Raw genomic sequence first — 72,089 nt, 5'->3', positions numbered from 1 at the left:
GTCCATGTGGACTTTGGGGCCCACAGGATTTGGCTCTGAGTAGCCAGCTTGATGTGAAAAGTGTGGGACCATTTCTCATGGACGAATCAGTGGGCCCAGCTGCACATAGGCTTAAACTTCTGGGTTGTATGACTTACCAAGAAGACCCATGCATGATTCAGGTACACGCTTTTGGTCAAGTTCACTAGGCTCAGCTGTAAATCTAACTTCCAAACAAATTCTTAACGATCCAATCCTTTTCACTGTGAAAATGCTGCTCACTGGTTCACTATTCCCATGGCTGTCGCCCTTCTGCACAAGCCAACGCTAGCATAGGCCCCGGGGGTGCGGTCTTAGCCTCAGAGTTTTACGCTGCCGACACAACGATCCTACGTATGGCATGCTGAACCAACACGGCCAGGTCTTCGTGCCGGGTGCGGTTATAAATTAAAAAACAAGAATAAAGTGAACAATCTTTCACTTAAAATGACCTATAGACAGAGGGACGTGTCGTATATTGTCACCCTTTCTTCAGTTGATACGTTGTCTCTGACACCTTGTTTGTATGATGTTGCCATGGATCCATTGTCCTTGCCTGTTCACACTATGTTAGGGACGTTAGCAGTTAGGATTTGGATCGGATGTGGCCAATGCCATATTCGACTAATGGATGTTGGCTAAATGGATTTGAGTTTCGATTCAGACTCGGATGGTGAAAAGTTCAAACCATATTCGCCTTTTTTTTGCATGTAAATGGATTAGGATATCCATCAAATTTGGATATTTATCATATTAGGTAGCAAAAAAAGCAAAAGTATATCCGCATCCAATTATAATCGGATATGGTTTTGGCTTACCAAATGCAACTGAACAGAATTGAAATTGGTCAGATGTTGGTTAAAATCCGATTCATTGGCATCACTATATGTTGTAGTGAGATGTTACATTTTTCAAGCATGTAGCTTGATCTCCATGATTATAGAGAGATTGGAAAGATTCATTCAAGCCAAATGAGATAGATTTGTGCAATTGCATAAACTATAATCAACAACTCTTTTATCATTCTGTGAGTCGAATAAAATAGATGAATGGTTAAATCACACTATCATAAGTAAGGGTCCCGGGTTCGAATTCCATGGGGCTTACCCTCAGCTTATCCATAAAAAAAAACCACTTTTTTATCTTCTAAACTAAACACCCTCAACTTCCAAGTTCTGATGAGATCAAGGCAAAAGAGAGACAACAAGATTTTGTGCAAATTATGGAGTTTTCGTATTGACCAATGTTATTTTTTAATAGGCAGAAAATCGATAGGCTGCAAGCCTGAATAGGTTATTTTTTAATAAATGTAAAAAATATCAAAATATATTATTTTAAATTTATTTTAATGGTTTTAACATGTGTCATGTTATGATTGATACATAATAATTTATTATTATTTTTGGGTCGATACAAAATGATTCACTTGAGTATCGGTATCTGCCGATACAGCTGAATCGGTGGCCAAACAATTCGGGTCCAATACCGATACTGACAACATTGGTATAGACACGACACGAGGTTGAGAGACAAAAAGTAAAAAGGGAATAAGCAGAAAAACACCAAGCACATGAAGCCTAGAAACTTGATTGGCTACCATCATGATGGATTCCTTCACAAGAAATAGCCAAACATTCCTTGGATTTAGTTTGTTTAGTCAATTTGGTGAACCAGCCATTTCACTTCTACCAGCCCCTCACAATCGTAGATCTATACCATGAGTCCATTTGGTTCTTCTTACCCCAATGGGTCGGCACCTAAATTTTGAGCATAACTAAAAAGTACAGCTATATTTTGATTTTTTTTTTTTTTAGAAATACTCTTAAGCCCTGTCATGGTTAATCAAAAGAATCCATGAATAGTTTAACATAAACATTTATACCAAAATCTCAAGTATGAAATTTAAAAATTTGTTAGTCCTTTTCTCTCATTTCCTCTAAAAGTTCATTTTCTTTTTTCTATTAGTTGAACCAATTTTTTATGGCATGGATACATTTTATGGACAAATAGAAAATAAATAAAATAAAAAATTGAAGTAAGGATGAGCCCCGCCTCGTTCCGTTTGGACCGGGGATGGAGGTTAAAATCAAAATTCATGTGGGGATGGAGGCGGGGATGGACTTATGCTTTTCCCTGTCCCCATCCTGATCCATGCCTTGCCCCGCTCTGATCCATTCCCAATCCTTCTTTAAGTATGGTAATGGACAGGATTTTGAGACAGGTTGGGGGTGGAGACCTTGTCCGCCCCGGTCCACTGCCATCCCTAGGAGGAAGATACAAAATCAAAAACCACCTAATTCATAAGCCTCACAAACCTAGGTTGGCATATATGACCAAGGGTATATTTTAATTGTTGAGGGCTAAAAGGGTAATATCATTATACTAACTCAAGATGGTTTAGTAGTAACTTCAGTTAATTTAAAAAAAAAAATGTTTTCAGTCTGCATAAACAAAACTATGTTGCCTCCTTAACGATTTTTAAATTGTAGGTGCATTATTGAATTACGACAAAAGTTTGTTTCCTTTTTTGAAAATTTCCCTACTCCAATTATTATTCAACACAAAAGGCCCTTGTTTTTTATCAGGTCCCCAACTCGATCCATAAAGTCATCGTTTTATATAATACCTCTCAACTCAATCACTAACGCCCTTGTTTTATATAATGTCTTTTCCCTCAACTTCCTAACAATACAAAAATATTATTTATGGATGTATTAGTTGTATGAAATAATGCTTATTTAATATCAATATCATGCAAATCCCAACAGTTGGTACAATATTGGAACTTGTCTATACCACAAACAGACACAAGCTCATAAGGAAGAAACCCTAAATTGACTGAGGGGATGTACACTATTTTTTTTGGATTTATAACATAAAGAAACCGCACTCGGCATGAAGACCTGGTCGCGCTGGCTCAGCCTGTCATATCTACAGTTGTCATGCCGACAGTGTAAAACTCCGAGTCTAGGACCCCTGCCCCTGAGGGCTATGCTACATGATGGCTTGTGCCAAGGGGCGATGCCCTTGGAAATCTAACCTTGACTGCTCATCTAGCAGTCAAGGCCCCACCCCACTACGCCAACCCCCCTTGGGGCAGATGTACACCATTTGTGTGAATCAATATGTGAACCAATCCAAAATATGTCATCAAGAAGATATTATTATTAAACATTGAAACAAAAATTAGCCGCATCCTTCCTATGGTCAACCAAGTTTGCATTCAAAATTAAGAACTTTTTATATAATCCAAGGTTGATAGGATACACTTGAGTTGGTTTTCCTATTATCCTTTGTCTGCATGTAGGGCTGGAAAACGAGATGAGTTGCTCGTTCGGCTTGCCCAAAACTCATGAAGTGAGCTCGGCGAGCCGAGTCACAAAGCAGCTCGTAAAGCATATGTGAGCCAAGCATAAATAAGTGGGTTTCAGCTCAGTTTAGCTCATATATGCTCTCTCTTTTTCTCTCAACTAAAAATATGTGAACTGAGCTTTTCGTGGTTTTTTTCTTTGAAGTTCACCGAATGTAGGTGATCTACAAGCTTGATTTTATAGGAATCAACTATTGGATCATCTGGTTATGATGTATAAGATCTTTTAATTCTTGAAAATTATATGGTTTCAAATTTAAGTATCAAAAATCATGTTTTTCATAAAAAATATACAAAGTTTGTCATCGTAAGTGTTTCTAAAAATTAAATTATATAATATAAAGTATATGTATAATATATAACATATAATGCATGTATAAAAACACACAAACATATATATATATATATATATATATAATATTAACTGAAAATATGTGAGCCAGAGTGTCAACTAGGCATTTCTGGCACTTTTTTTTGCAAATAAACTCTTCAGATGCATTTGGGGTGGTTCATTTGCTAGGAATAGAATGTTGGATAATGTATTTTCAATGAAAAATATGATTTTTGATGCTTAAATATTTACAAAAAATCTGAGTCATTTCGACATTAAAAGATCTTTTTTATGCACCCTAATTGGATGATTCAAGAGTCTCTTTATGTAAAACCAAGAATCTAGATCACATCCATGGTGAAATTTAAGAAAAAAAATAAAAAAAAAAACTATGAAAATCTCTCTTTTTTTTTACAATCCGGGGTTACGCATACCCCTACAAGATATCTCTTAAGCACCATGTAGTAGAAGGATTTGAACCCGGGCCTTCAGCTTGGCATAGGACCCCGCCTACCACATGGGATACCACCTCGGTGGTAAAACCTATGAAAATCTCGGTTCATACTACAATTCACATCTTTCTAGTTAACATATTCTAGTGGTCACACATATATAACGAGCCAGCTCATGATCGACTCAAAATAAGCTTGGCTCGTAATGAGCTCGTGAGCAAACTTATTAATTTTCTTTTTCTATTGATGATAGCTACCCTTTCATAAAAAATTTAAGTTAATAAACCAACATTGAAACAAAATTTAAGTCACATCATTATCATTCCTATGGTCAACCATGTTCATCTTCAAAGCATTATATAAAAATTAGCATAATGGGATAAACCTGAGTTTTTTACAATTAAGATATGCACTAGGCGCATGCTTTTACAATAGTTTAATTTGGAGTTTTTTGGTGATGCGAAAACAGCACAAAGTTCCTTAACCCTAGCGTTTCTTCTAGTTTGGCAACATGAAAAACGGCCATGTTTGAAATTCAATGTCACTACTTTCTAGAGATGGGAATTCGAATACAATGTTTATCCATATCATGAACTCTTTTGCACCTCTTCAATTACTTATGAGACATGACCAAGCCCTAGAACTATGTGATTATAATCGTTTTCTTTTTTTGCTCCGGCACGGAGACCTAGCCGTGCTGGTTCAGCCTGCCGTACTTACAGTCGCTGTCCTGTCAGCATAAAACTTTGAAGGCTTACCCCTCGAGGACGGAAGCAGATCAGGTCATGCTGAACATGAGCGTTTTTTCTCATGCCGACATCGTGGCCGTCTTGTTTGCATTTTGGATGAATGCCACGTGGTTTTGTCGACTTTTGAGCTTTTTTAAAATGCAAATCGGATGGCCACGATGTCAGCATGAGAAAAAACGCTCATGTTCAGCATGACCTGATCTGCTTCCCTCGACGACTATGTGATTATAATCGACAAAGAATACATCAAAAGATCACCAGGTTTGTGAACTCCAAGGGCCTGTTTGTTTCATTCCCACATTTTATATTGAAGTGCTGAGCTGGCATCCCTTTGTGTGAAACAAACAAGCAGACACGCATGGCATATGTGGGGCTCCATGTCTCACCACCTTGTTTCATTTTGAAATCCCTTCACACCTCCCACCATGTGAAAGGGTTTCATGGGAAAGCTGAGCTAGCAGGAGATTCCCGAAAATCGTGCCATTTTCCCATCAAAAGGTTCTCCCTTTCCATGGAAATTGAAAAATAGACCCCAAACAGAAAATCTTTGATGAGCATGACAAGGTATAGGACAGGGATAATCTTGAAATCTGCCCTTAATGACCATATTTTTCCTAAAGTTTGGCCACAAACAGACCCTCAACTTTGTTACCACAAGCAGAGAAGTTTGAAGTTCGTGAATTTGGTCATGATTTCAGGTGGAGCCCAAACGCGTCCTTCTCTCCTTTGCATTCACACCCTTTTATCTACATTCATCGAGAGCCAAAAAAAAAAAAAAAAGAGAGTAGTTTATAAAAAACTGAATGTTGTTATTGTGAAAAGATCAGGTGCAATATGATTGCACAAATATTTGTGCATTATGCACCTGATCACGGGGACAAGGCCTGTCAGGTGTGGGGCCCAAGATCTGACGGAGAGCGATTTGTGCTTAATGCACAATTTTTGTGCAATCATATTGCACCCTATCGGGACTTCTTATTGCACAACAGAGCCAAACTGTAGCTCCATGAAGACTCTGGTTAGGGATGTCAACGTATGGGATGTAACCTGACATCCGATCCGAATTCAACCAATTGGATTCGGTAGTCAAATATGAATCCAATTAAAAATCGAATTTGGGTTCAGTATTGAGTTTTGCATTGAAACCCGACTCAAATATGAATCCGAACTGAATTAAGTGTAAATATCAGGTTTTAAGCTAGTCGGATTCGGTTTCAACTCTTTTTCATCCCTCATAATTGGAACCCAAATCCCATTAAGATCTGATTAAATCGGATTTAGTAAATGCCTATATCCGACCCAAATCCCACATGTGGACATCCCCAACTGTTGTGGATCCTCCAAACGCGTCCAGACAACACAAAGTGAATTCTGCCAGCATTGTGAAATGAAGTTATTTCGTACTAGTAATATCATGAATTCACCCGTATAAACTTTGAACTTTATGAGCATGATAGAGTTTCACGTAACATTTACTTCTTGGCAAGGAAACCCCAAAACAACCATGAACAAGACCAGCAGCTTGTCGTTCCTCTCAGTTCAGCTTGTTGGCTTGGCTCAAAAATTGAGCTCGACGAGCTGAGCTACGATCCAGCTTGTTTATGTAAATGAGTCGAGTACGAATATAACAAGCTCGTCGCCTCCGAAAATGACCATACATTTTTTTTTTGAAAGGCAAGTAGAGGTTAGGCAGCCCCTACTAGATATCTCTTAAGCCCCATGTGGCAGAGGGATTGGAACTTGGGCCTTCAGCCTGGCACAGCACCCCGATTACAACATGGGATACCACAAGACCAGCAGCTTGCTTATATAATGTATATCATAATATGCACATTATTATATATGTTTTATACATGTATTATAAATATATTATACAAACATGACCGTACAGTCCTTACAATTTGCCAAAATCAACCTTATATTCAAAATTTTGATTTTAAACTTTTTTAAAATATTTTTGTCCTTAGGTAAATATAGCAGGATGTTCACAAATCATTGTTGTGAATGTCCCAAAAATGTACAACCTCCTTTTACAAAAAAAAAGGCACAAGGGGCACTATAAAAGGACATTCGCAAATGCCCACTTTGACAACTCATTCGGAAACTATGATTTGTGAAGATCCCAAAAATGTATGTAAATACTCTCACATTTATGAATGTCTGGGGACCTTAGCAACGCATGGTTGCAAATGTTCTCAAAACGTGTGAACTTCTTTCTTACTAAAATCGCATAAAGAGCGTACGTAGGAAAACATTCACAAATGTGCGAGGACATTAGCATGTAAAAATCAAGACATAGGTTCACACATTTTGAGGACATTCTCAAATAATGGTTATCCCTTTATGTTATTTTTTAGCAACAAGAGGTTCATACATTTGCAACAATGATTTGAAAAAACTGCCATATTTACGAAAGAACAAAAATATCATAAAAAAAGTCAAGAATCAAAATTTTGGATCTCAACAAATTGTTAGGCTTTCTTGAAAGCACGACATTTTGCAAGGACATTGTCATCAGTTTCGTGTGTGTATATATATATATATATATATATATATTACAACAACAAAAAAACTACAAAATACAAAACCTGCTAAATAAAACATGCTATTGGATTTTCAGGATATTTTGGTGTGTATGCATATGTGATCTATATGCTTGTTTTTATAAGAATCACTTCTTCAACATTTGATTATCATGCATAGATAGGTTTTTATAAAGTTTCAAAAATAAACAACCTATAATTTTCATAAAATTTTGATGCTCCAAATACCATTTTTTTCATCCAAAATGCATGATCCAAGTGTCAATTTTCAGTAAATCAATCATGTTGAATACATCTATGGGATCAGAATTTCAAAAAAAAATACCGAAAACGAGTCAGCTTTAGTATATTTTGTATTTTATAGGTTTCCATTTCCCATATATTATATATTATCAAAGTTATAAAACACTTATAAAACAATTCTTTAGAAAACGAGCCAGCTTATAATTGGCTTGTAACAAGCTCGGGCTCAACTCGTGACATGCTCTTGAGCCAAGCCTGAGCAGGGGCGTACCCTTAACAAGCAAAGCCGAACAGTCTGAGCTCACTCGTTTACTGGTCCTACATGCTACATGCTGGTCTGTGAGATGCAATTAGAGATTAAACTGTTAGGATTCAGGTCAGATATCCAACTGAATCCAAATCCGTTTAGTGAGATTCAGTGGCCAAAATGGGATCCTATTAACATCGGATCCAGATTCAGTATCAAACCCTCCATTCAAATCCAAGTCCAAAATCAATAATAAAAACCAAATCCAACTAAAACTTAAATCCAAATCCATTTTAGTGTTGGATTTTAGGTAAGTTGAAGCTAGACTTGTTTTCGACTGACCTCTATCTAGCTCAAGCCTAAATCCGAATCTAATTGTGAGAGATCTGAATAAATTGGACTCAGTACCTAAATCCAACCCATTTACATCACTTGGTGCAACATGCACGGTTTGCACAAATATTTGTGTATTAAGCACCTAATCACCCTCCATCTTTGGGACAGGGTCTGTCAGGTGTGGGACCCAAGACCTGGTGGAGGGTGATCAGGTGATTAATACACAAATATTTGTGCAATCATATTGCACCTAGGGGTGGCAAAATCTGACCCAACCCGCCAACCCGCATCTTAGCCGGGTTAGGGTTTGGCTTAAATGGGTTCGTGTCGTAAACGGGTCGACCCGCCTAACCCATTTATTAAACGGGTCATGTTCGTATTAGGGGTATGCCAACCCGTTTGACCCATTTAATAAACGGGTTAGGCGGGCGGGTCAACCCATTTACACGAACCCGTCAACCCGCAACCCTTTTATATATGTATTAACTTATCTAACCCTAACTCCTAACTTTACACTTTAGTCACCCACCTAACTCCTTTCTACCCAGGCCCAGCCGCAGTCGAGAGCCCGAGACCTCTCCTCTAATTGCAGATTTGCAGAAAATAAGTATACTGTGTATTTTTTGTGTGTGTATGTTTCTAATTGTGTTATTCGGGTTACTCGGGTCAGTTATCGGGTCGACCTGTTTAATAAATGGGTCACCGTATCGTGTAATCATGTCATGTCGACCCAACCCATTTATTATAAGGGTTAACCGTGTCGTGCCGAGTTACCCGTTTAATAAATGGGTCGTGTTCGTGTTTGCCACATCCAACCCGTTTAATAAACGGGTTGTGTTCGTGTTGAGGTATTCTGACCTGCCAACCCGCCGACCCAACCCGATTGCCATTTGCACCCTATCCGGACTCAGTGCACACATTCAAGTGCATGCATGCACACACGGACGTGCGACACACAAACCTATGGACCTGCAAATGAGGTCTAATATAAACCAGTCACAAACGGTTTAAAACAGAAAATTAAGGGCTGCAAAATTCTTGTAAAATTTGATTTTTTTGTTTGTTTTCCCGTCCTCTATCAGAAAAATAAATGAAATAAAATAATTAAGAAAATATAAAAATAACATGATAAAAAACATATAAAAAAATAAATTAGAGCATTTTCTTCTGAGATATGGCAAATACAAACATAAAAATTACATTAAGAACATCTGCACACTGATTGTCCCTTCAGATTCACCAAGTGGATGCTGTGTATATGAAACTGGATCCAATCCAATTCAAACATTCCACATGAATGATATTCCGTTCCAGCTCCGGTGAACCGCAGTTGGGTGCCTGTGCAAACTGTGAGACTATAAAACAGAAAGACACTGTTCACAACTAGGGGTGTCAATGGGTTGGGTTTGACTCGGATCCGACCCATACCAAACCCTATAATGCCAGGGTTAGGTGATAAAAAGGAGGTTCAATTAGAAATCGGGTCAGACCCAAAGGGTCCGACTAGTATATGGAGCCAGGTATGGCTTGTAAAATTTCATACCAGACCCGGGTCTGACCCGAGTTACTATCAAGACTCGTGATTTTTCAATAAAAAAGATAAAAAATTATTATTTTACCGGGTATGAACCAGGTCTGGTTGGTGTAATCCTTATAGGATCTTGGTATGGTTTTTCTTATGGCAGACCTGATAGGACCAGCTAGGTCTGGACATGGTACCAGCACCTCAAAAAGTTAGACCTGAGTTTGGACTCACTTGGGTCCGAACCGGATCCGACCCATTGACACCCCTAATCACAACCAATGATTCAAGCAAGCATCAATTATGAAACTTGTATACATAATTGTCTTCTTGTTTTGATGTGTGAACAGAAACAATTGGTATGGTAAGAGATGGACACCTTTTCATAAAGAAATTGCCAAAACTGTCAGTTCTAGAATCAATCCACAATATAAATTGCAATTGGTTCATATTTAAAGTAACAAAAGTGTGTTTGGACATAGTTGTCTCATTATAGGTTCCAAGTATATAAGTTCTCATTGGTGCTCATACATATTTGGTTCACAAAAGTGTGTTTGGACACACTATCTCATATATTAATAACAGCAAAAAAGAAAAATAATAATTTCTTTCAGCACCATACACTATCCCATATATTAATAACAACAGACAATAAATCCTTTGGTAATGCGCCTATGTTAGTTCAAATTCAGCTCGGCTCAAAAATTACCAATGATTTTATAGTGAATGGTGCAACGGCTTTGCTTGGTAGCCTGTAGTTGGGATGGAATCACTCTTTTCATGTGTTGGCAAAATAGGTTTTTGAAGTTTTATAAAGTTGCCAACTTCATTCTTGATTTTCAGACGGCCTTGACATCATAGTGACAAATATCGCGAGATTTGAAAATCTCGTGATAATATCGCGAGAAATTGTCTCAAAGTTTAAAACGGCAATTTTTTGTGAGATTTTCAAAATATCGCGAGATTTATGAAAAAAACATAAATACTACGATTTAAATGCGATATTTACATTTTAAATGGTTATTTATCATGAAAAAACCATGTATTTTTATTTTTAAATAACTTTTATTAATATTTTCTTATAAAAAATAGTATTTATATTATTTATTTAATTTTTTATTGCCGAGATTTTGCCCAAAATGCATGATTTATGATTTTTTTTTCAATTTCTCGTGAGTTTTTGAAAAATGAGATTTTGCCGAAAAAAACATTTGTCACTATGCTTGACATTTCATGGAGCTGGTGATGGTTCCCAAACAAGTGTGGTTTTCCAGAGTCACAAACAGCCATAACATGAGTTTTAAAAGTCAAAAAACCAAAAGGGATTCCCACTGATTTGACTGCTCTTGTCATTTATATGACCCAGATATATAGAAATATGATCCAAACCTGGTCAAAGGCCTTAAACCCACTTGGTGCCGACATGTTTGCACTTTTATATAGGTTTCTCACAAATGCATTCTTTGAAATCCTTGCAAAAAAAATCAGTAAGGGTTTTGGAACTATGGAACAGATGATACCACTGTTGGATTTAGGATCGGGTGTGCGCAGAGAGGGACGATCGTAAATGACCTGCTTCAAGGGGATCGCTCGTACTATGACTCTCTTAGTGAGCGTATATGCATGGATGAAATTTAACCTCCCTTGGTGTAGCCGTTTACATCCCAAATTAAATATATATTTAATGCATTTGGATCCATTATCTAGATCCAACATAAAGGATATATGTTTTTTCTCAATTATTTGTGCTTTTAAAACTACAAAGTAATTTTTCACAATCAAGTCTTGCAACACGCCATCTTATTGATCTCAAACATTTGCATTTTTTTATTTGGGGGTGAATTTACTAACATCTCATGCATGCTGGATTTGATCACAGGTGGTGATCAACAATCACAGCTGAGAAAGCAGAATCTGTGATTAGTTGGTCATAAGGTAAAGGCAAAAGCAATCACAATCACAATTTGTACTTTTTCATGTTTGGCTAACCTAGAGAAAGTGTCATATTGAGAAAATTCAAGAATCTCATGGCGCTGCAAACATGCATTTCATGTGATTCTAAATCACATATTCCACTTTGTGATTTGGAATCGGACGGCTCCAAATCACATGTGATTCCATCTCATGTGAACCAAATATGTATGATTCTTTTAAGGGAGGATAAATTCATTCTTTAAGCTTATGTTGGTGATATCAATTTCCTCCTAAGACTATGGTGGACTGCCAAAGGTTCATGACTTCATTCAAACAAGGTCAGATCATTAGTCACATTATCTGGTTAAGGGTGTATTTGGATTGAGAGAGTTTACTAGAAATGGAAGCCCTCAAAATTTCTTAGGATTACTTGCTCTCACAGTTGGGCTTATTGTAATTGTTGTAAAAGGGATGGGTACTTTGGTAATTGAGTAAGAGGGTTGTGGTTAAGAGATTGTTAAGTTAAAGAGTTGGGAAGTTAATAAGAAGGCCCTATAGGATAAGCTAGTATGAATACTTTGAATTGTACTTTCTCTATAACGAATAATTAATGCAATCTGTGAGAGATTTTGAGATTCTTGGCCTCTTAAGCCTAGAGATGATATTAGCTAATAGTTAGGCATTCCCCAGCTTTGAGATTTCTCCATCTTCCTCACAACTTCACTAATACCAAAGTTTCACAATCTATGGCCGACTAACTCAAATCCCTGTTCATTATATACCTTGATCGACTATCTTTTGTGAAAACAACTCAACACCCTATCGATAAATCACACTATTGATATTGATAGATTGAAGAAACAAAAAATAGAAAGAAGAAAAAGAAATCAACCAAAGAATAAAGATTTTACATGGTTTGGCAAGAGTTGCTAAAGTTCACGACCCCACCAAGTTTCACTATTGAGATTGAAATGCACACCATATCACAAGAAATAGATTGCCCTCTTTAAATACAAGGAGTCTAGGGCAACCTATTCATGATAAAATTATAGAACTACCCTACAAAAATTTTGCCTCATAGACTTACACCCTTTAACACTCAAAATTAAGGATTTATATCAAGGTGGAATCATCCTCCACTCCTCCAACACTATCATAATCGATCAAGCTTGCATCTAGCCGATCCACGTCTACCTTACTCTACTTCTTCCCTCCAAAAACTTAATTCAAAAACCCAACCCTTGATCTGGTATCATAAACCATAAGTGAGGTCCAGGACTAGGCTTCCTTGAATGGCGTAACCGTGTAAAAGCTATGGACACATGCTTGCATCTATGGGGTTTGATCTGGTATCTTCTATCTTAACACCTTTACACAACTTTCACTGACTACACAGGCGAACCCGGCACGGGTGGAAACCCTCTCGAAATTCAATTGATCGCATAGGTGTACACCCACTTAGTGGGTTTTGCCTTGTTGAAAATTTTTAAGAGTGAGCACCACATGGTGCAATTTGGACCTGATCCCTCTAGCTCAATTAATCGGAGTAGCTCATGTAGTTGACAGATTTTTTTTTTTTTTGCTGGGGTTAGGCAGACCCCTACTAGTTATTCAACGTACAATTGGGTTTTGAACCTGCAACATCCCACCACAAGGAGACATGCACTGACAGCTCCTACCAACCACGCAGAATCCCCCAGTTGGTATGTAGTCTACGGAATTTGAGTATAAAAATGTTGAACTATTCTTCATATAGTTCCCCCAAACTATGTTGTGAAACTAACTATATTGTTCCCTTAAACTATGTTGGGAAACGAGATGAGCCACTCATGGCTCGCTCGCGTTCAGCTCGTAAAGAGTTTGTGAAACAGGCTCGGCAAGCTGAACATGAACAACCAATATTCAGCTCGGCTCACACAAGCTCATTAATTAATAGCAAATACACTTTACATATATTTTATATCAAGTGTAGATGGTTGAAGTGCTTGGCTTACAAGCAATAAGTTTTAGAGTTCAAATGCTAAGCTTACATAAATTTTGAATTAAGTTTGAGCTTATCTCAATATGTTTAGGGTCTAAATTCTAGTATTTTCAATTATTTAAAAATATAACTTTTTGTAAATGAGCTAAGCTTGTGCTCAGCTCGTTTAGTTCAGACTCTTTATGAGCTCAAGGGCGCCTCATACTGTTAAAAAAATGACCTGAGATTGAACACCCTTTATTTGATTCGCCCGACTCTTTTCCAAGCCCTACTCCAAATTTCTAGGTTAAGCAAAGCCAAACTAGATTAGTTAAAGCAATTTATATTTGGACCATTATAACCTGATTAAGATCAACTCCAGTGTCGCCTAAGTTCAGTCCAATTGGAGTCAAACGTTAACTAGAATAAAATCCAGTGTCACTCGGTCCAGTCCAACTAGGGTAATAGCTGAATGATAAGATGGCACTATCTTAACCGAAGGGTATTAGGTTCAAATTCCATCTTTTGAAAATCTAGCTATTTTATCACGATATTTTTAAAAACAATATAATCATTAGAAAATGATATTTTCAAAATATCATATTTTAATCATGACATTATCACATTACTAACATGATATTTATAATTTTAATTTTTATGTTTTTTTATATATTTTAAAAATTAAGTGTACGGATGTTTCCTTGAGAAAAGCAGACCTTTTTTAATTTAACAAGAAAGTTTCCTTGGCCCAGGTCTTTGGCAGCGGTCAGGAACCCCGGCTAAAACCAGTTAAAACACAGAAAAAAAACTTGTGCCACTGATCAACACGATAAATCAGCAGCACAAGTTAATATGATTAACGTCAGATTTTTAAGGTCTATGACAATACACCCTACTCTCTCTCTCTCTCTCTCTCTCTCTCTCTCTCTCTCTCTCTCTCTCTCTCTCTCTCTATATATATATATATATATATATAGGGAAATGAAAACGTCCCCAATGAAAAATCCTTCCAAACCTTCTCAATGAATATTTTATTGGATTTTTTTGTGTTTTTAAAAAAATTTGATGTGATCGATATACTTGTTTTTATAGGAAACAGTTATTGAAGCTTTTGATTCCAATGCACGGACATTTTAAAAGGTTCAAAATCAATGGCTACAATTTTCATAAATTTTTGAGGCTCCAAATACCATTTTTTCTATCCAAAATCCATGATTCAAGTGTCATAGTAAATCAATCACACTGAATACATCTTTACGGTTAGAATTTAAAAAAAACAGCAAAAAAATTCCATTGAAAAGGTTTCCATTGGAGAGGTTTTCATTTCCCTATCTATATATCTATATATAAGCAGCTTCCACAAACCCAGACAAGCTTATCGAGCTAAATCGAGCTCAACAGGTGTCCATCAAGCTGGGCTCCATCACAAAAAAAAAATTGAGCCTCTACTCGACCTTGGCTCATTTTTTAAACAAATGAGTTCAAGTGGAGCTTAAACAAGTCGAGCCTGTCCGAGCTAGCTCGGCTGGTTGTGCAACCCCTACCGAATCCCTGGGCCGTGATTTGAACTCACGATCCACCATTAAAATAATGCAACTCTACCAGGTCAAGCCATCTTACTGAATCCCCAAATCATCAGTTTTTCTAAAAGGTCAATTGCGCAGATTCAGTAGGTCTAACCTACATGGATGGTACATCACTATTCTCCATATACTCACCATGACTCTTTTCTAAAACAGATTGCATACATGTCACCATCATGGCCGGGGAGCAGAAAAATGATAATTATCATGTCTTCTTACCAAACCAATCATACCACATTATTATGAAATCCGTTTAATAATGATGCACGGAGCCGTAATACATTATAACCAAAACTGGAGAAAAAAAGAAAGAAAGAAAAAAAGCCAATCCTACCAGTATCTTCCCGTTGAGAAAATCGATAAAAAAAAAAAGTAGGCTAGCATGATTTCAACCTACAAATCTCCAAAAAAATCTGCGCCTGAAGAGTTTGAGGAGCCACTCTTGCTGGATTTCTTCTTAGTGGTTCCTGTCAAAACCAAGCAAATGCAACGTAAAGGAACAAAATTAACCTTTTGATTATCACATTGTGCATAGAATAAATGAAAGTATCATGGTATTCAGAAATAACAGGATCGCCATATTTAAATGAGCTATTTATAATGTAAACTGAATGTTAGTTTCCCATTGAAAATCAAGCCAGAACAGACAATGGGTTCTCAGAAACTAACTAGTTTGTTACAAGAGAGAGCTCTTTGTTGTTATCACTTTGTGCTTCTGTGTTCAACACAACAAAATAAATGCCTAAGACTTCATTTCCAAGAAAAGTTCAGCTATTCATGGGAATTATCCTAGATATCTCTCGCAATGAAAATGTGAAAACTTTTCTGTCGTACTTCACGATTGTGAAAAGGCATAACATGTCTACATAGCAAAACTGCAAATATTCAAGTAGATATATGCTAGGCATGAGCCAGCCCAGTCATGAAAAGAAAACAGTGACAAATTCCAGAGTACACCAGACCTTTTGGAGCTTTAAGAGTCTCAGTGTCAACATCCATATCAGCATCAACAGAAGCTGTTGACTTCTTTGGATCATTTTGACAGCTTTCGAGTAGGTATGGCAGGTCCCAAAGCTTCATTAATTAAAAACAGCAAACAGGATTTCAGAAAACATAATTCAGCTGCTGGTCCAGGTACATGCAAAGTGCCGCATGCATGTGTGTGTGTGTGCATTTGTGGAAGTCTGCCATCATGTCAGCCTTGCCACCTACCTTCAGCCTTTGATCATGAGAAATACTACCAAGAAATTTCCTATCATGTGAAAAAGCTGCCAAGTCAAACAAAAAAGGCATATCAACAAACAAGCTTAAACCTCATTTAAGCAAAAAAAGAGTGAAGTCTATAGTGTAGAGCATACCAAGCCCTTCAATTGCATAATCTGAATGCTCAGCAATCGGCTGAATAATTCGATTTGGTAAGACACCAACCAACCTACAGGTGCAACAAAAACAACACAAAGAACCATCGATATAGAGATGTACAGTGAGCATATATTATGTAAAACATACAAAAGAGAACCCACTTAACCTGATGACCCCATCTTCACATCCCGATATTAAGGTATCCTCATCAAGCTGATGGACATGACAACCATCAGTAATCTTGAGTGTCAAAAGTAAATAATGAAACATTCACCATAGCATGCTGAGAAGCAACAGATAGAATCAGAAATCTTACTTTTAGCAGTGCCTGGACTGAGTTCGGGTGCCCAAGGAACCGATCACTGTTTAGACAATGTCAACCACAAAAGCTTAGAACAATCAGTAGGCTTCAGGGTAAAACTGAAAGATGCTCTTTTGTTTAAACAGTTACATAGAATAGTATGGAAATTACTGTAACAAGTTACTCCTATTTACTCTCTCAATCACCTGCACATTGATTGCACTTGTATACCGACACGCACTATTCTTACTGAAGAACTCTACAAAATAGTTATATTGTGAATCCTATTGTTAATTTGTTATATCTATCTGAAGTAGCATTTTGTAGAAATTAAATTCAACCTAAAATAGGAGGAAAAGATGAGGAACCAGTAAGATAATGCAACCAGTACTGAACAATACAACCAGAAACTTTATTCACATCATGCATATACTTGTCATGGAAGACAACATTTCATTTCAAATGTTCCTATTATCACAAGCTCTATAATACCAGACTAGGTTATATATATGCTTTACCTGCAGGCTTAGTTCGTGTAAACTGCAATTTGTGACAACCTTGTTAATGGCACTTTCCTGATATGCTTACAAACAAGGTGGATCTGACCATCATCCAACACAAACACATAGAAACCAAGAAGAATAGCCCATGTGTGCTAATTATCATGTTTGTTTCTCTTGGTATTCATGTTCTCTTCCTCTTGTATAGATCCTCTTCTTCTTGCTTCTTTAACATTCTACTTCCCCCTTCATTTCTATGATTGCATCACGGTATTATTACTTTTCAATAATACAAGAAAATAAAGTTGCTGGAAAACCAAGGATTGAGAGGCTCTTGCAAGATGAAAACATATCAGATAAAGGTAGTTATTAATAAGGTTTTCCTCTAACCAATTCCATATCCATGAGAAGCAGCAGTCCATGAACTATCATGTCTTTGATTACATGAGTGGCAGATCTAGAAAACCATGTCCAAGCTCCATGGTTAGCTATGGATTTGTCAAATCAAAAGGATGGTGCTACTGAGCAAGACCCCTGCCACAGAGGTTGCCAGTTTCAGGCAAGCATATAGCATGAATGCAATTAAATGCCATTATCCACATGGATTACCATCTTAGTCATCCTCTATTGCCATTAGGTCTGGTAAACAAATCAAACTTGAGGTGTTCAAGCTTGAGCCTACGAAGTACTAATGCAACCATAATTTGTAATTCATGCACACTGTCGTAAGCTGCTTTTGACAGCAAAGAATGGAATGAGTTCCAAATAATACTTTAAGAGGACAAATTATATCAATGTAAACCTCAAAGAAAAAATTTGCATAATGTTAAAGAGGACTTGGAAGGTATACACAAGATGGAACTAAGGATTAACATTTCAAAATGCAGCAAAATTTCTAGCAACTTTAAAGACTAGTTAATGCTAAGCCAAGACAAATGTTAAACTATAAATAATGGAACCATCCTTAGTTTGTTTATGAGTCATCCTGCAGTTCATCTGCCTAACCACATCACACCAGGAAAAGGTGGGGAAAAGCCATTCATAAGAGTACATTATATCAAAGTAAATTTTTGTGTGTTTGTTGGACACAGTCTTGCCTAGAAAATATACAAGAAGCCATAAGAATTGACAAATCTAACCTGCAGTCTTCAAAATGGCCCCAAGAATAAAGCAAAATGTCTCCATTCTGTGCTCCACATAAAACTTTTTGACCATCCTAATCAAAACAACATTAATAGTCAGCAGTTAAGTAATGAGATTAGCTAGAAACAGAAGTATGTAAAGACAACTCAAAAACACTCCATTTGTCCACAAACATATGAACCAATATCAATAACAAGAAAAGGAATATGGTGCTGCTCCACAAGGAAAAATAATATCATTACAAAACAAAAAGCTTAATAAACCAAATGGAAATTTACATTTAACTGCCTAGCCTATCAGCATTTTACGGTTAAATACTCACAGTATAAAAAAGCTCAAATATGCTGCCTCGCCTTTTGAGAAATTGATTACACAAGTGCCTAAGTTAACATTCAGCTGGTTTTCAAACAGAAAACATCAAGTTGACATTGAAGCTACAAATTCACCCTGCCAAGGTTTCTAATCTTCCTTATTAATTTCAAATATTTTTCCTCTCTCCATCATTTCATGGAGGATTCTTGAATGAATTTGAATAACAATGAACAGTTTCTGTGTGCATGACACCAAAGGATGGTAACATAATACTTTGGAGTGAGAGAGAGAGATCCCACCCTTTGCCAGCTGCAAAATCCGATGGTGAACACATGCTTCGCAGAAGAATGAGAAAGGTGAAGTGTGGAGCAGCAAATAAGGGGGTGTTGCAGTAGGAGTGAAGGCAATGAGAGTGGGATCTGTGGGCATTTCCTTCAAACTACCATGTACCTTGAACATTTTGTTGAATTGATCGAATAAAATATATAGCATAGCCATAGATATCGAAATATTTATGAGAAATACAGGCCAGCCGATATTAAAGGATATACATCACAATATTTTCAAAATATCAGCCATAACAAAAATAAGGCAATATTACTGTCATAATATCATCATAATTAAAAAAAATCTTTATATAAAAATTATATTTTTCCTAATTTTTTATTATAAAAAACTTATTCTAAATGGTGTTTTGTGTTTTCATGAAAAATACTACTAAAAAATATTACTTATCATTTCTAATTTTTTTCTTACATTTTTAAAAATTTTAAAGTATTAGTTATTTCTCAAGAATTTTCTGAGAAATACCACATTTTGAAAAAAATCATGAGATATACTCTCTCTCTCTCTCTTACAACTAGTTTAATGCATGGTTGTACGTATCGTTACTTTTGGGTTTTGCGATACAGGTACGATACACACTCGTATCGCGATAAAGTATTGGCACACTTAAAAAAAGCCGAAAGTTATCCCTTTTCATTTTGTGTTTAAAAGCTTCTTGAGTGCCGAGTTCTTCATATGTCTAGAGTCCATTAGAATGGAACCCACGAACCCTAGGTTCCGTGAGATCAATTTGGGGGCCGATTCATATGAAAAGGAGAGGACTTTTGCGATTTTATCAAGAGTGCATTGTCACCATTTTTTCACTCAAGGGGGTGGGTTAAGGTACAAAATCCTATTCTTTACTTCTTATTAAGTGTTTTCGGGGAAAGGTGTGTTTGAAGGTTCTCATTTTTTGCTTCTTATTGAGTTTTTTAATTGGTTATGTTTTATTTTAGATCCTTCAATGTTGTCTTCACGTTCATGTCTTATTAGAGATTATCTTGCATGGCAATATTGCAGAAGCATTGATGATGTACCACGACTAGGGTTACCACTAAATTTGAGATGTCGGTTTTGTGATGCCATTATTACAGGCGGACTACATAGATTTAAGCAACATATTGCAAGTCAAAATCAAAATGTACATCCATGTGATTCTCCATCTATTCCTGCCACTTTTCGTGTTGATGTTATTGTTGAACTAAAAAAAATCAAAGAAGAAATTTGCAAAAATGCAAAGATGAAGGACTTTCAACAATTGTTCTAGGTTCCGAAGATGATGATGATGATGATCCAATTGCCAAAAAAAGGCCAAATATAAAGAGATCATTGCGTGGAAGTTGAATGCAATATTGAGGAAATATTGTCCTAATGTTTGGCAAATAGGCTCTAGAAGATAGTTTAGTTTTACGATCTTTATAGTTTAGAACTTTAGAGATGAAGATAGCATGTAAGACGTTGGTTAAATGTAATGCTTTTAGCTATCATGAACTCTTAGTAGTTTAGTTATGAATTATGACATTTTAGTATGACTCGGATGTGAATTTAATATTGTCAGTAAGTTGGTTAAATGTAAGGCTTTAATAGTGTTTAAAATTTAAATTATGTAGTCTTTTATTCATATTGTCAGCTATCAATTGCATGGTTTGTTATTAATTCAAATTATGTAGTTGCCTTCATATGTGATTTTATGGTTGCATTTTGTGCAATTCATCATTGTTTTATGTGATATGATTTTTTTTAATTTATGCAAATTTTTTCTGATTTTTCTAGATTTTTTTAAAATTTTTGGAAATTTTTTTATTAAAAATTTACAATACGTTTACGATACGATACAATGTTACTTTGGGCCCGACCGATACAGGTAACGATACGATACTTACAACCTTGGTTTAATGTTAAATAAACCCATATATATGAGTTTATTTAACATTAAACTAGTTTATTCAACATTAGTTGTGTTTAACTAATTGAAATGTTCAAAATACTGATGAAAGTAATGACATTTTTTAAAATGCATGATCATTTTTGGGCAAAGATAGTCTTTTGATTGAAGTGAAACAAAATGCCAAACACTACCATTACTTTTAACAGTATTTTAGTCATTTCAACAGCTTGAATGCCATAAACACAACTAGTTTAATGTTAAATTATATATATATATATATATATGTGTGTGTGTGTGTGTGTGCATGTATGTTTCCAAGAAACCCCACTAAACTTAGTGTCTATTGAATGGTGAAAAAAATTAGTGGATGAAGTGGTCCAAGAGGATTCTTGAAGGTTCGTGTATTCAATTTCAGTACTACATGTGCATCATTCAGTCTTTATGTGGTAAAAGAGTAGACCTTAATCCAAGTCCATGTAAACCAACAAGCAATCAGCATATCCAACAACTCATGAAAATGCAAACGTCTGGATGCATTGTTCATGTAATATTAACAAAGCAAACATGCTAATTTGCGCCTTTATACAGAAACCCAAATTGGATTGACAGGTTGGAATTAATGTTCAGTACCTTCATCAACGTGATGGATAACAGGTCACAGTCATAGCAGTCAGACCGTGATTGAACCTGCCAATAATGCATGAAAACAACAAGACTTGGCTCACAACTTTATCAGGAAAAAGATCATTAGTGGGAAAAGCAAGCAATGTTAAGAACTGGTGACAAAAATTAAGAAAAAAATAGTAACTAACCTTATTTTTCCGAAGACTACACACAGAGAGTGTTCCATCTCCACTGTATTGAAAAGAAAACGAAAGAGCAAGAGCAAAAGAAAATTCTTTAGTCTCCTATACCATCAAGCCATCAGCGAAAAGTAGGTGTGGTGATTAGGGTAGCCAACTCAGGCTAGCTTTGGACCCTCAAATGGCTCCTCAGGCTTAGGGAGAAATCAGAACATGCCCATGTGGTTTTACCAGGCTGGGGCTAGGTGTGGAACTGTGGATCCCATGAATCCTAGATTCAAACATGAGCCTGTTTGCATGTTTTACCAGGTTTTCTGGTACAATTGCAAATCAGGCCAAGGCCCACCATAAAAATTTGCATCCATAACCCAGTTCAAATAGCTATTGGCAGGGCAGGGCAGGGCCTGTATCAATAAAATAGTAGATAACATGTCACCAGTTATTTTCTAAAGAAAGCTACAGTATAGGACGGCAACTATCGTGACCTATGCAAGAGTTCATAAATCTTAAAACAGAAGCCAACCATGACCAAGAGTCCTGTAAGATATGGGAATGACTATTTTGCAATCTCCTTTATAGAAAAACTTACCTTGTCTTTGAGAAGATGGAATGATTAATACCCTACTAAGATAAAGGGACTTGTGAAACATGAATCTCTTCCAAAATATATCCTTAACCATCCGCTAGGTACTAGAATAAGACCAAGATACATGATAACTTCATAATAAAAGATGCAAATCCTATTCCTAATCATCTTCAGCTTGATATCAGGGTGAACAGAATGCCACTGTTTCCACCTCAAGCTCCTCTAATTAAAAAAATCTACCTATCGGAAACCTTTCCAATAATCCAAAAAAGAACATCAAATAGACCACCAAGTTAGCAGTCAGCTATGTGGTGATATCATAATAATGATGCAAGTCACACAATTTGGTCTTCCCTCTTGAGGACCTTCAGTCTTTGTGTCCATTTTAATTTCTTCAATAGAGTCCCACTTGGTTATTATGTTAGTTAGTAGTCCACATAACTATTGCAAAGGACATCCTTCAGCATCGATATGAAATCTCAATAGGCAAAACTCATAACTCATAATCTCCTAATAAAGCCATATTTATGTACTTATACGTAATCATTACTGCAACCTCTAAAATCCAAGACAAAAAGCATTTTTCTTTAATTTTACATGATGTAATCACATTTAATCAAGATAAGACTTTTATCATATCCTAAAATCTTAGTGTTCTATCTACTAACTATCAAAGCAACTTTAGGAACATGATTAGCAAACTTACAATAATTAATTGGAAAATAACTTTAGATAAAAATGTCACAATTATTTACAAATTTTACAACTTAACCCAATTATGTAGGGGGGCATAAGAAGACATTAATGTCTAACCAAATCATTCCAATTCCAACTCATTAAGAAAGAAAGGGGATATTTACCTTGTTCCTAGTAGTTGCATAGTACTAGGGATAAAAGTCATATCAGTAACATATTCCTCATGAGCATTAAAAGAATTGCAGCATGAATTTTGCCGAGTATCCCACACCTGGATAAAAGACAACATTAAAAAACATAATAAACAAACATAAAGTCAATGAACTCGTATGCACCTAGAAAAAAACACAATTATGCATTCAAGGTGGTATCTTGCAGCGGTCAGAAGAGAGAACAAAAACAGGCATGAAAGTTCAGATATGTAAATACATCCATTCTTCACTATAACTTATTGCATGTCCTTTTTTAAACCTTAACATGCAGGAGTTATGAAAACTTGAACTAATAATTCTATAAAATTCCACTTAAAAAGGTAGCTTAAATACTAGAAATTCATTTCAAATATTTAAGATTGAAATGTTTTGATGAATGAAACAATTATCACTTTCTTACAATATTATCCATTTTCAAGTCCATATTACTGAAACACAATCAATCAGCTTGCAAATCTCAACTGAAAGGGAAATCTGGAGCAAAGAACAGTTTCCCCATCCCATCAGGCATCAACTTGTCAAAGGCCACACTCTGAAATGCATATATCAAATCACATCAGAGTGGTTATTTCTACTCATTATGGAAGGAAATGATTCTTTCTGGAGCTACCTGCTTCCCGCCATCCATAAACAAGCAGTAGCCGTTGGATTCCAATTAAAAGCTCTTCCATCCTGCCTGCCTTGAGATTCACATAGTATTTCATCCATTACTTTTGCCAACATTAACAAGTGGTCCAGCATTGAGGCACATTTGCTGTTAGGTACTAGAACATGTGAATGACCGATCATAGTAAGGGCATCATAAAAAACATACTCTTCAATGAAGACCACGAATTGTCTCAAACTGATTTACCTTAGAATCAGCTCGTTACCATCCTACCAAAAACCAGGCCAGTGAGGACCTTTTCTTAGTAACTACTGCATATGAAAATCAAACCTATTCAGTGTAGCCACTCTATAGTCATTTTTACAGGTTGACCCTCTGCATCCACAAATTACCCATGTGTAATTGAGAAAAGTGGCCCTGGCAATGTGAACCCAACTAATCACCCCTGTCCCACATTCCACAAGCCATGATCCTGGAGGCAAATGTGCTGAACTCAATCTCCAAATGCTCCTTGATTTGAATATATTTTTTAATCTAGTGGACACCTTTAGTCTTGATGAGCTGCAAATCAACAGTAAAACATCCACTTATTTGCACATTGGTATTCTTCATAAACCTCTACTCCATCATGCCTGGTTGGTTACCTTTAAGCATAGATGTATCAACCATTTTTAATATCAATGCTAAAAGGAATTGAATCGTGACGCAAAGAATCACCATGTAATAATATTAACCACGTTTTTTCACTTTCGATGTGTGATCACTAAAAACTGAACCCAAAGCACATGAAAATCCTAGAGCTAAAAACAAACCAAGCCAATCCCAAGCCTGAGATCTTTGAGCCAAACATGGACAACATAAGGTTTGAACATGCCGCCTCTCAAGTAATTTCCCAAACATGGAATTCTCTCCCAAAGCTAAACAAACTCAATAAGCTTTCAGAAAGCCTGGACTCAAGCTTGAGCTCAGCTAATTTGATCAAATGAGCACCAAAGTTGAGCTCAGGCTCCTCATTCATTGAACAAATGAGCTTGGGCCAAGCCCAACCCATGCAAAAATAAAATTCTTAAGCTTTTGTGATAAATGTAGAAGTATAAAGCAATTATGTGTGAAGCAAAAAAAAATATTAAATCATGAATCGTATTTGGTACCTTGATTAATCCCATATCATCTCCTGAAGAAAATGTCATTTCTGTCAAATTTACCAAGCGATTAACAGCATCCCTGTGAAAAAAGAAAAAGAGAGAGGATAGTAAAAAGGTTAAGACAAGTTTATGATAAATAAGTAAAAACGCTAACCACCCCATACAAATAAGTAGAGATACAGGAAATCATGTGATCTAAAGCTTTGAAATGTAGGCATTGTCGTATACAATTGTCTTGTTTTGTATTTACAAACAACATGAGAAATTTTTTCCTCGGGAAAAATTGGACCATAATATGATTCTTGGTACTAAGATGATCAAACACTAACATGAGAGAAATATTAAATTAAACCATCAATCAAAATTGATCATTTGAGTGCAGGGCTCCAGAAAACTAGGAATCATTCTGAACTAGAGTACAATAATTGAGTAGAAGTATTTACCATAGGTATTTATCAAGATTCATCGTGCAAGCAAGGATGTTTGTGTAGATGAATGTTTCAAGATATCGTGGTTGAGGCATGACCCAGAGTCCATAATTCGAGTGAAATTAAATCCTAACAAGTTCACTCCAGCTCCCAATTGAGATACAAGTATGACTAGGCAAAATGTCATACCACTTCCAGCATGTTTCAACTTTATATTAAGCCACAGCACAGATGTGACCAGCGATGGTTGTAAAGTGACTATTGTTAAAGTTGCATATATAGGTGTATATATATAGTTATATATACCTATATAATATGTTTGCATATATATATATATATACATATATATATATTATAATTGTAATAGGTAATACTCATTAGGGGTATTTTTGTCTTTTTACATTATATAATATGTTGCTCATTAGAGGCACTTTAGACATTTTTATCTCTTTGTATTTTGTGTTTTTACTAAGGGCATTATAGTCTTTACAATGCCCTTGACTCAAAGAGTCGTTGGAAGCACATTCTAGCTGTTGGGAGTGCTCCCAATGGCTCTTTGAGCCCTCCTTTGTCTATATAAAGGGGTTGAATCCCCTCTTGTGAGTATGCTTTCTCAAACATTTGATTCCTAATAAAATCCTATATTTTTAACTTGTGCTCTTGGCCCCTAAGTGGCTTATGTGCATGTGTTTTGGTACAGGCACACGGGTACAGGTACGGAGGGTACGACCCAGCAATTCCAAAAAATGTGGGTTCACGGACGCGGCTAAATATATACTGAAAATATATATTATATATTTAAAATATATAATATAATATAATATAATGCAGAACATGCGAAATGCATTGTCTGGTACCCATACTCGTGTCAACACGTGCTGACATGGGTACGACACCCAAAGTGTCGTGTCGCGGTATCTTAGGTTCTTGTATTGACCCATAAGTGGTATTTGTATTTTGCTATTGTGTTCTTGTAAGCCCATAAGATGCACATCCTTGTATTATTTTTTCCTCTTTCATTACATGGTATCAAAGCCTTGGTGATCTATGATTATAATTTGTATTTGAAGATAGCATCGTGGACCATGAAGATCGAAGAAGTGTCGGTTTGTTGCCTCAAGAAGCATGTCATCAACCATCTTCATCTCCTTTTTTGTCCCTCTTCTTTTTTCTCTTTTTCTCTTCTTTTCTCTTTGCTTTCATGGCCGACAAGGAAGTTGCAACTGTTGCTCCCATCAAATTTGATGGAACCAACTACAACATGTGGGCCACCGCAATGAAAAGAATCTTAGTTGAGAAAGAATAGTGGCAATTAGTTGATGGTTCTATTCTGAAACCTCAACCCTCTTAAAGGAGATAAAGCTCTCTTGGATTACAAAAATAGCTATAAGGCATAGAAAGTAGGTCATGCTAAAGTGCTTTGTCTCTTCATGGAAAGCATGTGTGAGGAGCCATGTGAGAATATCTTAGAATTTGAAAGAGTGGATGAGGCTTGGACTTTTATCAAGCAAACATATACCCAAAGAGATGTTGCTTATAAATGGGAAATATGTAATAAGATCCATAAGTGTACACAAGGTGACAAAAGTGTGCGGGAATACTATAGATCTTTAAAAAAACTTTGGAACCAAATGACTAAATTAGAGCCTATTTGGGACACACCCAATGATGCTCGTCTAAAAAAACAAATTTTAGAAGAATATTTTTTTCAATTTATGCAAGGTCTTAGACCCGAATTTGAACATGTAAGGGTCACTAACACTCATCGTGAGAAAGATGAGCCTCCACCTCTGCATGAAGTATTAGCCAAAGTATGTAGGGAAGAAACTAGGTTAAATACCATGACTGTGCCCAAGGAGCCTAAAGATAATGTGTTGATGGTCCAAAGATCCGGTGCCAACACCAATGCCTAAGAGTCTCCTCACTTCACAAGAACCAACTTTAGGAAGCAACGTAATGATGAAGGTCATATGCTATAATTGTGGAAAATCGAGACACATTAAGCCCTATTGCCTCAAATTTAAAGGAAATGATTAAAAAGAGCAAAGAGCATAGATGCATCATATGAGGATAAGAGTGAAACCAATGGAGATTCCAAATCCATTGAAACCATATTGTTGTCCCAACTAGTGGAGGCCCTATAACTATTTATCAAAGGTTTATCTTCTTTCGTCATGGGTGTCGTCGTCTCCTCTTCTTCTCTTACAGGTAAAATTACTTCGCTCTTGGACTCTGGTGCTTCTTTCCATATGACCCCTCATAATTATTTATTTTCTGAATGTAAAAATCATTCAAGTAGATCTAATATCTTTATCGTCAATGGTTCATCACTTGACATAAAAGGGATTGATAATTTAAAAAAAAAAAATCAAAATTTTTATACCAAAAATTAGATTTGTTACAAAACTCAATCTAAATCTTCTTTCCGTTTCTCAAATAGTCGATCATGGTTGTAGGATCTCCTTTTCATCGGACCAATGTTTGGTGCAGAATCTCCAGTTCGGGATGGAGATTGGAGAAGGTCAAAGAGAAGAAGATCTCTACTACATGGATCAATTGATAATCCCTAAAAAATATTTTTGTTACAATGTATAAGATTTACACATTATTTTGTGGCATCAAAGGTTAGGTCATCCTAGCATATCTAAATTATCCAATGTACCTCATTTGAAGAAATTATAATGGAAATTTTGATTGTACTAATTATAATCTTGAAAAAATTAGGACCATTCACTTTCAAGAGAGAACAATTTTTGCTACTAAACCACTTGAATTAATACATTTGGATGACCTAAGGTCTGACACCAATTGTATCTAAGGGTGGTTATGTTTATTATGTGATATGTGTTGATGATTATTCTCGATACACATAAATTTATTTTTTCAGGCACAAAAATGAAGTATTTGAAAATTTTAAAACCTTTCACAACTTGGTCAAAATTTTATTTGAGTCAAATATAACTATTTTTTGCTATGATTCAGGGGTGAGTTTATGTCATGATTTAAAAAGTATTTAGAACTAAATGAAATTGTACACCAAAGATCTTATGCTTATACCCCTCAACAACATGACTTGACAAAAAAAACATAGGCATGTCATAGAAACTACTAGAACCCTTATTTCAAAAAAATGTCCCAACGAAATTTTGGGTCCAAGCTGCATTGTTTTCCTCATAAATAGAATTCTTTCTATCAAGCTTTAAAACATTACACCTCTTTAAAAAAATTATAAAATTTTCCCTAATTATTCTAGATTAAGAACTTTTGGATGCAAATGCTTTGTTTTTGCCAACAAAAATGACAAATTGTCCCCTCGAGCATTTTTTTGTGTTTTCCATAGATACGGAGAAACCCAAAAAGGATTCAGATGTTATAATCTTCACAATGACAGATTTTATCTCTATAAATGTGACATTTTTGGAAAAACAAAAAAAAATTATCAAAATGTTCCTAAGAAAGCTAGTAACTACTCTTTCTTGTTTGAATTGCTTTCTAAAGATAAAGAAGATTCTTTAAGTATTGATATTTTGAATGAAGAACCTCGACAAAATACTCCTAGTAATGTGAATCGTGATGTAGATAGAAGTAATCATATTCTTCAATATAGCAGAAAGGGCAATGATAGTCAGCCCAATGCCTTGGACAAAAAATCTAGCATTGAGTCACAGGAATCTAGTACCCTTAGGAGATCCACTAGAGAATCTAGACACCCAGATAGGTTTGTATCTTATGAATCTTTTTCCCCACAATATAGAGCATGCCTAGCCAAAAAAAATATTATTTTGAACCCAATTCTTATAAACAAGCGAAAACCCGTCCAAAATGGATAGAAGCCATTTACATAGAAGTTGATGCTTTAGAAAAATCTAACACATGACAAATAGCAGATTTACCTAAAGAGAAAAAGTCCACAGGTTGTATATGTGTGTACAAAGTTAAAACCAAGAGTGATGGTGCCCTTGAACGATATAAAGCTAGGTTAGTAGTCAAGGGTTATTCCTAAGAATATGGTATACATTACGATGAAACCTTTGCACCAATAGCTAAGATAACTTCTATCAGATCTCTTATAGGTATAGTTGTCATTAGGAATTGGCACATTTATCAAAAAGATATTAAAAATGCATTTTTAAATGGTAAATTAAAAAAAGAAGTATATATGGATCCTCCACCAGGATATGAAATTCCAGCAAAAAAGGTTCTTTATTTACGTAAATCCTTGCATGATTTAAAATAGACTCCTATGGTTAAACTTGGTTTTAAATCATGTTATACTAACACTACTATGTTTGTTAAGAAATCTAATGCAGGTGTTGTTATTCTTTTTTTCTATGTTGATGACATGATTATCACTGGAGAAGACAAACAAGAACTTAGTTATGTTAAAAATATTTTAAAACAAATTTTTGAAAGGACTGATCTATATTTTTTAGGGATTGAGGTTGCATACTCAACCCATGGTTATTTACTAACTCAATCCAAATTTGCTACTGACATCATTCACAGGTCTGGAATCATAGATGAAAAAAAAGGTGGACACTCCTAAAGTGATTAATGTAAAAATGAAGATTGATGATGGCACACCCTTGGACGACCCCACTCCTTACCGCCAAATGATTGGGGGGCTTACTGATTTAACCATTACCAGACCTAACATTTATCATGTAATACATACAGCTAGCCAATTTCAGCATTCTCTTATTGTTGTGCACATGAGTGTTGTTATGCGTATTACTAGATATTTACAAAATTATTTTTTAAAGGACTTTATTATCTTCTGCTCCACTTAACTTAATTGCCTATTTTGACTCAAACTGGAAAGAATACCCCAATGTTAGATGCTCAACTACTGGTTTTTGTGTGTTTATAGATGACTCACTAGTATCCTAAAAATGCAAGAAGCAACAAAAAGTATATTTGTCATCAATTGAAACTAAGTATCATGCTTGTTAGAAGACATGGGGGTGTATATATAGTCATCCGCGAAGTTATGTTGTGACAACAAAAGTACTATCTACACAGTTGGCAATCACATATTTCATGAGCAAACAAAACATATTGAGATGGACTGCCACTATATTTGTGAAGAATATCTGAAAAATGCCATTATCCTGCCCTATATAGCATTGAAATTTCAGTTAGTCGACTTATTTACGAAAGCACTTCCTTCTTTCCAGTTTTATTTTTTGCTTGATAAACTTTTGGTGATTACACCATAAGTTTGAGGAGTTTTTAAGTTGTATATATATATATAATTATAATAGGTAATACCCACTAGGGGTACTTTTTTCTTTTTACATTATGTAAGAAGTTGTGCTCATTAGAGTCTTAGACATTTTACATTGACTCAAAGAGTCATTGGGAGTGCTCCCAATGGCTCTTTAAGCCCTCCTTTGTCTATATAAAGGGTTGAATCCCCTCTTGTAAGTATGCTTTCTCAAGCATTTGATTCTTAATAAAATCCTATATTTTTTACTTGTGTTCTTGACCCCCAAGTGGCTTATGTGCATGAGTTCTTGTATTGATCCATAAGTGGTCTTTGTGTTTTTGCCAAGGTTGTATTGTATCATTACCCATATAGGTCGAGCTCAAAGTAACGTGATATCGTATCGTATCATAAATTTTTAATAAAAAAAAATTCAAAAAAATCATGAAAAATAAAAAAAGTTAGCAAAAATTATAAAAAAACATCACATGAAACATTGATGAATTGTACCAAATACAACCATAAAATCACATATGAAGCATTTATGTCTCTATGAGCCGCATAAGCTATCATCAAACACAAACTAATATAGAATCATAGATAATATTGCATGCATATATCACAAGAACAATTCAAAATATTAAATATCTTGCAATTAAGAATAGGCCACAAGACTCATATTTTCATACTACATAAACAAAAATATTATGGCAATAGTTGCACTGAATTTTCAATCGATTTTCACTTATTACTTGAGTGCCCCATTGCCATGCCAAATTATCTTATTGTCATCTTTGTTGGAGGAGTGTGAAGCCTGATTATACCTTAATATAAATCTTTAATTTTCACAGATAAGTTGATGGGGAGGGTTGAAGGGGGCAGCACCCCCGAGGCAAAAATTTGTAGACAGTAACTTTGTAATTTTACTCATAATAAAGATTTTTTACCTTAACCCATTTTCTTAAGTTGAAAATGGTGGAAATGCATTTTTTTTTACCATAACCCACTTCTTTGGGTGAAAAAATTGTAAAAATGCACTTCTAATGGCCTCTAGACAAATGGAGTAGACAAATGGAGAAGTTGAACCTAAAAAGGTATTTAAAACCCAAAATGAAAAAAGTAACTTCCAGCCTTTTTAAAGTGCACCGAAGGTGTATCAATACACCCTGTATCGTATGATACGGCACAATACAGGAGTGCATCGTACGATATACTCGATACGGGTATGATACACACTCGTATCTCGTATCACAAAACTCAAAAGTGAGGATACGCATCGTGACACATTGTACGATACGGGTTTTTGTTGTGTTCTTGTAAGCCCATATGAGGCACACTCTTATATTGTTTTTCCCTCTTTCATTACAACTATGTGATAGGAGTAGAAAAAAAAAAGTGCAGACAAATACATGCATTTGCACATATCTAGAGACAAACATGCACACATGATGATCGTTACCTTATAGAATAAGTAAATAGGCATTTCCACACCCATCAAAATCATTAGGGGAAAAAACATAAAGAATGGACTTTGTCATTCTCCTAGAAACAATCTCTGAAAGAAAACACTCTTGTTCAGGACTATACATACAAGAGAGGGCTTTCACGTTGGACAGGAATACTTATCTAAAAGCAACTCATATCCTATGTATTATTCTTGGAACACTATCCAAGTTTGGCTTAGTGAACCATAAACTCACTCAGAAAGCTAAACCTCTGAATTGGGGTGCCCTCTTGATCACAAATTGGAGGGGAAAAAATCTGTTATACAGTCCATCATATATTTGTCATCAAGCATGAACGTCAGCACCTCCTTTTTCATAAATCTAGAGGTCAAATGGATAATTCCCTTAGTATGCTCCTGATTTGTACAAGATGAAAGCTCTGTGTTGTACAAGTATTGCTTTTGTCAAGCAGGTACAGACGTCAACCTATGCTACGGATACGGATGCAAGAACGGGACACAATGTGGATGTGTTTCGTACGATAAGATAATTTTCAAAAATTAGGATACAGGGACACAGCCATACACACAGATAGATGTGTGTATGTGTACTAAAAAACAATCTTAAAATACTATAACTAGGAACATCGAATCATGAAACTAGGTTAAAACTGGAATGTAATATAATTGATAACAAATTTTAAAACAAAAAGAACTCAGGAAAATACAAAATAAGTAAATAAGATCATAAAAATAAATAGGCAAAGTTAATGACACAATGTTGACTGTGTAATAAACTAATTTGACTGTGTACATGAAGTGTCGTGTTGTGTCCATGAAGTGTCTTGAGTGTCGTAGGGCCTCGACACAGGATACACATGCTAAATAAAGTGTCTGTGTGACATAGAAGTCAATCAGCATCTTGTGACATGCTTTTAATCACTTCATGCAATATAATCATTGTCCCCCACTGCTAGCTGAATTATTAGCTAGACCCACCTGGTTCACAAATCACAAAACCAGAGATAGCTCCCTTCTTGTCAAGCTCAAAGAGAAAATGTTGTTTCTCGCATTTATTAACCATTCAGAATCCTACAAGCAACTCTTCATCCAAAATAAAAATTGAGAATGGACAAGGGTCACCCTTAATCACCATGTGAGTGTTTTCTACATGTTCTACATTGTTTCACAACGTAAGCTGTGGAATGGCAGCCACAATTGGGGACTTTTCAGCTTCCTAGAGCTCAAATCCGGGAAATTCACCAGCTCGGACAATAGAAAGCGACTAAACTTAGCAGCTACAATGTGTGTGCATGACTTCAGTTTGTTGGTAATGCAGGTTGGCATCTTGTTGAAGCACTCTCCGGCTAATTGAGCTTCAATTTCATGATTGTAAAGTGTTTTTGTGCATTTTTCAAATGAGGAGATCGGTATCGGGAGTCCTTTATGTGAGAATAAAAAGGTAACTGCAGAACCAAAACAACAACAGAAAATTATGGTAATTACCCATGGGCATTCTCCATGCGAGCAATCCGCCGTCCGGTCTCGACATCAGTAGCAACTATAGCCTGATCCACCGAACCGGTCACCATCACTATCAACAGACCCCGAGAAGAAGCAAACAACAGTTAGCTCAAAGAACAAATCGAGAAGGAAACCGAAGCAAAACCCAATTCCCAACACCCAATTACCACTTCCGGACTTGAGGAAACAAACCGCTCGGCATGATTCCTCGTGGGGCCGAACATCCATCGTTCTATGAAATCCATAAACAACCACAGAAATTCACCGTCTGCTTCCATGGAACGCGTAATTACTCAAAAAATAACCTTGATCTTGTGGAATTCAATACCTTTGCAGCCCCGATTCAGCGTCGTAGCGATACCTAAGCCCGCCCACAGAAAGTCATACAAGCATTCAGAATCGAATTGAACCCAAGATTTTTTTTTTGAAAGAAAGTAATTCTTTCAGCATAAGTAATAGAGTTACAGCAGGATTTGTGAGAAGTGATGAGGTATCACGCCCACAGTCCACTCAAACAGTAATCAGAAAAACAGGGCGTGTTTCACATCCCCTGCTAACAGGAGTAACAGAGAAGCGTGAACAACAGAAAAAATCGAAGAAGGGGAAGAGAGAGAGAGAGAGTTACAGATGGAGGTGGCCATCGATGAGGGCGGTGGCCACGATCGGAGACGAAGGGTGGAAGTCGAGGTCGAAGGCAGTCTCCCCCGTGTCAATCTCCATCTTGCTCGGGGGTAGTTTCCTCAAATCTCTTCCCCTGCCAGCCCCTGATCAATGCAGAGGGAAAAATGAAGAAGAAGATGGAGAGGGCGCAGAGATAAAACCCTAAACCCTGACCCGAAACTAGAGTTGCAAACGGGTCGGATCTAAGCCAAACCGATATTAGACCCGAATTTTCCTAAGTGAATCCAGATTTCAGATCCAGATCCCACAAAAGAACACATTGTTGAATGCCAAATCGGGATGTGAGCCACAAAACATGTCTCAAGGATATCCGGTGGCCATGGAAGCACAACAGAAGGCCGTGAAGTCTTGTTGGATCTATAGGAGGCGATTGGCTGAAACCTGCCTGGCCAGTGGCATGTATCACTATGCACTTGCTTGAACATTAGTTGGATCGGATCTCACCAGTTATATCGGATTCATTATTTTTTGTGATTAGAGTGCAATTGAAAGAAGCAAAAATGAGGTCAGACTCAAGGGCGAGTCTTCTCCAACTCGGGAAAGAATGATGCAAGAGCATATCAACAGAATTTCGGTTCACAAGATCTATTTAGATTTATTTTAGATTTTGAATTGTTTTCTTTTATTTTAATTTTTTGTAATGGATAAGAGATCTAAATACTTGATCCATGTTTCAATTTAGTAGTTCATTAGGATTAGCAAGTTTCTTAATTGATGTTTATCAAAATTAGTATGTTGAATTTACTTATATTATGATTCATTTCTTATAAATATAGGGAAGATCTAAAGGTTAAGAGAGACTAGAGTTGGATTCAAGATTTTTTAATTTCCAATTTATTTGGTTTATTTCTTACTTTGCATTATTTCTTATAATTTTTCATTATTTTCAGCAATTTTCTTGAATTTATTGCTATTGTTCAGATTTATTTCATATTTTCCTATATAATTCATAGTTGGTTATATTTTTCTCATAAATCGTGTTTTCGATTTACATCCTCAAGCTTTCAACAAGCACAAGCACAAGCACAAGCCAAGCTTCACTCATTTGGCTTCACTTATTTGCACAAGCCTACCCAACTTTAAAATTTTCATTTCTGAGATCAATTGGACATGCATGATTTAGTCAAAAAATAATTTACAGAAATTTCAATATTTATTATATTAACAAAATATACTATAAGTTGTTATATCAATTCAAGGTAGAAAGTGTGTTATATACCTTAAGCAACAATTTGAAATGCATTAAGAAAAATAGCACGCCTCATTTGATATTGGCTTAGTGTGCAACATCACATACCTCTTAAGCGAATCTTGAGAAAAATGTGAGCATGATGATGAAGAAACACCATCAAGATTCAAAAAAATCTAAAAGGCTCAAGTAAATGATCCATTAGACAAATCTAATACTTAGTTTGAATAAATTAGCAAATAAAAAAAATACATGAACATGAATCTAACATCAGGCTTAGTTAGCCCTTTCTATGACAATGACAAACACTACAAAGAATGTGTCGCGCTTCAACTAGGGAATGACTCTAGAGATGGACAAAAATCTAGATCTAAGCGGTTATAGGTTCATGCTCCAAGTATGAGTGCACTAGGCTAGGACGGATTTAAAAGAGTTGAGGTGCTCATAGACTTAGACCAATGATGAGCATGATGGGGCTCGACCATGAGCAGAGATTTTAGATATTAGATGCCTGAAATTGGGAGATTATAGGCCAACATATCCAAATTGAGGTGTTATGCATATAACTAAATCTAATTGGCTAAAGACTTGAGGTGGCACAATATGATTAGATAGAGTTATAGCTTAGCGACTAAGTTTTATGAATTTAGCCGGTTGAGAAGGCCAAGATTTCGATTTTGAAAGGTTAGGGGTGCATTTTTGGGTTTTTGACAAGTTCTAATGTCCAAAATACATTCCAACTCAAAATCGGGACTTAAACCAAAAACAAACTCTTTTCAATCACCCAAAACAGGTCACAGGATCCACCTCTACTAAGATCCAAAGACAGCAAAAAGTAGATCTAGTTCATGATTTTAAAGGTGATGAGCACGCCCACAAGCATCTACCAAGAACCATAGAGTAATGGGTTGAATGTTGGTTTTATACTGAGTATGGTGATGAGTTGGATGCTCCAAAGTTCATAGGTCGAGATGGTCCAAATGCATTCTTTGATTGAAATTATACAATTGAGTATACCTTTAAATAGTACCAAATTTGACAACAAAAGAAAGTCCTCTTAACAGCTATTGCATTTCAAGATGCAGCTCGACTACGGTGAATGGGTGTGAAACTCACTCATAAATGTAAAGGACTAGACAGAAAGACGACCCCAATTATAATATAATATGTTTGTTCGCCCCTATGGTCAAGTGAGAGATGTTGGATCTGGATATTAGATCCAATTATGGCCATTGGTTGATAGAATATTTGGTTTGTGTCTTTGACCCAAAAAAAATACTGAATCCCAATCAAATAAAACCCCATTAGAACATATCCCAAGTGAACCTCCTTTAGTACCTATACAAAAGCTTATATTAGAACCACTTGCAGGACCTACTCAAAACCTTTGTTCAAATAAAGATATTTTTTGTCCAAATTCCTTTAATAGATCCAAACTTAATTTAGTGGATCTCCTTGAACCGTTCTTATGCCCCCAAATATCTAACCCAAAGTAAACCTAATTTAGACATAAGGTAGATCTCCTTGAACCCACCTTATGCCCCAAATATCTAACCCAAAGTAAACCTAATTTAGACCTCGACCTAGAACTACTTGACTCAATCCAAAGTTAACTTCCCAAAACCCTTCCCAAACCCTTCCCAAACCCAAATCTATGAAAGAATCAATCCTTAGTAATCAAGTCCAAAACTATCCAAACTCTATCTCACCTAATCCAAGCCTACTCCTAACCTTAAACTTGTTAGGATTGGATCATTATGGCTTTTCATGGTTAGCTATGGACAAGGCTCCTTTAGAGTGGATCCTAATTTTGACACAACTGCCTACTCTAGATCTATTTGATCCGTTTTACTTTGAAGGACATATCAAGTGATTATGGATGGTTTGGAAAAAAATATTATTGGCCTTGTCAAGCATCTTGCTCCAAATCCATAAAGCTTCAATTTTTTTAGAGTAGTATAAACATCTAAATTTCATATTGTGGACAAACAAATTTGAAAAAAACACAAGCACGATCCAGACTTGAGGCAAACTCTTCTCCAACCTAAGGGAGAATGATGCAAGAGCATAAACATTGGGTTTAAAGTTCCATGAGATTTATATTCATGCAGGGAGAACGTTATGTTTTAAATTTTTTAGATTGTATTTTTTATATTGGACTTATATGAGATTTATATCTAATTAGAAAGTTAATTAAGATAGTAACTTATCCTGATTAGAGTTTATCAATTAGGTAATTTGTTTTGATTGTGATTATGAATTCTCATCTATAAAAATATGCATGTTTATGCGGTCTTGCATAGTTGAATAAGAAAAAAATGTTTTTTTTTTATTTTCAGATAATTTTTAGTTTCTTTTATTTCCCATATTTTTTTGCAATTTCATTTTTTTAGATATTCTCTTAATTGCTCAGATTTTCTCATAAGTCGGTCAACTCATCTACAACATAACTTCATGATTAAGAACTTGAGATCCATATAAAATGTCATTTTTAATATTGGGTTTGAAAAGGTGTGCTTTGCTTATTTCGTCTTAAAATAGGTCAATTTAATATATATATATATATATATATATATATATATATATATATATATATATATATATATATATATATATATATATATATATATATATATATATACCAAGTTACTCCAACTAGTAGGTTCTCAATTGTCCCTTAAGAAAATATCACCCTTTTTGAAATGTCAACATTTGTTATTTTTGTTTCAATCTGTCACAAAGACACGGGTACGATACTACATGTGATGCAAGTACAATGCAAGAGTTTTAATCTTGTCGAAAGATGATTTTTTTTTTTAACATTTAATTTCTGGTGTTGCACTATCGTAGCCAGGTCTCGGATTCGAATCCCACAAGGGTTATCCACAGCTTGTCTATTTAACAAAATAAATATACGTTAAGGCCCATTGTTAATGTTGTTAAAGTCTCCGGAAGAATTTTGTCCAAGTAAAAGAAAGTGATTTAAAAAAAAAAAAGGGAGTTGGGGTAGTTGGCTGAGCCTTAGCTATCATACGGGTAGTCAAGGTTCGATTCCTGCGGGTGTCACCCTTTTGTGCAAGCGGATGCCCAGCATAGGCCCTGAGGTCAAGGGTCCTAGCCTAGGAGTTTTAGGTCTCTAAAACTACCGCCGTAGGTTTGACAGGCTGAGCCAGTGCGACTAGGTCTTCTTCGACATACATGATTTTTTTGAACAAATAGAAAAAAAGTGAATTAAAATAAAAATGACCTAATCTTGGGCCATTAGAACAGAATGTGGCCTGATTTGACAAAGAAAAGTGGGCAGCACTCGGGATGGCAGTGGACCCAGGGAAAGTGGGGGCCCGCCTCGCCCCGTTTGGACCAGGGATGAACGGTATGAAACGGGGATGGAGGCCGGGACGAAGGTTAAAATCCATCCCCGTTCGAGGATGGAGGCTGGGATGGACATACACTTTTCCCCGCCCTGCCTCATCCCCGCTTCATCCCCATCCCCGCAATAGTCCCACCCCGCCCCACCTCATCCCCGTTTGAACCGGGGATGGAGGACATGAAACAGGGATGAAGGCGGGGGTGGAGGTTAAAATCCATCCCGGGGATGGAGGTGGGGCGTGGGTGGAGACCTTGTCCCCCGCCCCACTGCCATCCCTAGGCAGCACAAATGTAGATTCCTATGTTATCTAAAAACACAAATGATAATTTTAGGGTTTGTCATCTGATCATATATATGAGATCCATCCGAGTGGAATATGGATCTAATTAGACATGAATCAATATATCATTTGAGTGATCCAGAAATTTGATCCTGATACAATAACATGACAGACCCCTTCGAGGTTAATGAAAGCCCTCCTTCCCTTATATAAATTGGGGCAGCTCTTCAACTGCATGCACATGTTGGGCCCAATAACTGATTGGATCAAGGTGGATCCAATCGTGTGCCTGCGTTGAATTGGATTTATCGTTTTGGCTGGTCATGTGTGACCCGTCATGAGAAGTAAAGTGGGACCAGCCATCAAAAAAGTCAATTTCTGCATTTTAATTATAGCACAGGTGGGTGGCCATAAGATATTGGTTTCAACTTGGTTTGGGGCCCCGTAATCAGCACGACCCGGTCAGCTAAACTGACTATTTTATGCTCAGATCCAGATATATATCAATGGGCTAAAACTCAAACATTTATTAATACCCATATCTCCTGAACCTACTTTGCGAGTCATTAGGGTTAATGTCCAAACTTTATATGGTAGGTGTTATCTGGACAGCTGATCACATGGGAAGTAGGGATCTAAACGGATCGGATTCAGACCAGACATAATCTGATGTAAGATAATCAGATTTGAAGTCAGATCCAAACTTGAATGTTAGAGCTTATATCAAACCCTAATATATATATATATATATATATATATATATATATATATATATATATATATATATATATATATATATATATAACAGACTCGGATTTGGTCAGACATCTGACTCAAACCTGACCCTGTACAGAAGGCTCGTCTTATTGTATTGGCTCTACGGCCAGCGTTAATCTTAAAGATAAACAGCCAAAATGGCTAGCTACAGTCAACAGATTGGAGTAAAAAACATTACTTTATATATATATATATATAGAGAGAGAGAGAGAGAGAGAGAGTAATGTCCTCGATCTGCCTGGTTAGGCCCCTTAAAAAATTATAGTTTTGTTTAGTGACAACCGGGTTTTGATCACCAGAATCTAACCTGTGTATACATGTTTTTTTGGTGATTCAAAATCAATGGCTATGAAGGCATCATTTTTTTCTAGGCTCATAAATTTTTTTTTATCAAAAATATGATCTAAGAGTCGATTCTCACTAAATTGAGCATGATAAATACATCTAACGGTCAGATCTATCATAAAACACTTCAAACTATGGGCTCTAACAGGGCAGAAAGAGAAAAGAGGACCTAATATGTTCAGTTCTTTTATATATATATATATATATATATATATATAGAGAGAGAGAGAGAGAGAGTAATTGGTCTGAACTCATTTGGTGCTAAATGAGTTTTTTGAGCTTTTTTCATTTTATTTTTAAATTCTGACCGTACAGATGTGATCTGGATCAGCTCTTGAAGTGTTTGATTTCAACACATGGATGGGTTTTTATAAGGTTCAAAAAATCAACGGCCCAAAAATCTCTGTAAAATTTCAAGGCTCCAAACATCATTTTTTCATCAAAAAGACATGATCAAGGTGTGGATTCTTATTAAACCGATCATGCCCAACACATTTATAGGGTCAAAACCACACAAAAAGCGTATGAGAAGCTGAAAACCCCATTTAGCACACGGTTTAGCACCAAATGGGTTTAATATATATTGACTATTGAGAACCATCGCACTCAGTCGTGAGCTCATTGGTGTAAAAAAAACTGTCCCTTTTGCTCGCCTAGGAGGACACTCAGCTTCTACCTTGCCACAAGGAATGCACACTTGTAGGTTTCAAACTTGTGATGTCCCGTCAGCTTTAGTGACCCGTATGGGCATGAGAAACACAATTCCCATGATGTATTGGTGGAATACATGTAGGTGGACGCACATACCCATATTCAAGAGGGTCCACATAACATGCAAATGGCGGTTTCATCAATGTTTTGGATCAAGAACCGGATCCATATCTTGGTGATATTTTCAAAAGCTAACATTTTCGAAATATGTCACATTTCATATTTTATAAGTTCATATACTTTGGTATAATCCATGTTGCATGAGTAAGCTTCTCATGTTATCATTAACCGGTGCCCAAAGAATATGATGTAGTAAACGCACTAAAAACATATTAAAAAAAGAAAAGGTGAAAGAGTTGACTTGTTTAATTTACATTTAAAAAAAAAAAGGGACGTCTGATCTCTTCGCTTGCTTGTTAAGAAACTACCAACCGTCGTGCACGGTACGCTCGTTTGGATGTTTCTGCTGACATCTCTCTCTCTCATCTCATGGCCCACTTCCATTCTCTCTCTGCAATCTCTCTCCGTTACTTTCTGGTACCCCACTTCCTTTCTCTCTCTACAATCTCTCTCTCCTCTCTCATGCCCCCCACTTCCTTTCTCTCTCTACAGTTTCTCCGTCACTTTCTCATGCCTCACTTCCTTTCTCTCTCTGTAGAAACTCTTTGCTCCATCTTTCCTTCACCCTAATATCTGTTTCATTTCCTTTTCTCTCACTAAAATCTCTTTAAAATCCTCCTCCCTTTCTCCCTCCTCATCTATTGCCGCCATCTCTCTCTCACCTAACTACATGTACCGGACTTTGAAGAGGGACAAAGGAAGTTGAGCTAAGAGAGAGAGAGAGCTCATCTTGTCACTTCCCCGGTCCACGGGTGGACAAGATGAGCTCTCTCTCTCTCTCTCTCTCTCTCTCTCTCTCTCTCTCTCTCGCTCGCTCTCTCCATTAAAACTAATCCAAACCGCAGAATAAATTAAAATAACAGGACGACCAGACCAACTAAAAAAACTACATTCGAAAAATTCAACTGCTCCCTCTTTCCATCCCCTTCTCCTTCTCCTCCTCTCCCTTGATACAATTCATCACCACCACCACAGTCTTCCCCATTCCTCTCACCCCAAAAAACTCCTCTTCTTCTTGACCCAATCCCCAATGAAAACAAAAGAAACCATGTCAACAAAACCACCAACTCCCCACCTCCTGCTCTCCCTCCTCCTCCTCTCCACCACCATCGTCTCGGTCACCTCCCGGTTCGTGGTCGAGAAGAGCAGCATCACCGTGCTATCCCCCGACCACCTCCGGTCGAACCACGACGGCGCCATCGCCAATTTCGGCGTCCCGGAATACGGCGGCACCTTCATCGGCACCCTCTTCTACCCCTCCTACTCCACCTCCAACATGGGCTGCGATCCCTTCACTTCCCCCTTCAAGCCCAAGCCTTCCCCCCACCCTCTCATCGTCGTCGTCGACCGTGGTGGCTGCTACTTCGCCCTCAAGGTCTGGAACGCCCAGCAGGCCGGCGCCAAGGCCGTCCTCGTCGCCGACGACCGCGAAGAATCCCTCATCACCATGGACACCCCGGAAGAGGAGACGGGGACCGAGTCCTATGTCGAAAAGATCACTATTCCTTCCGCCCTGATCGAGCGCTCTTTCGGCGAGGCCCTGAAGCAGGCATTCGCCAAGGGGGAGGACGTCGTGATCAAGATCGACTGGCGTGAATCCATGCCGCACCCAGACAATCGCGTCGAGTACGAATTGTGGACTAACAGCAATGACGAATGCGGGATCAGGTGCGACGACCAGACGGACTTCGTGAGGAATTTCAGGGGACATGCCCAATTGCTGGAGAAGGGAGGCTTTACACAATTCGCACCCCATTACATTACTTGGTATTGCCCACAGACCTATGTCACTAGCATGCAATGCAAATCTCAGTGTATCAACAATGGGAGGTACTGCGCGCCTGATCCGGAGAAGGATTTCAATCGCGGGTACGAGGGGAAGGACGTGCTGCTGGAGAATCTGAGGCAGCTGTGTGTGTTCAGGGTGGCTAATGAGAGCAGCAGGCCCTGGGTGTGGTGGGACTATGTGACGGATTTCCACATCAGGTGCCCCATGAGGGAGAAGAAGTACAATAAGGAATGCGCCGAGCAAGTGATCGAGTCTCTGAGTAAGTTGTTCCCCGCCGATTGCTGTATCGATTTCGTGCTGTTTTGGTTTGATTTGGTGTCCGTGTTTGAACTGTTTCATGTTGGTTTTCTCGGTTCTTTCGATCAGATTTATCGGTTGATAAGGTTAGCAAGTGTATGGGCAATCCGGATGTAGATGCCGTGAATCCTGTTTTGGAGATGGAACAGACTCTTCAGGTACTTGAATTGTTCTTTTTCCAATGTTCATTGGTTGTTAGTCATCAAGAAGAGATTGAACTCCGGGAGTTTGTGAACGTTTTCTGTTGGTTAGATTGATATTGGATTGTTTTTGTTGCATTCTGTGAAATGGTATAAATTCAATTTTTTGGGTTTTCCAGGTTGGGAAAGGATCGCGCGGCGATATTACTATTTTGCCAACATTGGTCATCAATAATGTGCAGTATCGAGGTACATATATTAGATCTGCTGTTGATTGTATATGTTCCTTTACTTCTATAAGTGAGTTCAGGATCAATTCTTACTTGATTTTTACTATATATATCATGTTAAGTAGTGTATATTTGTATCTGTATTAATATGTTCCACATAATAGTGATTATCTATTTCTTTCTTTGATTTAATGAGAATCGCTTGTTTTTTGTATTGATTTCAAGTTTACACGGTTCTAGCTTACCACATTCATTGTATAATTAACAATTCCTGTCGAGGCTGATGTAAAGGTAAATAGCATTAGTGTTTACAGCCTAATCAACCACGTTGTAAATATATATTCTTCTTTTAGGTTTCTAAGGGGAAAAAATTATTGATTCATATTTAGAGTATAGGTTCCAAGCATAACCATGTTGAATTATTAAACTGTTCGACTTTTGTTGTTTATTGTGAAGGAAAATTGGAGAGAACTGCCGTGTTGGGAGCTATCTGTGCTGGATTTGCAGAGTCAACTGAGCCTCAAATTTGTCTAAGTCGAGGTTGGTTAATCTTTGTGCACTCCTTTTCCTTCTTCTTTTTTCTTTTTTCCCCATGTGACTTGTTATGGCCAGCAATTGCTTCCATGCTGCATCTTTCCTGTGGCTTTTATGTGCAGACCTTGAAACAAATGAATGCCTTGAAAACTACGGTGGCTGTTGGCATGATGAAAAAACTAATATAAGTGCTTGCAAGGTATTTTGTCTATTAATAACTTTTGGAACTTTCATTCTGTCTTGCATTTGGTCTGATCAGATCCTAGCATCTGTAGTGGGTTTTCATTGGGTACCTTTTTTTAGGGAAGAGGGATATGTAAACAAGTTATTCTATGAAGTTGTGTTTATAACTGTTGCTTATATTTCAATTATTTTTGAGTAGGACACATTCCGGGGTAGGATTTGTCAATGCCCACTCGTGAATGGTGTTCAGTATCAGGGGGATGGTTATAAACGTTGTGAAGGTTTGCCACATGCTTCACTTCTCTTAAGTCTTATTATATATTTTCTAGTGCTTGTCATTGGTTTCACTAGTACTGAGCCATCTTGCTTTGGAATATCCAGACATATGTCTCGCTTCTTGAGAAGTGACATGAAAGGCTCTGGTGTTAAACATGTTTAAAGATTTGCCCTTTACTGATTGATTTTCCCTTCCACTTCAATTTTTGTAATCTTGAACTTTTATTTTTTGGAAATTTTTTATCCTTTACATCTATCCCAGGATGTGCATCTTATTCACCACTTTACCATAAGTAGACTAGGCTTGTGCATTCCCCGGACAAGTGGATAGATATTCGCTACAATATTTACAAGTAGTTCCAGATTCCAGAATTCTTACAGGCCATCACCTTATCGAATAATGGGAGCAGCTTGTTTCCTAGCTCCCAGCCTCCCAGTGATGCATTAGACTCTTTTCCCCACTTACGGTTGAAAATGTGTCTCCTGACTTTCCTTGTTAGCATTTAATAATAATTCAGTACCTGTTCTTAGGTTCAACGTAAATTGCTGTTGTTCATGGGGTGACTTTTCCTCAAATATAATTACAGTTATGTATGGTGTTACCTGAGATTATGGCAGACTTTAGGCATCTCCAGCTAACCTACTGCCTCATTGTGTGGAAGCTGTGTCAACTCCAAACCTTTGATCCCAAAGAAGGTTTGACAAGTGCTAAAGTTTTGAACAGAATATCAAGGAATTAATCCTTTTTGGGTCTTTTTGGGAGTTGAGGGGAGGACATGGTCATCCTGTGGTGAGGATTCTAGATATGTTGATTTAAATATATATATATATATATATATATATGCTTTTCAACTTTTTCTTAATTATTTTAGATAAATTTGTATGGGTATGATATGCAAGGTTTATTTAGTCAAAGCATATTTATTGTCCAATTTTGTTTTGTAAGCAGGACTTTAAGACCTTCAAAATTCAACAGCCCACAATTGCTCCAAAAATTTACAATTAAAAGATATGATGTTTTTATGCTGAAAACATCCGACATTTATGATTATGAATAAACAAACCATGCTGAACACATCTTTGGGGTCAAATTGATCAGAAAAAGGCTTGCAACCGTCACTTTCTATATTTATATATATGTGATTTTTTCCTCCTATTTAGGAGGGTGAGGATGGTGCTGATTTTCAATGTTCCAAGCCATGTTTTGCAAATCAGACCCCACAAATGTATTCAGCATGGTCCATTTGCTAGGAATAAACTCTTGGTCAGGTTTCTTCAATGGAAAAACACGATCTTTTAAGAATTGAAAATTTTAAAATTTGTGGCAGATTGATTTTTGAAACTCATCAAATACGTACTTCTGTGTCATAATCGGATTATCCAAAAGCCAATTCCTACTAAATAAACTACGTAGATGACATCTGTAAGGTCGAATTCCCAAAAAAGAAAAATGGAAAATGAGAACTGTACTCACCCTCTTACCGTTAGGAGGAAGGAACCATTTACCCTATATATAAAGATAAAATAAAATGCATTAACCATGATAAAACTATCAGTGTGGTCTGATTTACCTAGAATGCATGATTAATGAGATATTACTCATTGGTACCAAATTTATGGTGCACACGTCTGCACCAAGGAAACACACACACACACACACACACACACACACACACACATATATATATATATATATATATATATATATATATATATATATATGAAAGATGTCTTGGTACACATGAACATATCAAGATCATGATACACTAGCATTTTCTGGTACCATCCAGCTTTAGATTGGCTTGAAACCAACAGGATAGCACACGAGGGATCAAGGTTGCAAAGTTCAAAAATTGCTGCAAATGCCTTTTCTTTGGTATCTTAATGTTTTAAAAACGCTCATGAGTTGCCATTGGATAAATTTTAGAAATTGAAAAATAAATTATGCCAAAAGGGAATTTTAAAATATAATAATCAATTAAAAACTCTATGGCTTGATAAAGCCATACAAATAATTTAAATTTCTTTCCAGCTATCTATATAAATTGGTATTATCAAAATTTTGGCAGTGGATTGGGAAGGAGTAAAAACATAACAACAAATGAGGATCAGTGAAAATAAGAATAATGAAGTGTTATTTGCACAAAATGCCTCAGACAAATGAATTTCTATTTGGAGGAAAATGACACAGGCAGGCTGGAATCAAGGATGTGAAGTATATATTTAAGTTGTGCTATGAATTCCAAACTTGTTGTCTTAATGTGTTATATAGAAACTCATCAATTGCCAGTGTGATATTTTAAAATTGAAAAAGGGGAAAAGAAAAGTTTTGAAATTTCACTTTGTACAGTCTATAAATTTATACAAATACTGTTGCAACAATACACTGATCAGAGAAAATGAATAAACAATTGATTAATAAAGGAAATCTTGAAGCAATAAGTGGATAACTACCTGTCTATCATCTTAATCATCATCATCTCCTACCTCACGACTACAAGCACTGAGTCTTTTGATGGGCAAGGTCTTTTATTCCTTTATGTTCACCCCAATCCACATCTTCATCATTTATCTGGCTCTTTCTTCTCTCATGCATCTGACATGTAAAAGTTTTGTAAGATGGTGGGATCAAATTCTTGTTTGCAATGTCTTTTAAACACTCTGTAAAGTGGTGTGAAAATCATGACACGTTAAATATTGTTATCTCACTCCTAGAATGTAATCCTCATTGGAGATTATTGAGAATATGCCTCTCCTGTAACTACAACTTGTAGCAAATATGCATAAGATTCTTTGGGTGTTAATGATCTAAATATGTTCTCCTTTTGGTGTGTAATTTAGTTGTGTTCATCTCAGGTTGCAGTACAAGTTTGGCTTAAAGTGTCGGAAATGGCTTATGCTATTGGCCCTTGGATTTATAAGAATAAAAGAAAATTAAGTTATGATTAGATTAAGAGAACAAAAAAGTGAAATCCATTGCCAATATAGTAAGTGTTTCACCACATTTGATCTTTAGTCATTAGAAACATATGGAGTAGTCTTTGTACATATGCCCCCAAACGAATTTATACCATTTACCATAAATTGACCAGAATTTGGCATCCGAACCATCATATATAGAATATGCTTTTTGGACAGTTTGCTACATTTTTTATCTTGAAGGGAGGAGGGTGTAGAAGTGGAAACTGGAAAGGTCTGTGGAAAGCTTAAAGAATCATCATTTTTCTTGTATTATAAATTGTATCACAATGATCACTTATTATCAAAATTAAATTTCATACCCACCTAACATTTTTGTTAAATGAAAAAAATCATAAGAAAGTAACACTAAAAGGTAATTAAAAGTTAGGTGGTTATCTATCAGATTTAGGGTGTCTCCAAAAGGGGTTATATCTGAATGAAGTTAAAAATTAAAATGTAAAAGGAAAATAATAAGGTGAAATTTGCATATGGCAGCCTGACTTGTGCCTAGTTTATGTTTGACTGCTTAAAGCATAAAAAACAGCAAGTAACAACTTAACTTTTCTGAAAATAGCTCAAAAAGGTTCTTCTGTTTACCTCTGTCAATTCATCAGTTTATGTCTGTTAACTACTACTAGTGAACTACAACAACTACGCCTTCATCCCAAAACAATTGGGGTCGGCGATATGAACCAAAAAAGAAAATCATTCTGGGTCTTCCACATGAATCCTTCTCCTCCAATCATTTCTATCCAATGTCATGTCCTCGGTGAGGTTCAAAGCATTCATATCCTTTCCTATCACCTCCATCCATGTCTTCCTAGGCCTACCCCAACCTCTTTTAACTAATATATTTTCTCATTTCTCCATCCTTCTAACTGGAGCATCATTAGGCCTTCGCCGAATATGTCCAAACCACCGTAAACGATTCTCTCTCATCTTATTTTCAATGGGTGCAACGCCTACTTTCTTACGTATCTCCTCGTTCTGAATCTTATATTTTATTGTATTTCCACACATCCATCTCAGCTACACGCATTTTTTTAATATGATGTCTCTTGATCGCCCAACATTCCGTACCATATAGTAAAGCGGGCCTAATAGTCATCCTATAAAACTTTTCCTTCAACCGCATTGGCATTCTACGATCGCACAACACTCCAGTTGCACTTTTCCATTTCATCCACCCAACCTTTATCCTATGATTTACATCTCCATCAATTTCTCCATACTTTTGAATGATAGATCCCAAATATTTGAAACAATCATCCACCGGTATTTCTTGCTCACCAAGCTTCACTACACTCCCATCACTACTTCGTTGCTTACTAAACCGACATTCCATGTATTTTGTCTTACCCTTACTCAACTTAAAACCTCTTGCTTCCAATGTCTGTCTCCATAATTCTAACTTAGCATTAACCCCAGCTCTAGACTCATCAATCAAAACAATATCATCAGCAAACAACATACACCACGTCACATTTTCTTGAATTGATCTTGTAAGCTCATCCATCACTATAGCAAATAGCAAAGGGCTTAAAGCAGATCCTTGATGTAACCCAACCGTTATAGGAAAATTGGTTGTCACCCCTCCACAAGTGCGGAAATTGGTTACTACTCCTTCATACATATCTTTAATTATACTAATGTACTTGAGAGAAACACCTTTCTTCATCATTGTCCACCAGAGAACGTCCCTAGGTACTCTATCGTATGCCTTCTCCAAATCAATAAAAACCATATGCAAATCTTTGTTCCTCTCTCTATTTCTCTCAATAAGTTGTCTAAGAAGATGTATAGCTTCCATAGTTGATCTTCCAGGCATAAAACCAAATTGATTCTCCGACATCATAACAACCTTCCTCAACCTAGACTCAATCACCCTCTCCCAAACTAGTTAACTATGACATGATAAAAAAAAAATTCTTCCAAACCCCATGGGTACACAATAGAAAGGCATCCATGAGTTTCAGATAATCATAAAACTTTCAATTTATCTCGTAGAGGCTTTCTTGGGTATTCATTTGAAAAGTAATTGCTCAAGTTAGAAAATTCATTTCATTTTCTTCTTGTTTGCCATTTGTAAGTTTTGTTTGATTTTTTTGTTTAGACTAGTTAGATATTACATTTTTTGGGAGGACTTTAATTACTTGTATATTTGTCTTTTGGTACTGGTAGCTGTTGGCCCTGGAAGGTGTGCAGCAAATAATGGAGGCTGCTGGTCAGAGACTAGAAATGGACAGACATTTTCAGCATGCTCAGTTCTGTATCCTTATCCCATGATCAAATCAGTCTTCATTGTTTGAGCTTTTCTTTTATGCATTCTTGAATTAGCTATGCTATTACGTGCATGTTGTAGAAATTCACAGTGCTGTCAATTGCAACTTATTATGTCAATTATATAACAGGGATCTGATATTGTGGGCTGCAAATGTCCTCAAGGATTCCGTGGTGATGGTTATAAATGTGAAGGTGAATTTACAGTTTTTGGACAGAAGATTCTTTTTGGTCCATGTCCGTTCTTTTCCATGTTTTCTTGCATCCTGTACCTGAATCGTTTGTTTTATCATGCATGCCAGATATTGATGAATGCAAGGAGCATCTTGCCTGTAAATGTAACGGTTGTAGTTGCAAGAATACATGGGGTGGATACAATTGCAACTGCCGTGGTGGCCATGTATATATAAAAGAGCAGGACACATGTATTGGTAAGGATGTCTGATAGAGTACATGGTTGTTATGCCAGTGGTTCAGGAACTAATATTTGTTTTGCATTTACCTTTTGTGACATAAGATGATATTTTGATCTTAATTGGAGTCCTTCTTTCTAGGTTGCATAAGAGAACTGATTATTTGTAAAATGTCAGTTACCTGCTTCGTCTTAGTTATGTCATATTTACACCATGGCATGCTTCTGTATACTCCATACAACAGATATTGATTGGTTGTAGAATGTCAATTACCTGTTTATGTTTTATAACTCTATCTTTGACAGATTATGTTAATCACTAGTAGTAGGTGAGTCAGCTCATTTGGTCTTCACAGGACTTGTCTGGGCCAACAAAGTGACTTACCCAGTTTTGCAAACATCTAGTTCGTGTATAAAAATAGTACAAATACATCATATAGAAGAGAAAAAAGTTTGTATATGATAGCAGAAGCATCTACGACACGAAAATTTTGACAATTAACACTCAGTGATACAACAAATATCTAAGTAGCAAAAGATATGAACTACCAGAAGTAGATTCATCATTTTTATGTGTCACTAAATTAGTGATTAAGCAACATAATCAACTCATTACTACAATGTAAAAGTTATCCAAATCAACAATCAAACCTTAGAAAACGTTATTATGAACTTGTGCTGTTGATTATTAATCAAGATTTTCAATGTAAAAACAATTCACAAATTCAAAACAGTGACTAACAGTATTAAAATAGAAAGGATATTGTATCTTAATGAAAATTAACATGATAATAGGTTCACCTACAAATAAGCAAATAATGTGTTATTCAAACTTACAAAATTGAAAATATGAAGATATGTGCAGACTGGTAAACCAAATCGTGTTGACCCACTAGGTTTGTTGACTTGGTTATCTTGGACGAGTCACTGGATCAACAGCGTTTTCGAACTATCAATTATTTTTTCAACTTGGCTTTGGTTAAAGTTCTCCTCTTTAGGACAGTTCCTTTGGAAATTATGCAGGACATGTAATTGATCTGTGAAGAGTTAAGTGTCTTTAGATGATTTTTTATTGCTTATATTTGTCTAGCACTAATAGTGGTAGAGGTATTAGTTGTATCAGTAGTAGTGGTAGCGATAATCTTCTTGTATTTTTGCAGCCAGAAACTCTTCACGATTCGGGTGGTTCATAACACTAATGGTATTATCTGGTTTTGCTGCTATTGGTATTCTTGGTTATATATTCTACAAATACAGGTTTCGGGTATGTAATCTTAACTAGATGTGTGCTATTTTTTGTTAAATTAACTGTACATGCATTGCGTAGCATGGAATCATGGATACTATTGACTTGCTTCAATTTTGCAGTCATACATGGACTCCGAGATCATGGCCATCATGTCTCAGTACATGCCACTAGACAACCAGAACAATGAAGCCGAACCTCTAGGACAAAGCTCTGTGTAAAAGAAGTAGGTGCTTTCATATTGCAAACTAGTGGCTTCTCATAAAGTGTTTCTAGTACCTGATGGTACATTGATTCCATTTTGTGTTCTTTCACTGACTGTTGCTTATGCAGTTTGAATCAGCATGGCATCTGTGGTTGATTATTGAGGCTAAATAGACAGAGGCTGCAATCTGTAGATATCAGACATGTCAACCATGGTGAACACACAAAGTCATTAAACTGGTTTTTCTCTCCTAAACTGGAGATTCTGCTGTTGTTACATTCCATCGCTGCAGACCAGCTTTATAACATATGTAATTCTTGCATTCATTTTCCACAGAGATTACAATAGACGCTATAACAGAAATATGAGAGAGAGAGAGAATGTGTGCGTGCATGTTGTACATTGATGGTAAGCCAAGTGTACTATGATACCACTCGGTTTGATCTTTGAATAATAGCAGCTAAAATCTGTCAGATATATTCTGTATTCTGTGTTACATGGACATGGTATATTCAATTTATTGTCACTGTTTACTTTTTAGCGCACATAAAAAAATTCATGGATACATTCACTTAGTGAATAGAAGTTATCTTTACAATTTTATTTCGGTGATGCTGAAATGAAGGAATGCAGAAATTCATTCTTAGTATTCTTGTTTTTTCACTGCTACTATGCCTCTAGTTCAGCTAGTTCAGTATATTCATGATGAAAAGGACTTGGGCTTGTGAATATTATTATGGAATCCATGAAGTTTGTTGTCTAAACAAGTGGGTTTTGGGTGGGAGTCCATTCTACTAAATTTTTTAAGGCTAAAAAAGGAGAGCTCATTTGCTCTCTCTCTCTCTGTGTGTGTGTGTGGTTGAGCAAAGGAAGATAACGGAAGTCCCATCTCTTACGGGCTCGTATTGATGCAACTCTTTTGTTTTCCTTGGACGAGAAAGTCATCTTTTTTGCTAATTATGGTGATTATTGAAAGCAGTTTTTCAGGTCTCTAGCTCCTATGATCTCTACTGCTCTTTATGTATGGACTCACAGGGTAGACCCCATTTTGTGTAAAAAAAAAAGAACTTTTTTCCATAATCATCCCTATTTTATAGGCCTGTTGACAAATCCATCCCTGTTCTTTTACATTTCTCAAAAAGATCTCTACCTTTTTTCAATGTTAGGTCGGCCGTGTCCTTGAATTGAAGGGTGCTTTTTGCAATGGTTAATGAGAGATTAGGTATTTTGTTGGAAAATGCAAAAAGTTAGGGCAGATTTGTCCATGGCCCCATGAGATGGGGAGGAAAAACACCCAAAAATACCACAAAAAAAAAAAAAAGTAGCCCGCCCCGGGTTACCCAAGTGGCTAGGGTAGTTGTTGGGAAGGTTGGCGGAACCCCATCTTGGGATCAAACCCTGGTGGGTGTTCTTTGTGGGTCAGGGCACTCGCTTGGGGACCCTACTATCTAGGTGGAAAGATCCATTAAGTGACCTCTGCTCCTAGGCAGGTTCCTTGGAGACATATTGAGATCCAATGTTAAGGGCTCACCCAATGTTGTCAGTATCGGAATATACCGATTCTCAAGTGAATTGTTCTAAATCGACCAAAAAATAATTAAAAATTATTACCAATCAAAACGTGACACATGTTAAAGCTATTAAAATAATAATAAATAATTTTAAGTTGTTTTTTATTTATTAAAAAATAGTGGATTCAGGTCAGTATCATATTGATCTTCTGGTGATCCAATATGTAATCGGCCGATATATGCACCGATACTGACAACACTGGGCTTACCTTAAAGTATTTTGTACTTGTCCACTTGTCCTTTGTATTTTAATCCCACTGAAACCGGTTTAAGTACAACTACAACAGGCCCCTTTAAACCCCTCAAGTTGTAGGGTTTACACAAGTTTGTTCATTAGGTTTAATAAGCTTTGTTGTGGTTGTGGAGAGTACATATAAGCACCCTCTTAAATCTTAACGTCTTAAGTTCATGAAACTTGTTAAATTTCTAAACAAATGTGTAAGTGAACAGTTTATTTTGATAGATCTTCAACAATTCAACTCAACTTGGTCCAGTAAAGGGTTCATGGCTAGCAACTCATTTGGGTTAACCCAAGTCATATTTTTTGGGAAAATTTTCAAAAACACACCTAAAGTTTGGGCATTAATAAAAAAACTTACTTAAGTTTTATATTTTTTTAAAATGTACTTAAAAGATATTATGGCTAATTAAAAAAGGCCTAAGAGTTTACTTTATGCAATGAGGAATTATGATTTTACCCACCACATTGAAAGGAAGAGACAAGACACAAGGAAGCTTTGAAGGGTTAATTAGTTAACTTACCCTCTTAACTCATCTTGGGTTAGTGATAACCCAGGTTAAATAGGCACAAGTTTGTTTTTTATTAATAATGCAAAAGTTTAGGTGCATTTTTTAAAAAATTCAAAAACTTAGTGTTTTTTATTAATGACCAAACCTTAGGTGCGTTTTATTAATTTTTTCTATTTTTTTCTTTGATAAACGTTCAACACCATGTCATTATGTTCCTTGAGTTGAAACCAACTCCAAACTCATGGCTCTAATATGAGTCATGTGTGGATTGTTTAGCATTTTACCCAATCTTAAAGTGGTCGTTTGAATTGGGTCTATCTAAGCCCAATTTCAAACAAGTATGAACCACCTACTTTTAACTAAGGTGTCAACAGGTCGGGATTACCAGGTATGGCCCGGGTCTTGTTCATGTAGTTTTTATTGAGTCCGGGTATGGTTTCGCTTATGGTAGGTTCGATTAGACTCGGGTCCGGATTTGATACTATACCCAAAAATCGGGGCCAGGTCTAGTTTCAACTGGGTATGAACCAAACCCGACCCGTTGACACCCCCTATTTTTAACATGTACAGGGATGTAAATGGTTCGGATTAGGGTCGGATGTGTCCAATTTCATATCCGACTAATATGGTGTTAGCTAAACAAATTCAAATTCAAATTCTTAGTATGATAGTGAAAAACTCATACCAAATCTGTTTTTTTTTACATGTAACATATTCAAATATCCTTTAAATCCAAATATTCATGGGAATCAGGAGCAAAAAATCAAACCTATATCCGCATCCGACTATAATCAGATATACTTACCAAATCCTACTAAATGGAGTCAAATTCCGTAACAGTAAGTGGTACCACCGAGGTGGTATCCCATGTGGTAAGCAGGGTCCTGTGCCAAGTTGAAGGTCCAGGTTCGAATCCCTTTGCCCACATGGGGCTTAAGAGTTATCTGGTAGGGTCTGCCTAAGCCCAGCTTGCCTTTCCAAAAAAAAGAAAAACGGTAAGTGGTGACAACCTGGCGGGGCGGCCACTAAAAAAATTTAAACCATCACCGATTCTCATTAATTAAGAAAGGTTTATTTTGCAAATTAGTCCCTGCCTTATGGTTCATTTGCAAAATGGTCCATGTCTCAAGTACTTTTGCAAATTGATCTCTCCCTTTCTTGCCGGTTTTGCGAAGTGGTCGTTCTGTCAAAGGGCCGTCAACATAACCATGATTAAACACTAACCTTGGTTAGTTGTTCAAGCAAATGACCAAAGTGTCTTGATGTATAACTAGTCGGGGCCCACCTTGCTGATAAAAAAAAAAGCATTCGGATTCTATAAGTCCAACTCATATTCGAACCATTGACGTCCATTGCTCTCTCTCTCTCTCTCTCTCTCTCTCTCTCTCTGAGAGAGAGAGTAAGTGGTAGCTACCAGCGCATAGAGGGCTGGTGCAAAAACGCAAATTTTTGCCTTTTATCGATGGTTTTTTACCACCACTAAAGGCCCCAGCGAAAACTAGGACCTTCAGTGACGGTCAAAACTGTAACGACCTTAACTCATACCTTTTGAAAATGCGAAATATTTTTTTTTTCAATCAATGCGAAAACTTTCTCAAACATCCGGGGTCCTCACAGTTCTAATTTTCATTGGATAGCACAACACCATAAATGAACTTACAATCATCATCCATAAGTATCAACACCAATCCTTAATTTATGAACCAGAGTAAATTGTTGTTATAGTGCTTTATACAACTGAAAAAGTAAAAAGAATTGAAAATAACAATAAAGTCAAAACCAAAGAAAGAGTCACTCTGCCACTGCTGAAACTATTCAACCCAAGTGTGACCCTCGTCCATCCCTAGTGACCAATCCAACCTCACTGCTCACTATTTCCTATGAAAAACCAACAAAGTAAATGGGTCAGAATCGAAATTCTGAGCATGGCTACTTCTAAGGAAACTAGGTGAGACAAAGAACATGGATAAGATTTCATATATTGATTTGAGTGAGTGCAAATATAACAAATGTGTAGAATCTGATAATTTATACATGTGACAGATTGCATATACTCACCAATAAATAACAGTAAGGCAGTAGCACATAGCAAGAACCAAGTAACCAAACCTTTCAGCATGCTTTTAGGAAATGAATTGCATACCATTACCATATTATGAACTAGAGAACATTCTAAATTATGCTTGATTTAGTGCAAAACAGGAAAATGCATGATATAATTTTCAATGCATGAATTCCTTTAATATCTTACCTTTAAGTTCTCTTTTCCTTTCCATATGCATGCCCTATTTAATGAATACATCTTTAAGTTTCTCTTTTTAATTTTCATCGCCCGCGGATACACCAAACGGGTAAAATCCCCGAAGTCAAGTAGGTTCCTAGGGTAGCTTAACACACAATTTGTATTTTATTACTGGGTTTCAACTTAGTCCTTGACCGAGTCACCCTCGGAATATTAGACCTCCACATCTAATGTCGGAGACACAAGGGACACCCCACGCTCACAAGTGTCACTTCCTTGGTACCAAACAAACTCACATCTGTGACCAACACACCACTCCCGGGTAAAGTAACACTCTCCATAAAACCGTGGTCAGGAGAATGAACCTCAATATCGGGTTTAGGGAACCAAATTTACGCACACGGAGTTTTTGTATCCTCACAGTCTCCCTAAGATCAGATCTCTAAGATCTTCATTATTCAAATGAAAGACCCCAAAACATATGTTACATTGTTTTTTATTATATTTTTATTTAAATTTAATTCTTTAAATTTGCATTACCATGTGCAAAAGTAAAGTAAAAAAGCTCGCATTCACCGCTGCGAGAACTATTACGGGGCTCCAGCTCGCGAAGACCACGTGAACAATGTAATAGTGTGTCATACCATCTTATATGGTGTAAGTGATGTAGTCAAATCATAAGTGAAAGGAAAACAAACTCACGGCTCTCCAGGCCGATGATGGTCCATTTAGGCCATCGATGCATCACATAATGAAACCAAGTAGTGTTTACTCAATACATTGTGCCAATGGTGCTAAAAGCATGTGCACTCATACAATCATAACCCAACCATATGCATGTCATTTATCAATCATATGCATTTTCACTATGTGTATTACCTACATCACATACGGGTATTAACCATTGCATATCCCTTTTGAGTGTGTGAGTGTGCATATAAAATTATACATGCTCATCAAGCATACATGCTCAAGAAGCAACATCAACAACCTAGTCATGCTCACCTTCAAGATTACATGACTAGTATCATGAAATACAAAAACAACATTTACATAATTTCCGGGCAGAAGTGTCAGCTTTAGCACATGCTAGGGACGATGGTCGGGCTTACCAATCCCGACCCGCCACCCTAAATCCCAAGGTCTGGGATTCCTGACCTACACACAAGTATGTGTAGGTTCCAAAATTCCTTTATGTTAAGCTCGGGATTTAGAGAATGCCCACATTTATTAAATCTGGAGCACAACTTCGGAACTAGAAAAAAAAAACAGGTTCCTACCGATCAACATGTAATCCTATGACCCACTATCATACCGACACACAAGCTTTTATGCAAATACACAGAATTCCTTATTCAAGAGTACATTGCCCAAATTGAAACAGTAAAAACAAATCCCAACATGTATTGGAATTCAGATTTACCTGTCCTTCCTTTCAAACAGGTTCTAATCCACATGGTTATACACAACTGGGCCGTAGACATATGGAGCATGTGCCCTGGGCATTCATCGTGCTCTATTGTATGCGTATTCCCAGCAGGCTGAAGTAAAGATTTAAAAATAGAAGTTCTATTGTAAATCTGGTGGTAACCTAAGTTAAGGTGTCCAGAATTTCATACCACCTCTGTACTGGACCTTATACTGTCGAGTATACAGGATGTACACAAGGATAATCCTGTGTACCAAATGGATCGGTCCTCATGTATGGCATATTATTGTACGATATTACAAAACAACATTTGAAACCAATTTTTGAGTCCTAATTACCCAGTCCAAACATGATATCACATGACCTCTTTTTAACAAATCTTACATGCATGAATATCCCTATTGGAGAATGCAATATCCGAATGTAACTAGAAAATATAAAAATCCATATTCTGGAATCATGTATTCAATTTAAGAATACAATACTCATGATTCAAAAATAACAATTTCATATTAGCCAAAAAGAAACCCAAGATTTCAATCAACCCAAAAGAAACCGTTAGATTGACTTGCACAATACTGTTCTTTCATACAAAAAAGGAAAGAAAAAATTACGATAAATGATCTAAATTTCCTCATTCATACGCATGCCATATACCAATTAGAACCCTCAAGGGCAAGACAAACAAGGGCGAGACGAAACAGGTTAAAACAGAGTCCAAAATTTTATGCTCAAGAACAATACCAAGACATATCCAGGCATGAAGTAAAAACTCAGTTTCTAGATTACCCAAAAAAAAATTCTCCGTATACCCTCATCTCGAAGAACCATGAGACTTAAATTCTCCTTCAATCCCTAGATCTTTTTCTCCACGAGAAAGTCGGGTCAGGAGGATCAAGTCATAGTCTGTCCCCATGGTTCTTGAGGGAAAACAAACACCTACGATGTGGGGGGGGGGGGTGTAAGACCCATAATTTTTCAGTATCTTTCTGAAGAAATTCACGAGGCATTTTCAAGTAAAAATAGCATCTGAACCCGAAATACGAATCAGATCGATTTGTACGAGCCAATTATACTTAGGATATTCGTCGAATCGCGAATATATGCTCAAACACTCTGGAAGCCATAACTTCCTACCTGAATGAAATCAAAGGATTCCTGCGAGCCAACTTTCTTAGTTACGTCAATACGAAGAGAATGGCGTACTCAGAATTTTTCGGAAAAAAATCGCCAAAAACCCGAAATTCTTGCGGGACCCACGGAAATATTGGTGGGACCCACAGAAATATTCCTCAGAAAATATCTTGTGGGACCCACAAAATATCATATGGAAATATCTAGTGGGCCCCACCTTAAAAGGAACCTCATGGAATTAAAATAAAGCTCAGGGGCAAAAGGGGGATAAAAATTCCCAAGAGGAGGTGGGCTTGGGCTATAAATATCCCTCCCCACTCTCTCTCTTCTCATAATTTCGACCCCCCCTCTCTCTCTTGCCTCCTCTCTCTCTCCTAAACCTCCCCTAGTGAGCCCAAGTGAGTCTGAGCCCACCTGACCTGGCCTGAACCCACCTGACCTGGTCTGAGCCTGCCTGACCTGGTCCTAGCTCACCTGACCTGGGTCTGAACCCACTTGACCTAGTCCAAACCTAGTTGACTTGACTTGAACCTACTTGGGTTTAAAGTCAAAGTCCTTTTTGGTCCAAATTCCGGTTTGGATTTCTGAACCCAGACTTAGCCTACTTGAGCTGAGTTCGAACCTGCTGAACCCAGTTGACTTGGATCGAACCCTGTTTGGTTCAAACCACTTTGGTTGAGTAGCTTGACCTACTCTCCCTCTTTCTCAACTAAGTCAGCTTCATCTGACTTAGTCTGACCTCTCGAAGGAAGGCTCGAAGCCAAAGAAGCAACCCGGAGCCGTTTCTTCCACGATTTGAAGTAAGTTTGCTTCATTAAACCATCTCTCTCAAGTATTTGATTGTTTGTATATAGCATATACTTTCTGAAGTAGTTTCTTGCTTTAGTTCTTGGTTGAGCCCTCTAGGACGCTTCGGTGTTCACGCACTCACCTCGTAACTATCGTCGGATATATATGTTCGAATACGCAGTATATGCGTTCTTCAAAATAGTATCTCACCCTAGTTCTTGGTTGAGCCCTCTAGGACACTTCGGTGTTCACTCGCTCGCCTCGTAACTATCGTTGGATACAGATCTAGGTGTATATCTGCTGATACTGCCGACGCGTCTTATATCGCACAGGCCATGTAATTTACCTTTGTCGTCGCGTCGTATGATGTCAAGGCTCCTGCTTTCTGCAATTTCCGATTACTGCACTTCCGATTATGCATTTACTTACGCCGTCGCGTCGAACGATGCCAAGGCTCCTGCTTTCTGCAATGTATTTACTTACGCCGTCGCGTCGAACGATGCCAAGGCTTCTGCTTTGTTATATATGTAGAATATTTCATTCAGTTACACACCCTGAACAATAGTATATGCATTTCTTTACGCCGCCGCTGTATAAAGCACAGGCTTCTGCTTATACTACAAATATAGCGCTTAAATGAGCATTCAAACGGAGATCAAACTCCAAATCGCCCATGTGATTCCTTGACCGCTCCTCGTTCAAGATTCTGCTTGACGAATGAAGCCCCTATTGGAAAGACTTCGGTTTTTGGCAAAATGCTCTTTACGTAAAGACTAAGTCAATTACGTATGGCCTGGCTATGGCCAAGGGTTCCTGCAACCTTGATGGATGCAAAGTATGCACAACGGTGCGCATCCATTTCCCGAATTAAGCGTGGCAATTTCCTACCAAAGAGGGGAGATGCCGCTGAAATGGATAAAAGAAACACACGCTTTCTCCGTAAAAGAGAGGAAGTGCTGCTGAAATTTCTGAAGATGCTAAGAATAGCTCAGAAAGAATGTAGCAGGATACTCTGACATATAACAGAGTGCTACCCGGTTCATGTATTGCCCTCTACAACGTAGAAGGGTTCGTCGCACCACTGCCGGTAGAGCAGGGGAGGTGCTGACGAAATGGTTGGCAGAAGAGCTGCCGGAACCAATGAAACGTCATAATGATGTCTGTTGATGGAACGATGCCAGATCGGCTCGTATCCTTGTGCCTGCAAGGGCACCTTGCTCGTAAGGGCCGCTGAGCCAGAGTAGAGGTTGCGCCTTGGCTAGGTTTGGACTCGTTGCGTAAAAATACGCCGAGTAGCCGATCTATTTAGATCGAGTCATATGCATGCTCATTGAGAGCGGTTACACAACCAGACTCGTAAGGGCCGAAGAGCCAGAGTGTGTTGTTTCCACCAAAAGAGGTGTGATGCTCGTGGTGGTTGAAGTGCCAAAGAGCGGTGTTCTGCATGCATATGAATAAGACTTAAGGTCGCACATACCCCGCGGTTGAAGATCGTGTTAGGGGTACCCCCTCAGTAATGACTGTGTTGGAGCGGACTGAATGGGGTCGGGTACATACTCCCGTAGTGCTAAAAGCACGGGCTGCCTAAATGGCATGCAGATTCTGTCCAAGTAATTGTAAGACTGGCAGACCCCTTCAGGAATTATGCTCACTGTGGAATGACAGTGATGGTACAGCCTTGAGTGACATGTATTTTACTTTGGACCTGATAGAGTCCACGATGGCCTCAGTCACTCATGGGTTTTGGGGTCGTGGTTATCCTTAAGATCTAAGGATTGAACCCAACTACTGCAAGTAGAGGATGCATCCGAATATGGGCCTAGTAGGATTCTCCCAGTTGAAACACACTGCCCTACTATGGATAGGGTCAACAGGCCTCTTGGGTATCTAAAATATATAGAATAATCAACCCCCAGAACGTCGCGTTGATGCCCGGACAATAGCTCTACCTGCGTACCAAAGGCGGGAGCGGTTAATTATCAAACAATGCATTAGTTCTAGGTACAGCGATGCTTTAAATGTATGAGTGGATGACGTTGTTGAGTCAGTCCTGCATAACCTTTGTGAAGGTGTCATGGTCGGTATACTACTGTACCGATTGGGAAAGAACCCCATTGATATCCGTACGACTAAGTGAAGCTCGGAGAGCTGTCCTTAGATTCGTAGGATACGGATGTGCCAAGCATAAAGGCTTGAGCTAGACATCCATTCGTGACTCTGTGGAAGTCAAGGCTAAGTCGTAGAGACTTAAGTGGTTATTCTAACTCACAGCCCTGAAGAGGCTTATGCGAAGTCATGAAGACTTGCGTGGATGTTCAACTCATAGCCCTGATGAGACTTTTGCGATATACGCTAAGTCATGGAGGCTTGAGCGTCGTATTACGAACTGCGACCCTGAGTGGTCTATGCATTTACTTGAGTTGAATAGATAGGTGTTTGCCTACTTACCAGACCATCAGTGGTTCTGACCCCGTTTTATGGGGATTTCAGGTGTTGGACCTGCGTGGGGATATGCAGAGCAAGGCGGCATCGAGTTCCAGGGTTTCTCTAGACAGATTTTGTACTGCTTTCTTTTATTGAACCTATACTGCTTTTCTAAGCAGTAGTGTTGTAATAAACATGTGGTTTTTTATAAAATGGAACACTTTGGTGGTCAATGAGTTGCTTGGCCACATACCTGCAACGTGCTCGGAGTTTTCTAAAACCGACGACTCATTATCGTCTTATTTCGCTGCTAAAAGCTTTTCTAAGTTCCGCTGCAAAGAAAAAAAAAATTCATGAAAATTTTAACTTAGCTTTGTTTTGGAAATCCGGGGCGTTACAGGGGGTGTGTGTCCATGAACCCATCTCGAATCAACGTACGGAATCGAATCCCTGTTCGATTCCTCACCCAGGTTCCAAGAAGGATCGTACCTATTTTCAACGGGTTTTTTTTTTCTGACGATCGGAGGCTGGAGACGCGAGTACAGAGCCAGATGAAGTCGCCCCTCATTGTTGTCGTGACAGGGATGCTCGTTGTGGCCACCAATGGCAGCCGATGGCCCCAGTTATCCGATGATCACCCTCTTCTCCGATGCACAACCAAATTGAGAGAGAGAGAGAAGAGGAGCGAACGCCCTCTCCACTCCCCTTTATAGCTTCAGAACCCCCCTCCCCCTTCTCTCCTTCCGTGAGATGCGGGGTTGGTTACGCTCTGCGTAATCCCCCCCCCCCTCTCTTTCTGGTTCTTGAAAGCAAGAATCGTGCCCTAGGCACGATTCCTGTTTAACGTCCTTTAAAAGCTGAACTCGGGTCCGAGCCCGCGACCCGCAACTCTGAATTCAACATTCGCTCGGATCTGGGTTGCCTGTACTTGTGGATCCATAGTTGGATCCCCGTGGGTCCAACCCTTTACCAAATTTATTTATTTATTTTCCTTTTCTTATAAATACCATTAATTATTTATTTAATTAAAATTTAATATTATAAGTATAATTTAACACCCCATTGTGGGTTATTTACGGATTCTTTTATGGATCCGATAACAGTAACGGATCCGAGGCCCAAATCCCCTAAAATTCATTGATTCTATTTCCCGAGCATTACAAAAACACCATCACTAAATGCCCCAGTTTTTGCTAGGGACTTTAGTGACTAACTTTTGACCTAAAAATAAAAAGTAGAAAAACACACTTTTTGCCACTTTAATTTTTTTGTGGCCATCCATCACAACTTTTTGCCACTTTTTTTTGTAGTCGTTCATCACACATAGCTGGCACCTAAAGATTGCCCATATACCACACACTCTTTATATATATATATGTGTGTGTGTGTCACTAGCATATAAGAACTAGAACTATGGGCATTTTCAACACTTTTTTTGCAAATCCAACCATGTAGATGTGCTTAGCATGGTGAATTTGGTAGTAACCAACCATTGGAACGTGTATTTTCAATGAAAATGTGATTTTTGAATGCTTGAATATTTATGAAGATTAAGAGCCATTGAATTTAAAGCCTTAAAAAATCTTGTTTATGCAACAAAATTAGACAATTTAAGAGCAGTTCTTATAAAACCAAGCATTCAGATCAATTCAAGAGAAAAGAAATAAAAATCCATGAAAATAGTTGTTCACACCTTAGTTCTCATATTCTCTCTCTCTCTCTCTCTCTCTCTCTATATATATATATATATATATATATATATATATATATATATATATGTGTGTGTGTGTTCCTTATGCCCCTTTTTCTTTAGGTCTTTTTAGGCCCCTTCAAAAAGCGTAGTTTTAAATATTTTTTCTCACGTCTAACACCGTAATCTATAGGTTTTGTTTAATGGGAACCAACATTTGGATTGCCGAAATCAGAGCTATATACAGGTTTTTTCAATGATCCAAAATCAATGGCTACTAAGGAACCAGTTTTTCCCGGCCAAATCGATCATGCTAAATACATGTAACGGTTCAGATCTATCATAAAACACTTAAAACCTATAGGGCAGAACGAGAAATGGGGTCTAATATGTTCAGTTCTTTTATATATATAGCTCAGAAAAGAGGGTTGCTGAACGGCTAAAAAGGAAAGTCATCGATAATCTCCATTCTGACTGATACTCTTTCTTCATCTCTTTCTGGCTTTTCTTGTTCTTTGGGCTTTGTTGAATCAGTTTTTCTATATTATTTTGGGTTTATGATTCATGAACGCGTTTGCTCGTTGATGATTTCCCTTTTTTAGCCTTGTTGTGTTCTGAATTTTTTGTAGTCAAGTTGATTTAATCCGGCATCACTTGTAAATATTTTCTCATCTAAAGATTAAGAAGATGAAAAAAAAAACTAATTTGTTTCTTTGTTTTATTTCTATCATTCGTTAACAAGATTTTGTTGGATTCGCTCAAAGAACAATCACCGTTTTAGATAGAATAGTTATCAATTGTCAAATACTCTTAGATTAATCAAAACCAATGTGTAGTTGGGGTTTATCTTATATGTGTAATTACATAAAGCTTATCACACTTCACAACTCGGTTTTTAAAAGAAATACAAAGGGTGAATGGGCTCCAATCAAAACCATGCATAGCGCAGACTTGTTATGGTAGCAGTGAATCATGTCGGTTAATCGGTTGACCAAGTTGAACCCAAAGGTCAAGTTCCGCTGCCACGAAACCAAAAAATGGGGGTATTATACGATTCAATGAAGAAGGTAAGAATAAATACGGAAAACAAAAACTAATCGTGCGCAATGGCAGAAATATTTTCTAGGAGCTTGTTTTTCAAACTCACTCAAGAGTCAGCATACCATTTTCCCAAGTGCCCATTTATGCTCTGTCCGTGCTCTGCGTCCAGTCCCACCATTCGCCACTCCGATGGCGTTCGCCATTGCCGCTGCTTGCTCTTCCTCTTCTTTCCTCTTCCGGTACTACAAAATCGAACCCGTTTTTGCTTCTCTCTCTCTCTCTTCGTTTATGCCCATATTGTTTATTATCAACTCTCTCTCTCTCTCTCTCTCTCTCTCTCTCTCTCTCTCTCTCTCTCTCTCTCTCTCTCTTGTTGGTTTCGTGCAGCAATGGTCGTTCCCTCCGAGCATCGCAATTTGGATTAGTCCGTGCAATCCGTTTCCCCAAAATAGTTTCTGTTCGTACCGTTCATCGCTCGAGGTAAGCCAACCATCTTTCTTACATTTCACACGAATGGTCTCCAACATTCGTTCGATTACCTCCTTAATTCGCATTGCCTTGATTTCCATCTTTATTAGCTTCGATTAGGCTATGTTTGGGAGCCTTGAATCGGAGGTGTGTTGAGGTTTCTCCCACTGCCCTCATGCTCTTTGACTGTTTGGGAGCAGTGATGTTGCCAAAACACTGCATTGGGGAATGGAGCTGACAGCCCCAATAGTCACCGCATTTCAGCACCATTCACAAAATGATGCTTTTGGCGACTCCATCCTCAACACCACATTTGAATACCATTCACAAGATGATGCATTTGGCAACTCCATCCTCAACACCACGTTTTGGCAACAAAACCATAATTTGGCAGCACATTGGAATGGTGTTTCCATCTCAATGCAAGGCTCCCAAACAGAGGCTTAGATGCTAGTTCTTCTCCTGGCTGTTTGATTTGAGTGAAAATGTTCAGTATGTGTTCGCTTTATAACAGCACAATCGCTTACTTGAAACTGTGAGGTAGTTCTTTCTTTAGAAAATGAGCAATTTACAGGAGATGTAGTGAATTGTAACAAGTGCTGGTTCTTGTTTTTCTTTTTTCTGGCGATTTCTTTTCGTATGGCATGACATCATAGATTTCAGCTATCTTTTGGAATTGAGTTTTAAATTCACCGATTGATTCTTACTCGTGTATTGTCTAGATATCTGACTCGCCCGAGAGCATCTGGTGACGAAGAGGCGTCTGCGAAAGCGGCCGCATTGAGTGCAGAAAGTGGAGCTCCCACAATGTAGAATGAAGTTCAATATCATAACATGGGCATTCTTTTGAATTTTTTCCCCCTTCATTTGGTTAAATTTTCTTTGGTGTTCTCTTATGCATTTTTTCTTGTTGATAGTAGGACAGATCTTGATTTTTGAATTTTCTATTTAATTTTCTGTATCCATGCGTCAAATAGTTATCCTGTGACTTTTGCTACAAACTGGTATGGTATTTTGTTTATTTTCAGATTCGACAAGATTATATCAAAGGAAATTCCTTCAACTATAGTGTATGAGGATGAGAAGGTCTTGGCATTTCGCGATATCAATCCACAATCTCCAAGTCATATTCTGCTGATTCCCAAGCTTAGGGGTGGATTGACTCAACTTTCCAAGGTTCTCCTTTTCCTTTTTAGTTTCTTGTTCCTTTTGTAACCATGATTGGCTTTTTGTTTTATATGGAAGTGTTTCATTAAGAATATTGTGAGATATCTATAAGCTATATGTGACCACCATCTTTCAAGTATAGCTTTCTTTTTTTCTCCCCCGGTAAAAAATATTTGCAAGTCAGTAGTCACATGTAGTAGGATAAAAAATAGCATTTGAAATGCTTTCGTTCAGTCAATTCCAAATATACTTTGTCGAATGCATCTTCTCATAAATCCTCTTTGTTAGTGATTCCAGCAAGTTTTGATTATATTTCATGAACTTTCCCCATAAGATCATTTGGTAGAGATTTACATCAATTAATGGTTTGTTATTGTTAATTTTGATGACTTCTTCACATAGCGGCAAAGTTGAAGTTACGAAAAAAATCGGCTGTATCACTCGGAATATATGGAAATGATACAGATTGCTGTTTCCTTTGACAAAACCATTCAGGCTGAGCATTTTCATTTTCTGAGGGGATGAAAGTAGCATAGAGATACAATAACTATGAGGTTTCATTGATAATATTTATATAAATTAGAGAGGATAAAATAGAAGGTGTTAGGTGGAAGTGCAAAAATCCCTAATGTGAAAGTTGCTTAAGAATAATAGACTTATAGGACTAGCAGTCATCCAAATGTGGTTAACAAGATGAACATGAATGTGTCTATGAAGCTAAGAAGACAGACACAAACTAGCAGGAAGTTGCAGTGTTTGGCAATGAGAAGCATGGCTATAGATCATCTGATCTTAGAAAGACCATCATTAACCCCCAAGACCATGAGAGGAAAAAAGGGAAGATGGAGGGAACTGAAAAATCAGCAAAAAATTAATTAGGAGAAAAGTTAGAGAAAATTCATGGAAGCATGATCATGTTTGTGCGAATATGAAATTGTGATTGATCAGTTGATCCATATGGCTTGACATGCTACTACTCATTTGCAGCATGTTTTAGCTTTAAAGTGGATGGTGCCTTGGATTGTGTTATGCTGAACATCAATATTACTCCTGACCCAAGATTGGGGATTTGTTTCAACATGTTCCTTCTATCTTATGTCAATCCTGTTTAACTCGGGTCATCTTTTAGAATTCTCATGTAATCTTTATTCTTTTAAATGAACACAGGGATGGAAAAACTTTACATCTTTGAGTCTGGTGTTGCTGATTGTATGCTTTTGAAACGATTGGCTTCAGTCTCTAAATGTTCTTCAGGGAAAACATTTAGGTCAATATCATGTCCTTCAAATGTATTCAGGATAACTTCCTGTTTTCTTGTCTCTTGATCTTATTCTTTCTACCACTTCCTCAATCTGATTATATCCCTCAATTTGTCAAATTTTGAAAGTCTTTTTGTTTCACAAAGGTCTGTCTCTTCTTTGTTTGCAATGCTTATTTCATAGCTTTTCCTGCTAATATATCCATCATTTTCTCATGTGCCTTGCAAAGAAGCCGATCTGCATCAAATGATCCCTTTAGTTCCTTTAACAGCTTCAGCTGCATGACCAAACTTTGATGTAATTCACAGGGACTTTCCAGGAACATTCTTTTCTTGATTTCATTGACTGAAAGGCATCACGTTCTTTATTCAGAGATTTAAAGGATTCTGGTTCAACCCCAATTATCGTGTGCAAAAGTAACGTTTATGTAACTCATTTACTCATAATATTCTACTTCAAGAATGGAAATATGCAGTTGAGAAACATTTATTTAGTTAGTGATATTTTTCATTCTAACTTTTCTTTCTTAAGATCCTTTTCATAGATGGTGTGAGTCAAAAACCATCAAATATCCAGATGTGCCAATCTTTGGATTTTGAAGTACTTCACAGTCCAAATTTATGTGGGATTTATAGTCTTCATTTGAAATCAAATCAAATAATCTAATAGTAATTTCAACATGAATTTGGGTTTCCACAGCTTGGCTTTGAGATATTCTTTTCTTCTTTTTCTTTTTATGAATCCCTTTGCAATATTCAAGTGCCTTCTATGTAGAAAAGTTAAATGTATCACCCACCTTCAAACAATCAACTCAGTGCTTAATGAAGCCAAAAGAGCTGTATGATGTAAATGAGAAGTGAAATCTCCTTATTTATGTACACTCATAGGCCCTGTTTGGATGACAAGAGGCAAAACCAGGTTTGTGATAAATCTGGTTTGCCAAAAACCAGATATTTTTGTTTGGATGACCCAAAACCTGAAAAATCATGTTTGGGTTTCTAAAACTCCAAAAAGATTAAAAAAAAAGAAAAATATTGGCTGCCATTTTCTGGCCAGCCACTGGTTGGAAAATGGTGGGCTGTTACTGGTCATGTTGAGAGGTACTGGCCAGCCCATTTCGGACCTGTGGTTGGCTGGAAAATGGCCGGACAACTCAATATTTTTTTTATAAAAAATGGTCATGGATGTCTGACCATTTTCCATCTGGTGGCTAGCCAGAAAATCCAAAAACGAGAGAGAGAGAGAGAGAGAGAGAGAGAGAGAGAGAGGTAAGGGGACATAAGGTAGTTTGAGCAATGGGGGTGAAGGGCATTTACGAAATGCCATATAATATAAGGTGGCTTCAGCAATGGGGTGAGGGAAATTTAGATGATATGTAACATATAACATAGTTTCCCCTAGAAAAAAGCATAAGTTGTTTACAGTCTAATGGATTATTTGAATAGTCCCATATCCAAGGTGTATGGGAGGAAACACCCCCTCAGCTGTTATAAAATGAGTGTGCTTTCCACTGGCTTCGGAGCCAAGATCAGGTGCCATCATATGGCACATTTTTTAGTGTGCCGCTGCACCTGGTGCCCTCCATCTTTGGCTGACAGTCTGTCAGTGGTGGGGCCCAAAAGCAGATGGAGGGCAGCCAGGTGCAGAGGCACACTCAAAGTTTGCCATGTGATGGCACCTGATCCTGGCTCCTCGGTTCTTGTCTTGAAAAGCCGTTGCCATCCGTGGGCAGCATTGAATGACTGCTGACAAAGAAAAAAAAAATCACACCATCAAAGGAGTGGCACAAATTTTTCGCAAATTTCAAAATCTGGTGCTAAAATCGCAAGATCTTCAGTTTTAGCGGTATTTTCAAAATATCACATTTTATTCAGGTATATATCGTTTTGTGATTATATCTCGTTTAATTCGCAAGAAATTGAATATGTCGGCAAGATTTTTGACTTGATCCAGAGGATGCACAAAACCAGGTTTTAAACTGGTTTTGAGCATCATCTGAACAGTACCATAAAAATTATTGGGCATTTTGTTTTGGTTTGTATGTATTTTCCTGGATTGCAGCCATGTAAATTGCAGCCTTTTGACAATAATAAAAAATATTATTATTTAATGGTTTTTATGAGGTAATTTGTCATAATTACCTGCATTCTGCATTTTTTTCAGATGATGTCTTAGAGAATGACATTTGGAATTATGCAGTCTTTTATAGAATGGTATCTTTATGTTGTTTAAAATTACCTTGCAATGAAGATTGTTTTAGATTTTTGGTCTCTCTTAGCGCAATAGGATGATTCTGTGGCACCATTTTGTGGAAGGCCCATAATAATTTACCTTTGATTTGCATTAGTGAATTTGGTTGGTTGGGAAAAATTCAAAATTTTCTAACTTTACTTTGGCAGCTACTATTGTAGTGAGAAATATCTTGGCTTGAACTACCATGGAAATGCGATGGGTACCATGAAGAATATTTTGGTCCTCTAAGTAATGTTGCCGAATATTTTGGTCCAGTCATAAAACTAAGTGAACTAAAGTTGGCTACTTTCAGAGTTGTTTTTTTGTTTTGTGGTTCTTTGAGTTGGGTTGCCTGATCCTCCAAGAATGTGGCAGAAATTGCAAGTCAGAGATTTTGAAGCTGTAATTTGTTTTTTGTTATGAACCCTGAAAGAGGAAATTTAACTGGATCAACTTAGTTCTTGATTGAGTTGGCAGTTTCGGTCATGATCATCTAATGCATGTGAATGTCCAGATGGATCATTTTGTAGCGGATGAGGCACAAGCAAATATACTCTTGAGTATAGTTTCCACAAAGGTGTGCATAGAGCACTGCCTCTTGTTGGGAAAGTTTAAGCCAACTAGATTGTGAATCATGGGCCATGGGCATGTGTAGTAGACGTGGAGTTATGATCAGCTTAATTGAGGGCAATAAGATGTTCTATTCAATCGTAAGAGATCAACTGATGGAATTTTGACGCTGGAAAGGATGAAAGCATCTCATAGATAAATATATGTTGTTTCATTTACCTGAAATAATGTGTTCAATTCTTCATTAGAAGCCATCATGGTTGTCAAATCAATTAGCAAATGTATAATTGGTCGAAGTATAAAAAAATTATGTAGATTTTGAGCTCTTTCTTATGCTTAACACATTATATATGGTTCTTATTTTTGTTTATTATGTATTCAAAGATTCTGTTTCACCTCCATAGTCTCCATCTTATGGGTGTAGGCAGTGTTTCAGCTGGTACCTTGCATAAAGGCTCTGGTGCATGATGCAGCCACTCCAAAAGTTAAACATGAATGTTTTTCTTATACTGTCACTTATTACAAGCTTGTTCTTCATCCGTAGGCCCGATGTTTGCTGGTTCACAATATTGCTGGTTATGTTACACAATTGTTGATCATCAATGATGACACACACAATTACACTTGCAGATACACACATGTACACATGCATACATGCAAATATGAATTGCTTTTGTGCTTTATTTGTTTGTTCATCTCTCACAGTCTCTTTGAGCTGTGATTAACCATCATACTGTCCCTCTTTCAGGCTGAACCGCAGCATGTTGATATATTGGGTCATCTTCTTTACACTGCAAAGCTAGTTGCTGAGAAGGAGGGCCTGTCAAATGGTTATCGAGTAGTAATCAACAATGGCCCTGATGGATGTAAGCATGCATCATGTTTGTTTCTATATCTAGATTATAGTCACCAATGTTGCTCTCGCAATTTCTTGCCAAGGTTTTTTCTTGAAGTTTTTTTTTGTTCAAAAAGTGGTGTTTTTTTTGGAAAATCTTGGAAGTTTTAAAAAATGAAATATATAAATAGTAATAAGAAAGATAGTAAATAATAGATTTTGTATTATTTTTTCTTGCAAACATATAAAGAAGCAACATTGAAAAGTTTTAAAAATAAAATAAAAAATAGAAAAACTAGGCTTAAAATATCTAAAAATAAGAAAAATTTCAAGACATTGTAAAAATATCGTAATAATATCACATTACTTTGTCGATATTTTTTACTTCCCTTAAAATGGCATTAATTCATGATATTTTCAAAATATCAGCGAGTGACTGTGATCTAGATCAAGTTATCAGTAGTCAATCTAATGTCAGAAGTTCGTCTTTGCAGGTCAGGCAGTTTATCATCTTCATCTGCATATACTTGGTGGAAGACAGATGAAGTGGCCACCAGGCTGATTGTTATTATGTTGGGTTGTGATGTTTCCCTTATATTTCAACTTTGGCTGGCTGGCATCAGAACTTTTTTCCTCTTGGAAGGAATTCGCTGTTCATTTATAGTTCATGGTTATTGCTGATTGAGTGGAATCTTTGTGATTTGGCATCTGCC

At 37.1% G+C, this 72,089-nt stretch overlaps 3 protein-coding genes across 3 annotated transcripts in view; 2 read left to right on the top strand and 1 right to left on the bottom strand.

Annotated features, from left to right (window-relative positions):
• Window positions 1–15,487: 15,487 nt before the first annotated feature.
• Window positions 15,488–34,504, bottom strand: LOC149844742 (WD repeat-containing protein 55-like). The gene is made up of 15 exons (XM_089997322.1): window positions 34,375–34,504; window positions 34,078–34,110; window positions 33,917–33,981; window positions 33,732–33,819; window positions 25,154–25,226; window positions 23,348–23,454; window positions 21,911–21,953; window positions 21,729–21,785; window positions 18,571–18,647; window positions 16,947–16,992; window positions 16,797–16,843; window positions 16,627–16,700; window positions 16,481–16,536; window positions 16,231–16,342; window positions 15,488–15,735 (listed from the first exon to the last, which is right to left on the bottom strand). Exons 1-15 carry the CDS (start codon window positions 34,467–34,469, stop codon window positions 15,662–15,664), a joined length of 1,047 nt encoding a protein of 348 aa, XP_089853448.1. The 5' UTR covers window positions 34,470–34,504; the 3' UTR covers window positions 15,488–15,661.
• Window positions 34,505–42,077: 7,573 nt separating this feature from the next.
• On the top strand, window positions 42,078–52,373 carry LOC149844741 (vacuolar-sorting receptor 7-like). The gene is made up of 12 exons (XM_089995247.1): window positions 42,078–43,270; window positions 43,378–43,466; window positions 43,628–43,697; window positions 44,135–44,218; window positions 44,335–44,411; window positions 44,595–44,676; window positions 49,814–49,896; window positions 50,044–50,107; window positions 50,215–50,343; window positions 51,485–51,588; window positions 51,693–51,796; window positions 51,904–52,373. Exons 1-11 carry the CDS (start codon window positions 42,253–42,255, stop codon window positions 51,789–51,791), a joined length of 1,899 nt encoding a protein of 632 aa, XP_089851373.1. The 5' UTR covers window positions 42,078–42,252; the 3' UTR covers window positions 51,792–51,796; window positions 51,904–52,373.
• A 12,618-nt stretch (window positions 52,374–64,991) lies between these two features.
• The window catches only part of LOC149844740 (14 kDa zinc-binding protein-like), a 7,196-nt gene continuing 98 nt past the window's right edge, over window positions 64,992–72,089 (top strand). The window contains exons 1-6 of the mRNA XM_089997321.1: window positions 64,992–65,084; window positions 65,233–65,325; window positions 66,036–66,122; window positions 66,342–66,489; window positions 71,290–71,407; window positions 71,871–72,089. The exon at window positions 71,871–72,089 is cut by the window's right edge and continues 98 nt beyond it. Of these exons, the coding sequence (XP_089853447.1) occupies window positions 65,035–65,084; window positions 65,233–65,325; window positions 66,036–66,122; window positions 66,342–66,489; window positions 71,290–71,407; window positions 71,871–71,938 (564 nt within the window). The 5' untranslated portion in view covers window positions 64,992–65,034 and the 3' untranslated portion in view covers window positions 71,939–72,089. The remainder of the gene's footprint in view (window positions 65,085–65,232; window positions 65,326–66,035; window positions 66,123–66,341; window positions 66,490–71,289; window positions 71,408–71,870) is intronic.

This window comes from Nuphar pumila, chromosome 2, assembly GCF_984573655.1.
Source record: "Nuphar pumila chromosome 2, dmNupPumi1.hap1.1, whole genome shotgun sequence".
Lineage (NCBI taxonomy): Eukaryota > Viridiplantae > Streptophyta > Magnoliopsida > Nymphaeales > Nymphaeaceae > Nuphar > Nuphar pumila.
The sequence above is the reverse complement of the archived record's forward strand: the minus strand, read 5'-3'. Positions and strand labels throughout refer to the sequence as shown.

Coding starts and splice junctions, on each gene's coding strand:
- LOC149844742 (XM_089997322.1), bottom strand. CDS start 34,469: ATGGAGATTGACACGGGGGAGACTGCCTTCGACCTCGACTTCCACCCT. Junction 21,954..23,347: donor ATGCAACTACTAGGAACAAG/GTAAATATCCCC, acceptor TTTTCAATACAG/TGGAGATGGAACACTCTCTG. Junction 16,701..16,796: donor TGTGAAGATGGGGTCATCAG/GTTAAGTGGGTT, acceptor TTGCACCTGTAG/GTTGGTTGGTGTCTTACCAA.
- LOC149844741 (XM_089995247.1), top strand. CDS start 42,253: ATGAAAACAAAAGAAACCATGTCAACAAAACCACCAACTCCCCACCTC. Junction 43,271..43,377: donor GCAAGTGATCGAGTCTCTGA/GTAAGTTGTTCC, acceptor TCTTTCGATCAG/ATTTATCGGTTGATAAGGTT. Junction 44,219..44,334: donor TCAAATTTGTCTAAGTCGAG/GTTGGTTAATCT, acceptor TTTTATGTGCAG/ACCTTGAAACAAATGAATGC.